The sequence below is a fragment of the Suncus etruscus genome, chromosome 12, assembly GCF_024139225.1.
Source record: "Suncus etruscus isolate mSunEtr1 chromosome 12, mSunEtr1.pri.cur, whole genome shotgun sequence".
Classification (NCBI taxonomy): Eukaryota; Metazoa; Chordata; class Mammalia; order Eulipotyphla; family Soricidae; genus Suncus; species Suncus etruscus.
In genome coordinates, this window is record NC_064859.1 from 61,738,136 (window position 1) to 61,794,625 (window position 56,490).

The 56,490-nt window shown below is 44.6% G+C and overlaps 2 protein-coding genes across 3 annotated transcripts; both read right to left on the minus strand.

Moving 5' to 3' along the window:
* Positions 1-13,492: 13,492 nt before the first annotated feature.
* CHCHD5 (coiled-coil-helix-coiled-coil-helix domain containing 5) lies at positions 13,493-18,375 on the minus strand. Of its 2 annotated transcripts, XM_049784453.1 has the most exons (4): positions 18,157-18,372; positions 16,118-16,258; positions 15,866-16,028; positions 13,493-13,576 (listed from the first exon to the last, which is right to left on the minus strand). In XM_049784453.1, coding segments are annotated over exons 1-4 (330 nt in total). In that variant the 5' UTR covers positions 18,159-18,372; the 3' UTR covers positions 13,493-13,552. The 2 variants fall into 2 exon arrangements, with proteins under 2 accessions (XP_049640410.1, XP_049640409.1); XM_049784452.1 differs by lacking the exon at positions 13,493-13,576 and having other exon boundaries at positions 15,630-16,028; positions 18,157-18,375.
* A 6,183-nt stretch (positions 18,376-24,558) lies between these two features.
* On the minus strand, positions 24,559-52,011 carry POLR1B (RNA polymerase I subunit B). The gene is made up of 15 exons (XM_049784393.1): positions 51,828-52,011; positions 50,391-50,558; positions 49,825-49,971; positions 47,463-47,595; positions 46,377-46,513; positions 45,302-45,525; positions 43,416-43,587; positions 42,273-42,444; positions 40,536-40,817; positions 39,144-39,277; positions 37,658-37,828; positions 36,440-36,596; positions 31,987-32,183; positions 27,647-27,900; positions 24,559-25,877 (listed from the first exon to the last, which is right to left on the minus strand). Exons 1-15 carry the CDS (start codon positions 52,002-52,004, stop codon positions 24,995-24,997), a joined length of 3,408 nt encoding a protein of 1,135 aa, XP_049640350.1. The 5' UTR covers positions 52,005-52,011; the 3' UTR covers positions 24,559-24,994.
* Between the last annotated feature and the right edge of the window lie 4,479 nt (positions 52,012-56,490).

Below are 56,490 nucleotides of genomic sequence, written 5' to 3' on the forward strand. Positions count from 1 at the left end.
AAGAAAGAAAGAAAGAAAGAAAGAAAGAAAGAAAGAAAGAAAGAAAGAAAGAAAGAGAGAGAGAGAGAGAAAGAAAGAAAGAGAGAGAGAGAGAAAGAGAGAAGAAAGAGAGAGAAAGAGAAAGAAAAAAGAAAGGAAGGAAGGAAGAGAGAGAAAGAAAAAAGAGAGAGGAAGAGAAAGAGAAAGAAAGAAGAAGAAAATGCTCCACATCTCTAATCATTAGGGAGATGCAAATCAAAATAACAATGAGGTATCATCACATACCACAGAGACTGGCACACATCACAAAGAACAACCAATGCTGGTGCAGAACAAGAACAATCACTGTGGGTGGGAATGTTGACTGGTCCATTGTTTCTGTAAAACAATATGGATATTCCTCAAAAACCTAGAAATTGCATTTCCATATTTTCCAACAATACCATGCCTATTAAAATACCACAGAGGCCCAAAAACACAATGCAGAAAAGTTCTCTGCATTTCTATGTTCATTCCAGCAATATTCACAATAGCCAGAATCTGGAAACAATCCAAGTGCCTGAGAACAGATGAGTAGATAAACTGTGGCACATCTACACAATGGGATACCATGCAGCTGTTAGGAAAAATGAAATCATAAAATTCGTTTATACATGGATGGATACAGAGTATTATGCTGAGGAAATGAGTCAGAGGGAGAGTAATAGACATAGAATTATTGCACTCATTTTAGAATATATATTTTATAAAAGATAGTATGATATTAATCTCCCAAGATAATAGAGAAGAGAGCCAGAAAGACCAGTCCATGGTAGAAAATCTGCCACAAATAGCAGGAGAATGCAATTAAGGCAGAGAAGGGACAACTATAACAATGATAGTTAGCAATGATCCTTCTGGACAAGAACTGGGTGCTGAAAGGTGATAAAGTGATATGCATGATACCCCTTCAATAACAATATTGCAAACCACAATAAAAGGGAAGAAAAGGAAGATAGAGAAGAAAAATGTCAGTCACAGAGGCAAGCAGTGGGGAGGGTGAGAGAAAAACTGGGAACATTATAGCTGTCACAAAAAAAGAAGTAATGAAATATGCTTATAATGGATGGATATGGAAAGTATTATGTGAGCAAAATGAGTCTGATGGTGAGAGATAGTCATAGAATAATCTCGCTTATTTGTGGGATATAATAAAAACAATATAGTATGGTGATAATAACCAGAGATAATGAAGATGGGCCAAGCAAACAGTAGTGTGTGCAATTAAGGTAGTGAATTGACCACTATTACAATAATTGGAACTGTTGACTCTGAGCTAAAACTTGGTGCTGAAAGAGGAATAAAGTGATACACGTGCCTTTATTAACAATAGTGCAAACCACAGTGTCAAAAGGCAAAAAGAAGAAGAAGAAGGAGGAGGAGGAGGAGAAGGAGAAGAAGAAGAAGAAGAAGAAGAAGAAGAAGAAGAAGAAGAAGAAGAAGAAGAAGAAGAAGAAGAAGAAGAAGAAGAAGAAGAAGAAGAAGAAGAAGAAGAAGAAGACTGAGAAAAAGAAGTAAAATATCTGCCTCAGCGGAAGACATGATGTTGGGGATGGGAGAAAAACTGGTGGCATTGTTGGTGAGAAATGTACATTGGTAAAGGGTAGTGTGCACTGAATAACTGAATCTCCTTTTTTAAATAACTGAATCTCAATTATGAACAATTTTATAATCACAAAAAATAAAATAATTACATAAAAATGGCACTTGTATTTGCTTCTTTTTTTTTTTTTGAGGTACATCACATGCTATAATACTCTAGTTAGTTATGCTTCTATATTCAGGATCACTATTGGAAGGAGTTGGAGACTACATTGTGGTGCTAGGGATCAAGATAAGTTAGCTACATGCAAGGACTTGTGAATAACCCTCCAGTCCCACTAGCCTTCATTTTTATCACTGATCACTCACCCCAGGAAAATTTAATTTTTTCTATTTTTAAAGTATATGGCATTTCCTCATATTGTTTAAGAAACAATGGTTCTTAACTAAGAGAAATCTTTGCTCTGTATTTTATTTGACTATATCTGGAGTCCTGACCCTGTGGATTGAGGTGCTAGTGATGTTTAATGATGCTGCTAGACATGGTACAGCAACCAGGGGAGCCCCTCCAACCCCCCCCCCCACACAAACAACTATATAGTTTAAAATGCTGATAGTTGAGGGCCAGAGAGATAGCATGGAGGTAAGGCGTTTGCCTTTCATGCAGAAGGATAGTGGTTAGAATCCCAGCATCCCATATGGTCCCCAGTGCCTGCCAGGGGCAATTTCTGAGTGTGGAGCCAGGAGTAACCCCTGAGCGCTGCCGGGTGTGACCCAAAAACCAAAAAGAAAGATTGTGCAACTTTTTACAGTCATAATAATTTTCAACTTACAGGCTGAACATACCTAAGACTACATCATAGCTATATATACACCTATAGCTACATCATAGGGTAACTTACTTTTAACTTTTATTTGTTTATTTATTTATTTATTTGGTTTTTGAGCCACACCTGGCAGCACTCAGGGGTTATTTCTGGTTCTGCGCTCAGAAATCACCCCTGGCAGGCTCAGGGAACCATATGGGATGCCAGGAATCAAATCCAGGTCCATCCTAGATCTGCCTCATGCAAGGTGATCAAACATGGGTTGAACACATAGTTTTATACAAGATAAGTAAGTAGTCTATCTCCCCAGTCCCTAATTTATTATTTTGTTCAGTTTGGTTGGTTTTGGTTTGGTGGGGGGCAACATCCAGTATGGTTCGAGGCTTAATATTGCCTCTGTGTTCAATGGTCAGTCCCTGAGAAGCACAGGATCTAGCCTAGGACAGCCATGTATGTGCAAGATAAGTTCTTTACCCGCTTAACTATCTCTCTGGTTAGGGGCTTAAAAATTGGGGGGGGGCAATGTTAATGCTTGGGGGTTACTATAAGCAGTACTTGGGGGATCATATGGTGCCAGGGATAGAATCTGGGGTTCCTATATGTAAACAGGCACTCATCCCTTTGAGCTCTCTTCAGTTCTAGGGTTGCTTTTCATAGAATTCACACAATCTCTCTAGTCTATAATTATCAAACCCTGTTCCCTAAACTTGTCTTTCATTACACCAATTGGGGGAATTAATCCCAGCAGTGCTCAGGACTTACTCCTGGCTCTGCACCCAGGAATCACTCCTGGCAGGGCTCATGGGGATACTCGGGTCAAAAGGTCAAAGATAAGTGCCTTCTACCACTGTATGCTGACAACAGCCCTGACATATTATTTTGTTTTGTTTTGATTTGGGTGAGATTTTTTTTCTCTCCCTTCCTTCCTTCCTTCCTTCCTTCCTTCCTTCCTTCCTTCCTTCCTTCCTTCCTTCCTTCCTTCCTTCCTTCCTTCCTTCCTTCTTTCCTTCCTACCTTCCTTCCTTCCTTCTTTCTTTCTTTTTTTGGCCATATCCTGCAGTCATTCTCAGGGATTACTCCTGCCTCTTTAATTCCGGAATTTTTCCTAGTCTTACACAGGAAATCATATGTAATGCTGATGATTATATTAGAGTTGACCAAATGCAGGCAAGCACCTGATCCACTGTACTCTGGCCCCTGGCAAGGATATTTTTGAAGTGTCCAGGGAATTTATTTTGGAAAGTCTCTCACACTGATTTATCTGATGTCTCCTCATTTAACAACTTAAACTGAGCACAGTTTGACTTATAGTGCAGCTTACATAAACAAAGGGAAGGGAAATCTCCCCTCCAAGGACGGGGACAGGGACAGGGAGTGCTATAGGGCCTTCTGGACTGTCTAGACAGAACTCAGCTCTGGATACTTAGAGGTTAACTGAGCACACTGGGACATTCAGAGCAAGAGTGCCTATGTCTGGGAGCAGAGAGGTTGAGGTGGAAAAGAGTGAATCAGGCAGAGGAAATGACAAGCTGGAGAAGATGATGTTTTCCATCTAGACACATTGGGGCTGAGTGTTTTCTGTGAGAAGTCTAAGAAAAGATCCATGTAGTCAGGCAGAAGCCAGTGGTAGCCTGTAATGAAAAGAACCATCTGTGAACCCAACATTTGCTTGATAGTCTTTATAAGGAATGAGATCACTGCAGAGAGTAGAGAATAAGAGGCTTGGTTGAAGCCCTGAAGAATACCACCATGGAAAAGCTTGGCAGGGGAAGGTGGAGGAATATCTAGAGATTCAAGAGGCCAGGAGAGCGTCTGTGCAGGAGGAGGCAGCGTTTCAACCCAAGAACCCCACTTCATCTCCTGAGCCCCACCAGAAGGGATTCCTGAAGAAAGGGAGCCAGAAGAAAGCCACGAGCACTGCCATGTGTGGCCCCAAAGAGGGAGGTAAAACAAAAAAGAATAAGTTAATTAAATTTTGCTTTGTTTTGTTTTGTTTTGTTTTATGCCAGGGATTGAACCCTGGTTGGCCATGTGCCTGAGTTGAGTAGAATACAAGGCAAGCACCCTATCTGCTATCACAGAGATCATCCATTTATTCTTTGTTGTAAACAAAACTGCAGGGTACATTCTGGACATTCACATCTACACACACATGCCTTCCTGTCACATACATTCCTTCAAAAAGAACAGTACATTTCTATGTTGCCTTCTGGAATAATTATTTCAGACCACACTCTTCCCTCATTCATACCCAAAAGAGGCCCTGAGCAACAATGGCTGTGGCCCTAACTACTCCCCTTAAAAAACCCATAACAGGGCCCGGAGAGATAGCACAGCAGCGTTTACCTTGCAAGCAGCTGATCCAGGACCTAAGGTGGTTGGTTCGAATCCCCGGTGTCCCATATGGTCCCCGTGCCTGCCAGGAGCTATTTCTGAGCTGACAGTCAGGAATAACCCCTGAGCACCGCCAGGTGTGGCCCAAAAACCAAAAAAAAAAAAAAAAAAAAAACCCCAAAAAACAAAAACAAAAAAAAACAAAAAAAAAAATACGCACAACAGGGGCCTGGAGAGATAGCAAGCACAGCAGGTAAGGTATTTGCCCAGTTTGATCCCCGGCATCTCATATGGTTCCATGAGTCCACCAAGAGTAATTTCTGAGCACAGAACCAGGAGTGACCCTTGAGCACTGGAGTATGGCCCCCAAACAAAACAAGCAAACAAATAAAACCCACAACATTAATTTTAAAGAACACAGGCAAATCTGTGGTAATTTCAGCATTATTTACATCAGCCAAGATCTGAAAACAGCCCAAGTGCCCAACAATAAATAAGTAAAAAAACAAACTGCCTTACACACACGGTAGAATATACTTCAGCTCTGAGGGTGGGGGGTACTGGGCCATACTTGGCAGTTCTCAGGGACTAAAAAATCTTGGCTCTGTTCAGGAGTGACACTTAGTGGTGCTCAGGAGACCCTATGAGGTGCCAGGGACTAAATGGGTCTATAATGTGTAAGGCAAGTACCTTTTCTCCTGGATCATCTCTGAGGGCCCACAGAAAATATAAAGTCCTGCAGTTTGCTGCAACTTGGATGGAACTGAGCATATCATGCTAAGAGAAGTGAGTCAGCAAGAGAAAGACAATGGGGTCAAAGCAATAGCACTAGGTGGTGTGCCTTGCACATAGCCAATCCGGATTTGATCCCTGGCCTCACATATGGGCCTTGAGCCTGTCAGGAGTGAGTGCTCTGAGTGCAGAGCCAGGAGTAAGCCCTGAGTGCTACCAGATGTGGCCCCAAAACAAACAAACAAAAAAAAAAATAGAAAGACAAGACCACGTGATTATCTTGCTCATTTGAGGTATATAAGGAAACAAAACAAAGAATTAACTCATCTCCCATGGACATACCCTGAGATATGCCCAAGAGCTTTGAATTGAGAGTACAAAGGGTTAAAAGAGGCAGGGAAACAAGTCTGGGATAATGATAGAGGGAAGGTTGGTGGGCATGGTGTAGCAGCACTGCAAGGATGAAACAATAGGATCAATGCTACTGCAAAATATAATTAATTTTTGGGAGCCAGAGTGATAATAGCAGGTAGAGTGCTTGCCTTGCATGTGGCCTATGGATTTGATTCCCCAGCATTCCATATGGACCTTCAAGCCTTTCAGGAATGATTCCAGAGTGTAGAGTCAAATCAACCTCTGAGCACGTCCAGGTTTGGTCTCAAAACAAAACAAACAACAACAACAATATATATATATATATATAATCTTTTTTTGTTTTTGTTTTTGTTTTTTGGGCCACACCCAGTAATGCTTAGGGGTTACTCCTGGCTATGTGCTCAGAAGTTGCTCCTGGCTTGGGGGACCATATGGTATGCTGGGGGATCGAACCGCGGTCCGTCCTAGGCTAGCGCTGGCAAGGCAGACACCTTACTTCTAGTGCCACCATGCTGGCCCCATATAATCTTTTTTTTTTTTTTTTTTAAGACAATTGAGTAGTTGGAGAAGTAGTACAAGAGTAAGGCATTTTTCTTGCATGCCACTGATTCAGGCTCAATCTCTGGCACCCTATATGGTCTTCCAAGCCCACTGAGTGCAGAGCCATGAGTAAGCACTGAGCACCACTGGGTGTGGGGAAAAAACCCAAATAATTGAAATAAATATTTTTTTGATTTGGGGGCCAAACCTGGCAGTGCTCAGAGGTTACTCCTGGCAGGCTTGGGAAGCCATATGGGATTCTGAGGATGGATCCCAGATCAGCCAAAGGCAAGGCAAATGCCCTATGCACTGTGCTATCGCTCTGGCCCCAAAATAATATTTTTAAAAGGTGACATTTGAGAAGAGACAGGGGTGACATTTCATTTGTTTATCCCTAAAAAGGTTCTTGGCAGAATAATGATGCAAATGCCCTGAGGCAGGGCCAAGTCTGGAAGATTCAGAGTGGGAGGAAGCCATCTGGCAGGGAACTTGGGTGGACACGAGGTCAGAGAAGCCAAGTGCCCATATTTTATGCAGGCTCTGGAAGGACGTGGGCTATGATTTGAGCAAGAAGACACATCCGCAGTCTGAGACAGAAGATGCTAGATTATGACTTATACACCCCCTGCTGGATAGGGATGCAGCTCTGAGGCTGATTTGCAGATGGGAATCTGCTTCTTGGTAAAATGTGGTCCCCCAAGCATTGCTAGGAGTAAATAGTAGGTGTTTCCCCAAAAAAACTGTCCCCAAAGCACCTCTGGTCTGGCAATGACTCAGCAAGAGGCCTGGATCCAGTCCCAGCACTGCCCCAAATACACAGCACTATCCCAGCAGCACAGTCAAAAGTATGGCCCCCCCCCCCAGCAAACACATATAGGATCCCCCAAATCCAGCACATGACCACAAAGATGAAAGCAGAATAAACAAATGAGGAAAGAGACAAAAAAGGCCCTTTTGACCTTCACAGAGGTTTGTGAGACACCCAGCAGGGCTCAGGGCACTCCCAGCTCTGTTCTTAAAGTCCCTACTGATGATGTTTATTTAGAACCAGGCAGTGCCAGATCGAACCGAGGCCTCCTGTCTGCAACGCTGGTGCTCGAAGTCTAGCCCTGAAGTCTGGTTTTGGTGGTGAATTCTTGGCTGTGCTTTATGTTAAGGCAGAACCAGTTTGAACTGAAGAAAAGGCTCAAAGGGCTGAGTGCATGATCCTGGAGATTCTTCAGAGCATTGCTGGGAAGCTCCCAAATGAAACAAACACAAAACCTCTGTCTGCCTTTTTTAGGGGAGGATTTTTTTTTTTTTAATCACACCCATCAGTACTGAGGGATCAATATTTCTGGCTCTGGACTGAGGAATCACTCCTGGCAGTGTGAGGGGTAGAGTATATGGGATGCTGGGGATCAAACCTGGGACAACTGTATGCAAGGCAAACACACCCTCCCTGCTCTGCTCTATCTCTTCAGCCCTCTGTGTTTTAAACTTGGTGAATATCAAGACTTTTCTAGGGGTTGAGAAAATAAGAATGAGAACAGGAGCCAGAGAGAGAGCATGGAGGTAGGGTGTTTGCCTTGCATGCAGAATCATGGTGGTTCAAATCCTGGAATCCCATATGGTTCCCCGAGCCTGCCAGGAGCGATTTCTGAGCTTAGAGCCAGGAGTAATCCTGAGCGCTGCATGGTGCGACCCCCCCCCCCAATAAAAAAAAAGAGAGAATGAGAATGGTTACAATACCAACATCAGCATGACACAGAGTCACTGAGTGGCTATTATTTTACTGCTAGGTGAGAGGACACCTATCCCTGCATTAGGAAACAAATCTATTGTGCACTAGGCAGAGGCATATGGAAGCACATATGGAGACTGACGCACACAAATTCAGGATCAAGTTCAGGGACAAGGATCAGGATGAGTTCAGGATCAGGGAAGTACTTATCAAGTGCAAGTGTCCCTGTCTTCCTAAGACACCAGAGCTTGGTTGAAAAATAGCAGTCCCTGAATTAGCCTTGGGCACAGCATCTGAACAAGCACCTTCTATTGCCCCTGGGTTGCTCTATGGATTCAAATCGCATTTCCTGCAGAAGGAAATGAAAATGTCTTATGGGCATGATGGGGGAAACTGAGAGAAGCCTAGTTGACTCTTAGGTATGAAGCCTATTCAATCTGGTCTAACCAAGCATAGCACCATCCTGTTAGTAACCCAGTGCAACGACACAAGGCAGAATCACAAACCTACCCAGCTAGAGTTTCAAATCATCTCCATTTTGGGGGGGTGTTTTAAGTTTTGGGGCTACCATCCAGCAGTGCTCAGGGCTTACTCCTCACTGCATGCAGGAAACAACTCTGGCAGTGCTGGGGACCATATGGGGTGTCTCGTGCAAGGCAAACACCCTACCAGCTGGACTGTGTCCTCCAGCCCCCTCATCTTAATTTCTGTGGTCTTAATGAAATCTCCGATAACATAACGGTTTGCTGACCCCTTATCCCCCAAACTAGACTTGGCTTACTTATCTGCATATTTGACAGACAGTATAGCTGTGACTTCTGGCACATCCCTTTCAGTCTAAGTTTCTGGCCAAAGAAAATGAGCTTTTATTAGTTAACTGTCTTGGGAATCTTGTGTTAAATATTGATCAAGAGGTGTTGTGATGCTGAAGTTTTTATGATGTACATTTTGGATATTCTCATTTCTCAAATATACAGAAGTTAATGAATTCTCTCTCTCTTTTTTTTTTTTTTTTACTTTATTACAGAAAATTCATTTTGACTCACAGCTTTGCTTCTCAGTACACCCACATCATGCTGTATTTCTGGTGTCAGTCCAATTAGATGAAGTCAAACTACGGTAAATATCCTCTCAATAAAAGCCCAGATCATGGAATGCTTTTGTTTTGTCACTAAAAAGTACCATTCCTAAAGGCTCATAGAATTATTAAGAAAAGGAAACAAAACGAAATTATTTTATTGTATTTTTTTCTTTTTTGGTTTTTGGGTCACACCCAGCAGCGCTCAGGGGCTACTCCTGGCTCCATGCTCAGAAAATCATCCCTGGCAGGCATGGGGGACCATATGGGATGCTGGGATTCGAACCACTGTCCTTCTGCATGAAAGGCAAACGCCTTACCTCCATGCTACTCTCCGGCCCCATCTTTTTTTATTTTTAAGGTGACTTTTACTTCAAGTGAATACATTTCTAGTTTTGGTAGTCTTAGGAGGAGAGGTTGAGTCACACCTGGGGTTACTAGGAGGCTATTCCTAACTTAGGGCTCAGGAGAGACCCCTAGTGGTGCTCGGGAAACCAGACGCAGAGCTGGAGGTTTGATAACCACATGCCATGCAAGTGCCTGCAATTCTCCAACACGTTTTACTGTATATTTCAAAAGAAATAGCTATTATTTATTTAATAAAGGTAATACTCTGGGCTGGGCTGATAGCACTGCGGTAGGGCGTTTGCAAGGCAAACGGCTGACCCAGGTCAGACTTGGTTTGATCCCCAGCATCCCATATGGTCCCCCTAGCCAGGAGTGATTTCTGAGTATCACCAGGTGTGGCCCAAAGACAAAACAAAACAAACAAGCAAGAAGGTAATACTTTAATTTGTGCTACTCCATTTACATCTTTCTTTGAAGGTTTTTTATTTATATATATTAAAAATATAAAAAAAAAAAAAAAGAAAAAGAAAAAAATATATGTACTGGAGGGTATCATGCATATCACTTTACTTCCTTTCAGCATGATACCCCTTCAGTAACAATATTGCAAACCACAACTGGGGGGGGAGGAAGAGAAGGAGAGGAGAGGGAGAGGGAGAGGAGAGGGAGAGGGAGAGGGAGAGGGAGAGAGAGAGAGAGAGAGAGAGAGAGAGAGAGAGAGAGAGAGAGAGAGAGAGAGAGAGAGAGAGAGAGAGAGAGAGGAGAGAGAGGAGAGAGAGAGAGAGAGAGAGAGAGAGAGAGAGAGAGAGAGAGGAGAGAGAGGAGAGAGAGAGAGAGAGAGAGAGAGAGAGAGAGAGAGAGAGAGAGAGAGAGAGAGAGAGAGAGAGAGAATGTCTACCATAGACAGGAAGGAAGGACAGGGATGGGCGGGAGGGAAACTGTCCTGGGATGCCACATTCCTCATCCTGCCAGTGAGTGTTCTTGGCCTTTTTGATGCTGCTTAATAATTGTCCAAGTAACATTCTCAACATTCTCCCATCAGTGTCTCTGACACACCACACCCTGCCCAAGATTTCAGATCTGCTAGTGAGGCAGGGACCTGAATTCCTTAGATCTGACCCGGTTTTGTTACTGCCTCACTGGTTAATATTGAGTAGCTTAAAAAATTGCTGTTGAGGGGCCAGAGAGATAGCATGAAAGTAAAGTGTTTGCCTTGCATCCAGAAGGATGGTGGTTCGAATCCTGGCATCCTATATGGTCCCCGTGCCTGCCAAGTGATTCCTGAGCATAGAGCCAGGAGTGACCCCTGAGCGCTGCCGGGTGTGGCCCAAAAACAAAACAAAAACAAAAAAATTGCTGTTGGGCTGGAGCGATAACACAATGGTAGGGCATTTGCCTTGCACGAAGCCAACCGCCAGGACAAACCCGGGTTCAATCCTTGGCATCCCATATGGTCCCCAGAGCCAATTTCTTTTTTTTTCTTTTTTTTTTTTTTTTGGTTTTTGGGTCACACCCAGCGGTGCTCAGGGGTTACTTCTGGCTCTCTGCTCAGAAATAGCTCCTGGCAGGCACAGGGGACCATATGGGACACCGGGATTCGAACCAACCATCTTTGGTCCTGGATCGGCTGCTTGCAAGGCAAACACCACTGTGCTATCTCTCCGGGCCCTATTTTCAAACTCTTAATTACTATAAAATTCAAAATAATTTCCCAGATTTCTTACACTTTATGTAAGTGGGGTCATACACTGTCTTGTCTACTCCACATACATTGTTGAAGAAACTGGCAGTGCTGAGAATCAAATATATACCTCGTATATGTAAAGCAGGTAGTCTGTTGATTTTAGTGTAACAGGATTTTTTCAGGGGTTACTCCAGGCTCTGCACTCATAAATTGATCCTGGCAGGTTCAGGAGACCATATGGGATTCTGGGGATTGAATCTGGGTCAGCCACATGTAAGGCAAAAGCCCTGCCCACATTTTTTTTTTTTTTTACATTTTTTATTGCTCAGGCCCCCCAACAGGATTTCCTTCACCTTTATCTGCTCCTTAAATAAACATAATATGCTTCTCAAAATCCTGAGTGCCAGAAGCTCATTCAACAACCCCAGCATCTGTTCCTGCCCCCACCATACACCATTCCCGGGACTTCCTCATTCTTCATGCTCAATTGGCCTCCTGGGTAAAAAGTAGGTAGTTCGTTGTGAACAAGACCTGCCATTTTCAAAGCATTCCTATCGTAACACCTCCACACTGGATGCCATTGCAGGTAAATATAGTTGCGAACATAGTACATATAATGGAAATGAACTGAACTTATGCGAGTTCAATATTCTCACAATTAAATGTAATTTAAAAATGAAGGTATTATGATTGATTGCATGGGACTCTGAACATTTAGATAATGTGAGAAATTCAGAGAAAAGCACAACTTACCACACAAACACTTGAAGTAGATAGAATCTCCACAGCTGCTTAAATCTGGGCACGAGTTCTTTATGGCCACATCAGGAAGAGACACCGCCTGATCTTGACTCTGGGCTGGCCTGGTGATTTTGCTTTATGAGGTGAGTGACACTTGGATGTTTACCCTTTGCTCTCCTGAAGCCTTGTTTGTTTTTTGGTTTTGGGGCCATGCCTAGCAGCTCTCAGGGGTTACTCCTGGCTCTGTGCTCAGAACTCACTTCTAGCAGGCACGGGGGGACCATATGGGATACCAGGATTCGAACCACCTTCTTTTCAAATCAGCTGTGTGCAAGGCAAATGCCCTACTGCTGTGCTATCTCTCTGGCCTCCTGGAGCCTTGAATGTCCCACAATAAGAAGCTGGTCTATACTCCCAGAAGAGAGGCCACTGAGGCAGCAGAGTATCTTCACATTCAGTCTCCATTCCCACCTGTGTCAGAGCAGACTTCTTTCATTAATGTGGAGCAGAACCTCACTCAGAAAAATGCAGGCAAAGTGTAGCGCACTTAAAATAGACTCAGAAATCTGATAGTGCAAGTCACAGCTTGGGGAATTAACGGGTACAAAGAGATACCAGACCCAAGTGGCCTATTCAGTATTGCAACAGATCCCATCCTCTCTCCAGACTGTATTTTCGCTGGGCAACTGTTCTCAAGAAATAAGCCAAGAGACCAAACAGATACAGTACAGCAGGTAGAATGTTTACCTTGCATGTGGCCAACCAGGATTAGATCCAAGTCTCACCTAAGCAGAGCCAGGAGTAAACCAGATGTGGCCCCACATACAACAACAAAATAAATACCAGAATCCCCTGGTTCTGAACTCAGTGATATTTTGGTAAATCACTTTGGTAAATCACTTTCATATAGCATGATCAGGATTTCTCTCTCTACTCTCTTTCTCTCTCTTTCTCTCTCTGCCTTTCCCATAACTCTAGGTTCTCTCTCTCTCTCTCTCTGTCAAGTCTTGCCTTTCCATAAATCTCTCTCCTCTCTGAGTCTTGCCTTTCCATAATTCTCTCTCTCCTCCGCCTCCCCACTTTCCCCTCACATTTTCTTAATGCATTTCTTTAATAAGCTGACTTTATTTCCATGAAAATCAAACAAACAATGGAATCATTTTTTGTTTGTTTGTTTGTTTGTTTTTTGGGTCACACCAAGCAGCGCTCAGGGATTACTCCTGGCTCTATGCTCAGAAATTTCTCCTGGCAGGCTCGAGGGACCACATGGGATGCCAGGATTTGAACCACCGTTCTTCTGCATGCAAGGCAAATGTCCTACCTCCATGCTATCTCTCTGGCCCCACAATGGAATCTTTCTCAGCCTTTCTCCAGCCCCTTCTGTGGCACAGGGGGTGAAGCTGGGAAGGCCTGGGCTCTCTGCCATTGGTACTTAGACATACACCCCCTGGCCACCATCAAAAGCTGAAAGCAGAATCAAAACTTGGTAGACAAATGTTTTATTGTGAGTCCTGAGGTCCAGGAAATCAGGCCCACCCCTTGTCCATGGCCCCACATCAGGCCACTCTTCAAGGTGGAGGCACAATGTCTAGTTTTCCTTCAGTCCAGACTCAGGAGGCAGGAAGCGGTGGGGCCTATAGAAAGAAACAGTCAGCATCTGCTAGCACTTCTCGTATGCTCATTTGGGACCCTTCTGGGTGAGCACAGTGACAGCAGGGCCCACGGTCTGCAGAGAGTCAGGGTATGGCCTCGGCTGTCTCACAAGCGGGGTCACAAGGAAACATCATGGCAGCCAAGGAAGGAGCATTTGCTTATTTAGACCTCATACTGGGGCCTGGTTTCGTTACAGCTATTGTTGGCCTAGCACTAAATATTATAGATAAAATTCTGCTTCTAGAAAACAAATAAAAAATATATGCCTAGTGTTGCTAAGCCTTTAAAGAAAACAAAGTTAGGATAAAGGGCAGGGCTGGGGAGATAGCTAGATAGCTCTTGCTTTGTTTGCAGCTTCATTCAACTATGATAAAGAGGCACATGGACAGGATAGGAATAGGACAGAGGAGCTGGAGAGATAGTGCAGGGAGAAGGCATTTGCCGTTCATGGTTCATGTGGCTGATCCAGTACTGACCTTGGTTTGATATCCAGGTCCCATATGGTCCCCCAAGCCAGGAGCAATATCTGAGCGCATAGCCAGGAGTAACCCTGAGCGTCACCGGGTGTGGCCCAAAAACCAAAAGAATAATAAAGGGACAGCAGGGAAGCTCTCTGAGGAAAATGACATTGGAACTGAAAAAGAGTGAGCCAGAGGGTGCTGACAGGACAATCAAGGCAGTAGGAAACTGTAGCAGGCTGGGATATGACCCTGAGCAAGTATCTGGCATGTGAGATGTTCTGGGTTCAAGCTCTAGCTCTGTTGGGCACAATTTCCAGCAGCAACACCACCATCGTGAAATAAAAAAGCACAGGCCTCCAGGAGACAGGAATGTAAGGAAACTACGCAGTCAGAGATACAAACCAGAGCTTGAGGGGAGCAAGCACAGAAAGACAAAGCCTGAGGCTCAGCAGCCCCATCTTCTGGGGCCTCAGCAACTGTGCTGAGAGATCAGACTTAAGCTGTTGAAAAGGCAGGGTAGTGCTTGCAGGGCAGATCACTCCACATCTAATCAGCCTGACTTCAATGAAAGAAATGCAATGCATAGAATCCAGAATCTTTAAATATAGGAATCTGATACCAACAACAGCTAAAGTGTGAAAAAGTTTCACTGGGACCATGGAGAATGACTCAGGTTGGACAGACTGGTATGCCTGGAGCCGTGTCGGTCTTATGCCAATAAACCTCGGGGGTGAGGCCTTCTTGTAATCAGGTCAAGGATTTTTTTTCCCCACTTCCCCCATATTTTTCTGGGCCTATGCAAACAACGGCGATTGCCACTGTCACACCATTACTACTTTTTCTTTAACACTTATCCTTTAAGAAAAAAAAACAATTTATTGAACTTAAAAACAACTGTAGTAGAATACCTGTCTCGAATACAGGCAGGGGATGGGAGGTTGAGCATTGGGAGGGGGGAATATTACACTGGTGAAGGGGGGTGTTTTGTTTGTGACTGTAACCCAACTATAATCATGTTACTTAAATAAAAAATATATTTATATAAAAAAAAAGGCAGGACAGATCAGGGATCCATTCCAGGGACCCAAGCCAGGGTACACACACACACACACACACACACACACACACACACACACACACGAAAGCCCCCACTTCATGAAAGGTTTCTAAGCAGAGCCGAGGACAATTAGATGCCTGAGATGATGCCGGGTGCAGCCCAGCAGAACAGAGATGGAGCACATAGGCCCAAGAGACTTCTTGGGGGACAGTAAAGGTGGCACAGACAGCACCTTTAGAGGGCATGCTAAAAGATGTGGCTTTTGTCTTTGGGAGGTCCCATCAAGAGAGGGAAGTAACAGCTAAGCTCGTGCCACTTCCCCAAGATGAGTGTCATTAAATAAACTCAAAACTGTGTCATGCACAGAATTCTAATACCACAGAGGTGTTGGAGATGTGTCTCTGATGAACTAGGAAATGTAGCACCTCTCTTCATTCTCACCCCCTGTGCCACCCAGCTTGGGAAAGTGAGGTGGAAGGAGTGAGTGCTGGAGGTGGGTGAGGTCAGTGAGGGGCAGAGCAAGAAAGATACAGATTAAAAGATGCCAAAGAAGGAGCTGACAGACCTCACTGTTTGTCCTGGTCACTGCAGGGAGGCATTACAAGAAGCCACACCTGGACTGGGGCAGATCTTGGGGGCTAGAGGAGGGTGAGGTGAGGAAGGACAAAAAAGTAAGGCAGGGATTATAAAAGGGAAGTTCCTGTGGGGTGGCTGTGGAGGGGATGAGATGAAGCTTGAAGGACCTCACTTACCTCCCTTGCAGGTGAGGGGGGCAGCTGCACCTGCTCGGCGCACTGCAGGAAGCGTTGCACGTGCTGGGAGCATTTGCCCACAGCTGTTTCATTCTGGCGGAGACACTCCTCGAAGGCTACAAAAGGCTCAGCACAGGCTTGGCGGATCTGCCGGATGATGGGGCTGTGGGGTTGGATAAGGGCACTTCAGGGCAGGGGAGCCTTGCGGGGCACAGCCCACCCCCATGCCATCCTGTCCACTCCCACACTCACTGGGAGGATGTGCACTTGGCAATGTTCATCTTGAGGTGGTGGCACTCCCGCTGCCACGACTCTGGCCTGGAAGCCACGCACTGTCCATATTGCTCTAGCTCCTTGCCGCAATAGCGTGCGGTGATCTCCAAGGCTGCTTGCCTGGGAGACACAGCAGGCTGTTGTGACTTGGGGGCTCCAATCTGTGGGTCCCAGGGGTTTTACATAGGTCTGAGTCTCCAGATCCCAAGCCAGCTAGAGGTGGGGAAGGGCCCTGGGGACAACGCAGCTATCTGGGAAGTTTGGGGGAACCCTGGAAAAGTTCTGATAGCTCTAAGACATTCGTGGAGGGGCATTGGAAGGTGCTTAAAGATCAGGCAATCCCATTAGACCTGGGAATCATCCATAGACTGGATGGAGCCTTATGGGGCCAGAGAGACAGCACAGCAACAGGGTGTTTGACTTGCATAAGCCAACCTGGGATGAACCCAAGTTCGATTCCTGGCATCCCATATGGTCCCATGAGTCTGCCAGGAGTGATTTCTGAGCGCAGAGCCAGGAGTACCCCCTGAGCACCACTGGGTGTGGCCCCCAAAAACCAAAACAAACAAAAAACTGGAGCCTTACAAATAAAATTTCAAGGGAATGAAAAGATAGTATAGACTTGCATGTGGCTGACTGGGCTCAGTTTTCAGCACCACCAGGAATGATCCCTGAACACAGAGCCCGGAGTAATTCCTGAGCACTACTGGGTGTGCCCTCCCCCGCAAAAAAAGGCAAAACAATTTAAAAAGAAAGAAAACCTAAAATTCTATGAATAACCTGATTTTGGAGGGTTGGGTCACACCTGGCTGCGCTTAGGGGTTACTCCTGGCTCTATGCTCAGAAATCACTCCTGGCAGGCTCGGGGCACCATATGGGATGCATGCAAGACAAACGCACTAACTCCATACTATCTCTCCGGCCCGATTTTGGAGATTTTAAAAGAAAGGTTTTAAGGGTGGGAGCAATAGTACAGAGGGTATAGTTGGTAAAACGCTAGCCTGGCACTCAGTCCACTGGTTTGAATGGCAGGCACCACGTACACCCCTTGAGTATGACCAGGAGTGACCCCAGAGATCAGCAGGTTGTGGCCATACAAGCCCCTCCAAAAGTGAGGTTTTGAGGTTCAAGTGTCGAGATAGTTTCTGGCAAAGGGCCATTTGACCGAAGTCTTAAAGATGAGGTCTGAGAGAACAGAAGTTGGGAAGTAAGGAGTTTGGGGTTAGAAGGGCACCATTTGGGTGTGACCGAGGCTCCAGAGTATCAGGAAGGTCCTTTTTTTTTCTTTTTGGGTCACACCCAGCTGCGCTCAGGAGTCACTCCTGGCTCTACGCTCAGAAATCGCTCCTGGCAGGCTCGGGGGACCATATGGGATGCCGGGATTCGAACCACCGTCCTTCTGCATGCAAGGCAAACACCCTACCTCCATGCTCTCTCTCCCACCCCCAGGAAGATCCTTGTAAGCTGACATTGCTTCTTGCGATTCTTAAAAACAAGACCCAGAAAGCCAGGCTGAGGTTTCCCTAGAGGTGAGGCCTGGGATAGATTGGGGGATCTATGAGTCCTGCAGGTGAGGTCTGGGGTATACTGGATATCCAGCCTACAGGTGAGGTCTAGGGTAGGTACAATGGGGATTGTGGGCCCACAGGTGAGGTCTAAGGTACATGGCACTAGGAAAGATCCAAGGGTTAAAGGTTATGTGTCACAGTTGGTACTCAGGGCTCGGGGAGCTGGTCCAGGAGCCCTGAAGGCACTGAACTAAAGGGGGGCCTAGGGTGCGGAAGGAAAAACTGAGTTGAGGTTCCTGGGTAGAATTTTGATGTCAGGGCCCTGTATTTGGTGACAAGGCAATTGGGGTTAAGGGTGGGCTTGTGGGCGGGTGTGGACACGAGGCTGCTGAGGGACGACACTGATCCCTAAGGGTAGGGTCTGGCCGGGGGACAGAGGCTGGCCCCCCACCTCCTTGGGCGACACCTGCCACTGCAGCAAAGGAAGGAAGGGCAGAGACAGCAACTCACATGCTCAGGCCGGAAGCTGCAGGGGAAGAGGCAGGCCAGAAGCCCCGCCCCTTCCGGTGCCGGGCCGTCTGGGCGGGGCCTAGCTCAGCCCTCCACTCTGGTGATATTTTGCCCGCCGTGAAACGCTCGGCTGCCCCATTTCCTTTAAGCGGGCCATCCCCTTTAAAGCCTAGCCTTTTCGCAACGTCCTCCCGCTCTTCCCGCTGCTCTTAGCTCTGGCTGTCATGGCGGCCTCCTGCGCAGTACTTCCGCCCGCTGCCCAGGAGTCGCCGGAAGTAAGTGTTGGGGAGGTGGCCCCTGGGTCCTAAAGAGTAAGTGCTCAACTAGCTGTTGCAGATGATCCAGTGATGGGCCGGAGAGAGCACAGCGGTAGGGCGTTTGCTTTGCACGTAGCCCATCCAGGACGGACGGTGGTTCGAATCCCGACATCCCATATGGTCCCCCCGAGCCTGCCAGAAGCGATTTCTGAGCGCAGAGCCGTCGGGTGTGATCCAAAAGCAAACAAATAATAATAAAAAAAATGACTTCAACCATCTCCTTCCACCTCACAAATAGAGGGGGAAATATTGGAGGGTATCAAGACCAAACAGTGGTATGAACATTAAGTAGAAATAAAAAATGATCAGCCTTGAACACCAAGGACAACAGAATAGATACCCAATCTACTACAAGCTAGGCACAGAGGGGACCACTAATACTAGCAGCCTGGGGGTCAAAGGAGGGAGATGTGGGATGCATGCTGGGAACAGGGGTGGAGGGAGGACAACATTGGTGGTGGGAATGTCCCTGATTCAATGTCGCTATGAACCTAAAATATTAATGTGAAAGATTTGTAATCCACCTTGGTCAACATAAAAATTATTATATATATAAAAAGATGATCCAGTGTTATTGATGCTGTTGGTGACCACTATTTCTCGCTGTAATACCGGGATGAGCGTCCCTCGTATGCCACGGATGTTCTAGAGATGGCACTGAATACTTTGAATACAATATGGCACCGTTTAGAAAAAAGAGAAAGCAGGGAAGGATGCAACATGGTTTATGTAATTTAGTTTTACATACAGAGCCATAATCTGGGCCTTCCTCGCTATACAATAGGCATGTTTGGTTTTGGTCTGGGGGCCACATCTGGCGATGCTCAGGGCTTATTCCTGGCAGGGTTAAGGAAACCATAATGTGCCAAGAGTGAACATGCAAGCAGGAGCCCTACCCACTGCTTTGTCTCCCACCCCCATATTAGACATTCTGAGAATTTTCTCATTTAAAGCTTTCTGGGCCATATCTGGTGATGCTATTCCCAACTTGGTGCTTGGGAGTGATGTCTAGCAATGCTTAGATCATGTGGTACTGGGGACTGAATTCAGGGTTCCTGCATGTAAAGCCTGTACTTCAGCCCTTTGAACTGTCTCTTCTCTACCCCTCGATCCTATATATGACCATGTTTCTGCTGGAAACTAGTCCCAAGTGCTCTTATTTCCTGAGTTTGCCACTATAGAATATTGCAAACAGGGTGGTTTAAAAGCACATAAATTTATTCTCTGTTCAGGCCGGACGTGCAAATATCAAGGTCTTGGCATTGGTAATTAGAGGTAGCTGAGGGAGAATCTTGTCACATACTGGCTGCCAGCGGTTCATGGCTAGTAGTCACATAATCCAGTCTTTGCTGCCTTTCATCTCATTTTGTGTCCCTGTCTCTCCTCTTCCTGGAAGGAAGCCCAGTACAAAACCGAGGGAGCACTTTGCCAACTCAGACCAAGGTGCACTTGCATTATTGTAATTCCCAAAGGCCTTCTAGGCTGACTGGATGTTGATATACAGACCCTAGACATTGTATTTTAGGTAATATGGTTACAATAGTGTCCCAAACTCACCAGCACTGTCCTTCCCATCACACCGTGGTCCACATCTTCCTCCCCTACCCCACTCCCCACAGTGATGCGTTTTGTAATCCAAGGCCAAGCATTTAACATTGTTTAAATGCTGTTTATTCCCTGCATAACAGAGGACTGAGGTAATCAGGCATTTGTTCTTCTGCAACTTACTTAACATGATACCCTCCAGTTTGATTCAAGTTACAGTGAACATCTTTTCATCTTTTTTTTTTTTTTTGGTTTTTGGGTCACACCCAGCAGCGCTGAGGGGTTACTCCTGGCCCTACGCTCAGAAATCACAGCTGGCAGGCTTGGGGGACCATACGGATGCCGGGATTCAGACCACCACCCTCTACATGCAAGGCAAACGCTCTCTGGCCCCACAAACCTGCTTTTTTATTTAAATGCTTACTAAGGCACCATGATTTAGTCATTCATAGCTGAATTTCAAGTATACTATGTTCCAAATCTCATCGCCAGTGTCAGCTTGCTCCGAGCCCCCAGCCTGCCTACATAGCAGACATTTATTTTCGTTTTTGTTTGGGGGGTCACACACAGTTGTGCTCAGAGGTTCCTTCTACTTCTGTGCTCAAGGATCACTCCCGGTGAGATTGGAGGACCAAATGAGATGCTGGTGGTTGAATTTCAGTCAGCTGTGTGCAAGGCAAGTGCTTTACCTCTCCACTGTGCTATTTTCCCAAAATTTTGGGTTTGGTTGCTGTATTTTGGATCAAGCTTTCAGCTTCATTGATTCTAAAAACACTATATCTTTACATTTACAGTTGTTGGACATTTGTGGTTTTCATATTCTGGATTGTAAAAAATATTATAATGAAGATCTTTTCAAATGAATGTACAAAATAAAAATTAAACATTCTGGCTATTGTGCTATTATAATGAATGTATTTTCTTTTTTGTTTTGTTTTGTTTTGTTTTTAGGTCACACCCAACGTGCTCAGGTGTTACTCCTGGCTGTCTGCTCAGAAATAGCTCCTGGCAGGCACGGGGGACCATATGGGATACCGAGATTCGAACCAACCACCTTTGGTCCTGGATCAGCTGCTTGCAAGGCAAACGCCGCTGTGCTATCTCTCCAGGCTCTGTATTTTCAAATTAATATGCAAAACAAGACATACATAGTAATACCAAACCGAAAAGGTTTTGCATGGTAAAAATAACTTGGGCTAAAATACTGAATGGCAGAAAATATTTGCACACAGAATTTCAAAGGGTTAACAGCTAAGATAAAAAACATCCAGAAAACACAACAACAAAAAAATTCTTTAATCCTATCAAAATATGGGGATAGGACACTTGAAAATGGGGGCTTAAAAAATTACAGTGCATGGGCGCAGAGAGATAGCACAGCGGTGTTTGCCTTGGTTGGTTCGAATCCCGGTGTCCCATATGGTCCCCCGTGCCTGCCAGGAGCTATTTCTGAGCAGACAGCCAAGAGAGCAGACAGCACCGCCGGGTGTGGCCCAAAAATCAAAAAAAAAAAAAAAAAAATACAGTACAGGAGCTGGAGCAAAGGCACAGCTGATAGGGCGTTTGCCTTGCATGTTGCCAACCCAGGTTCAATCCCTGATATCTCATAATATCATATGGTCCCTCATATATCATATGGTCCCCTGAGCATGGCCAGGAGTGATTTCTGAGTGCAGAGGCAGGAGTAACCCCTGAGCGCTGTCTGATATGTCCCCAAAACAAAACAAAAACAACAACAAAAACAGTAAAACAGGTAGGGTGCATGCTTTGCTGAGCTGGATTTGATCTCTGGCATCCCTAAGTGGCCCTCCAAGTCCAACCAAGAGTGATGTCTGAGCACAGAGACAAAAGTAAGATCTGAGTATCCCAGGGTGTGATAGAAATAAAAAAATATATTTCTACACATTCACAGAAAGCATTGTACAAAATTGTTCAGACAGCCTTATTTGTAAATACACAATACAAAAAAAAAACAAAACAACAGAATATTGATCCATGCAGCAACCTGGATGAATCTCACCCTTGAGATTAAAAGCCTCAAAGTCACATATAACAGGAATCCACCACTTACATATAGTTAAAGATGTGAACACAGCATTAAATGTGAATAGAAAGTGGCTGCCGGTTCATCTCCTTGGGGGATGGCCCTGCTGTCCAGTCTGGGGTCTTTGTTGGATTAAAGTATTAAACTTTAAAAAAAAAAACAAAAAAACAAAAGTGGCTGCCAAGATTTTTCAAGTTAAGGACAGCACAGATAGCTTTGGGCAAGGGAGCAACTGTTTTTAGGGGCACAGCTGGTGGTACTTAGGGGAATCACAACTGGTAGGGCTCAGGAAGGAAACCTGGCTGAGCCAAATGCAATGCAAGTGCCTTACTGGCATATCATCTCCAGCCCCATAGGAATAATTCTTTATTTTGATTATATAACCAGTGTTCATCAAGCTATACATGTGATAAAACTAGATAGAACTCTCCATACATAAAAGCACTGTAAGTAAAATTAGCTTTGATTTTTCCAAAGTCAGTTTCTTTTTCAATCTTTCTATATCCCTAATATATATGGTATATCTAATTTTAAGTTAATGCTGAAATATTTTCAGTACTGTTATTATTTTAGCTTGAGAATTGGGGGGCTGGGCCAAACCCAGAAGAACTCAAAGTGATTCTGGCAATGCTCCAAGGCCCACATGTGGTACCAGGGCTAGCAGTGTTCAAGGAAGTGCTTTACTTGCACTGTTTCTTAGGATCCTATTGAGTATTTTGTTTTGTTTTGTTTGGGTCACACCCGGCAGCGCTCAGGGGTTACTCCTGGCTATGCACTCAGAAATTACTCCTGGCAGGGCCGGAGAGATAGCATGGAGGTAATGCATTTGCCATGTATGCAGAAGGTCGATGGTTCCAATCCCAGTATCCCATATGGTCCCCCGAGCCTGCCAGGAGCGATTTCTAAGCAGAGAGCCAGGAGTAACCCCTGAGTGCTGCCGGGTTTGACCCAAAAACCAAAAACCAAAAAAAAAAAAAAAAAAAAAAATAACGCTCCTGGCAGGCTCAGGGAACCATATGGGATGTCAGAATTCAAACCACCATCCTTCTGCATGCAAGGCAATGCCCTACCTTCATGCTATCTCTCCAGCTCCCCTATTGAGTATTTTTAATAGGCCTCAATAAAACTGGAAAGATATGTACAATAGGCTTCGGTGTGGGATCCTGAGACAGAGACAGCCTGACATGCAATTTAATTGGGTTTACTCATTGGGAAGAGGGAAAAAGGTACCAGTCAATACATGCCTGATGTACCATTTTTTCCCAATAGTTTTATGAAACCAAACCAGTATCTACCCTGAAAAGATACTTTTTTCCTGTCTAGACCTGTCTTATAATTTGTGATAAGGCACCACCTAAAGCCAGACTCCAAAAGATTTATCTTGGAAAAGTTTGGGTTTGTGGGGCCAGAGCGATACCAAAGTGGGTAGGGCATTTGCCTAGCACACAGCTGATCTGGGCTCGATCCCTGCATCCCCATATGGTACACCAAGGCTGCCAGGAGGAGTACTTTCTTTTTTTTTTTTAAGGAGTTATTTCTGAGCACAGAGCCAGGAGTAATCCCTGAGTGCCACAGGGTGTGTTTGCTCTTTTTGTTTAGGGGCTATATCTTGCAGTGTGTAGGGCTTACTGCTGCCTCTGGACTCAGGAATTATGCCTGGCTAGGTTCAGTTGACCATATATAATGCTGGCAATCAAAGTTGGGTTGACCATGTGCAAGGCAGGCACCCTATACACTGTACAATCTCTGCCCCTTTCGAAAAGTTTTCATTTCAAGAAGCATCTTTTACTTGTACAAGTGTCTATACATATACTATTTACAACACTTTAATAGCCAAAGAATCAAACAGTACAAAATAGCTATCCATACGGGACAATATAGCCATACACTTAATATTTTTTTGGGGGGGAGGGCCACACCTGGTGACTCTCAGGGGCTATTCCTGGCTATGTGCTCAGAAATCATTCCTGGCTTGGGGGACCTTATGGGATGCTGGGGATCAAACCGAGGTCTGTCCTGGGTCAGCCACGTGCAAGGCAAACGCCCTACCACTGTGCTATCGCTCCAGCACCATACAATGAATATTGTATACAAAAAAGAAATAAGCAGCCACTGGGTTTTAGATTTAGTATTTAAAAAATGTTAAATATCAATATAATTTGTTGATCTGTTCTGTACTGAAATGTTACAAAATATATTTTGGCTATAATACATTAAATGTTAGTAACATTATTTGTAATATGTGGAAACAATGTCCACCAAATCAACAAAGAAAATGTTTTCCTAACTATAGGAGTATTAAAGCCTAGAAATGCAGCTGCTCTGTTCAATGGCTACAAAGACACCCAAATCCTAGAGATATGCCAACAGTTCAAAAAACCATACTGTACACTTAAAATCATCCTAAGAACTGAAGTTCACTGCTGAGCTACAAACAAAACACAAAAGGCAGAGAGGAACCTTCTAGATGTACCTTGAGTGATGAGTTCACACCCATCAAGTCACATACATTTAATACGTGCAAGATTTTCAGTGGGACAGTTACATTTCATAAGTCTGTTACAAAAATAGTTCTGTTCTTCAGTGTAATAGTAAAAAAATATAAAATATCAATGACTTAACATCTATGTGTGTTAGTCTGTTTGATTTACATGGACAAATAAATATTTGAGAGCAGGGATCTGAGAACCTGGGAGGGAAATCCCCCTCCACTGCCTTCTACATACTAATGTGCCATTTAAAGAAGGTTGTTCTGCATGTCTTGAACAAATATGCTGAAAATACACTTAGTAGTCTACACCTTGAGACACAGAAACTCAGTTGTCGGGAAGTTCTAATAATCCTCGAATAAAAATACTCCTATTCCTTGCATCCCTACCGAATTGCATTCCATGGGATCCACTGGGCCTGTCACCCTGAAAGGCCTCTGGCCCTAGACGACGTCCAGCTTCACTTTGATGTTCATGGCAGCCAGCTCGGCCACAAAATAGCGGAACACATAGGGCACGGAGATGGTGTCGACGGTGTCGCTGCGGGCACACACGGTGCAGGTGTACTTGCGGTTGCGCAGGGCGGACCAGGCCGGGGGCGGCTTCTCGAGCAGGGGCGAGAGGAGACTCCCGCAGGTCACGCACACATGGGCCACGGAACGGTCCGAGCAGTTGAAGAGGCGATCGTGCAGGAGGAAGGAGGTCCCGTGGGCGAGCAGCGCGTCCCGCTCCATTTCCCCGAAGCGAATGCCGCCCTGGACGTTTCTCCCGCCGATGGGCTGGTTGGTGACTTTGTCTCTGGCGCCCGTGGTCCGGACCTGGAACTTGTCGGAGACCATGTGGCGCAGGCGCTGGTAATACACCACGCCAATGAAGATGTCGGCCTCCAGCTCCAGCCCACTGACACCGCTGTAGAGGCGCTCAGTGCCATAGAAGTTGTACCCGGCCGCCTTCAGCATCTCTCCAAAGTAGCCCAAGGCCGAGTTGTCCTCGGAGAAGGTAAAGGGGGTGGCGTCGTGGCAGAGCCCATGCAGCGCAGCCGACTTGCCTGCCATGCTCTCGATCAACATGCCGATGGTCATGCGGGAGGGAAACCCGTGCGGGTTGAAGAGAATGTCTGGCACCATCCCGCTCTCCGTGAAGGGCATGTCCTCCACGGGCCACAGGCGGCTCAGGATGCCCTTCTGACCGTGGCGGCTAGCGAACTTGTCGCCGATGGTCGGGTTCCGGGGCACCCGCACTGTGACGCAGACACACTTGAACCTGGCACTGCCGCTGTCGTTGCTGCATACTTTGATGTTGTCCACAACACAATTTTCTTTACTCCTAGAGGAGAAAATGAAGCATGTGTGATATCAACACTATTGTTTAGGGCCTGGAGAGAGAAGGCAGTGGCACTGGAAGGTGCCTGCCTGCCTGCCTGTCTTGCCGACGGCAGACCCAGGTTTGATATCCAGCATGGCACATAGTACCCAGAGTCCAACAGGAGTGACCCATGAGCACATTAACAGGAGAATGCCTTACGCACCTCCAATTATAGTCCCCAAACAAACAACAACAACAACAAAATTATGGTTTTAAGTTAGAGCTACTATGACAATATATATGAATGCAGTTGCAGTTCATGTCACCAAAAATCATTTTCATCTGCAAGCATACTAGCAATAGAAGTAAATGAAAAATGAAGACCTAATACTGAAATAAATTCCAGTTGTTGGGGCCAGCGTAGTGGCGCTAGAGGTAAGGTGTCTACTTTGCCAGCGCTAGCCTAGGATGGACCGCAGTTCGATCCCCCGGCGTCCCATCTAGTTCCCAAGCCAGGAGCGACTTCTGAGATCATAGCCAGAAGTAACAACCCCTGAGCATTACCGGGTGTGGCCCAAAAACCAAAAATAAAAATCGGTTGTAAATAAGCTAAAATTAAAAATAATTAATGAAACAAAATGTACCAATATTTCAGAAAATATTCCTAACAACACATATAAAGTGATCAAGCTTGAATATCACTATTTTTTGCAAGGTTAGTAATACCCAGAGCTCAGGGGCTACACCTGGTTCTGTGCTTAAGAACACTTCTAGCAGTGCCAGGTGGGGTCTATGTAGAACCAGACAGAGAATGTAATTGGGCCTCCTGTTGCAGCACCATACCACACTCCCTGAACTATCACTAGCTCCAAGCTAGAAAAACAGTTCTGATAAAACTGGTACCAAATGACATATTTCCAACCCCAGGGAACTGGGTATAAAGAAGGGTCACTACACAAAATAATCCAAACCAGGCTAAGGGTGAAATATGTATAGTCTGGCAATTTTCTACCCTGTATCAAGAGCTAGTTGCCTGGGACCAGAGAGATAGCACAGTGGTAGGGTATTTGCCTTACATGCAGCAGATCCAGGACTGATGGTGAGTGTTTCGATTCCCGGTGTCCCATATGGTTCCCCGAGCCTGCCAGAAGCAATTTCTGAGCACAGAACAAGGAGTAACCCAAGCACCACTGGGTGTGACACAAAAACAACCCCCCCCCCCCCAAAAAAAAAGTAGCTAGCTGCCTGCCAGAACTGTTGTTTTATTGAGTACTGAAGCTATCCTTGGGGGAGTAAAGACAGAGTAACAACAGATAGCTCAGTTTATCCTGAGCCAGTCCTGCCCAGGTTTGCTTGAAACATGTCATTTGTTTTTGGGTAAAAGAAGGTATAACCTATATATGATCATCACTGTCAGTCTTATCAGCTATCACAGAATGACAGAAGAAAAGAAAACAAAGGAATTGGCTCGTTTTAAGAAATTCTAACTCAAAGGGCAGGAGAGAGAATATGGTGGGTAGGGAATTTGTCTTGCAGGGTTCGATTTTTGGCACCCAGCATAGTTTCCCAAAGCTCCACCAAATGCAATTCCTGTGCAAAGTCCCAGGAATAAGTCCTGAATACAGCTGGTATGCTCAAAAACAAAAGCACAAAAATAAATGCTAACTTAGTGATGCCTCACTTAATAACCAACTTATTACTTACGTTCTTCTCTAAAATCTCTCCCATTGTAAGATCATTTTAAGCTCCAGCAAGCTCACTAAAAACCAAACCTAGGTACCCAAACTTACTTATAGTACACCACATAGCTTTCGCCAGTGTTGAGGTTTAGGTAGCTATAATACGGGTCTCCATACTGCAGCTGGGCTCCGATGAAAGGTAAGCCATCATCATCTAACTTCTGCAAAACACGTGGGTCTCCAGGCTTGACTCCGAACACCAGACTGTCATCTCCCTGTTTAATCTTTTCAGAGAGATCTATGAATTCAGACTTGTAGACACTTCCATGGGCAAATCCTCGTTCCCAGGAGGCCTTATTCACAATCTAAAAGGTCAAAGAATCATTAATTGAAACAACCAGGGCCAAGTAAGGATTTTTGAGTAAAAGTGGACAGAAACATAACTGGTTTAGATTCAATTTTAAAACTCCGGGGGCCAGGCCCGGAGAGATAGCACAGCGGTGTTTGCCTTGCAAGCAGCCGATCCAGGACCAAAGGTGGTTGGTTCGAATCCCAGTGTCCTAGATGGTCCCCCATGCCTGCCAGGAGCTATTTCTGAGCAGACAGCCAGGAGTAACCCCTGAGCACCGCCGGGTGTGGCCCAAAAACAAAAACAAAAAACAAAAAAACAAAACAAAAAAAAACTCCGGGGGCCTTGTGAAAGATATGTAAGCCATTATGATAAAAAAAATATAAACAAAACAAAACAAAACAAAAAACCTCCGGGGGCCCAGAACAGGGCTCAGAGTTTAAAGCACTATGGGCAATTGTGAAGCTGAAACCTTAACCATATGCATGTTCTCTGAATCAGTTATACTGTTAAAACCCAAATATGGGACTAGAGTGATAGTACAAGGGGTAGGATGTTCGCTTTGCATGTGGCTAACCCGGGTTCGGTTCCCTGTACCCCATATGGCCCAGGGAGCTTGCCAGGAGTAATTTCTGAGAGTTGCTGGGTGTGGCACAAAACATAAAACAAATCAAGCCAGGGGCCGGAGCATGGTGCAGCAGTAGGGCATTTGTCTTGCACACAGCTGACCTAAGATGGACGGCAGTCCCTCCAGCCAGGAGTGATTTCTGAATACACAGCCAGGAGTAACCCCTGAGCATCACCTGGTATGGGCCCAAAACCAAAAAAACAAAAAACAAAAAACAAAAACAAACAAGCAAACCCTCCCCAGATACACAAAAGGGGCATACAAAAGCTGAATGCAGAAGATAAATATATCCAATCGTGTATATATCAATATTATGCACTCAAATATGCATATCTAAATACAGAGTGAGTATTTCTCAAGGCTTACCACTTGACTTAAGTTTAACAAAACAATTTAACAAAAACACCTGCAAGCCAAATAAATACCAGGTATCTAAAAACAGAAATAGTCTTCCACTCATCTCAGATTGCATGTCAAGTTACAAATTCAAACCTCAGCCTTTTCCACATTGGGAAAGCTTGGATTCTCTTTTATACATGTTTCTTTTCTTTTTCTCTATCTCAAACATGTTTCTTCTCTCTTTCATGTTTCCTCCTTCACTCTCTCCCTCCTCCAGTCCCCTCATTATAAGCCCCATTTATGTGAGGTAAGCATTGTACCTGCTGTGTTATCTTTCTACCCTTTCCTCACAATCCTTCAAGTAAATTTATTTTAGTTTTGTGGGCCATCAATGCTCAAGATTTAATCTTGGCAGTACTCAGGACTACATGCAGTGCCAGTGATCAAGTTTAGCAAACAATGTGTTATTCAAATACCCTATATGTTGTACTATTTCTCCAGCTCTCTAACTTTTATTTAAAAAACAGGGCCATGGATTCAATAGCAAATTCTTTCAAACCTTTCAAGAGGATCCACTGCTTATACTTTTCAGGCTTTTCCAGAAAATCGAAGAAACAGAAACATTCCCAAATAGTTTTCATGAAGTTACAATCACCCTGATACTAAAACCAGACAAAGATGCCACCAAAAAAAGAGAACCACAGACCAATATCCCTGATGAACATGAATGCAAATATCATTAACAAAATCCTAGCAAATAGGATCCAATGCCTCATCAAGAAAGTCATATACCATGACCAAGTAGGATTATTCCAGAAATACAAGGATGGTTCAACATACGCAAGTCAATCAACATAATATACCTTATCAACAAAAGAAAAAAATAAAAGCCATATGATCATACCAACAGAGGCAGAGAAAGCATTTAATAAAGTCCAACACTCATTCATGATAAAAACTCTCAACAAGAAGAAATGGAAGGAACTTTTCTCAACATAGTCAAGGCCATTTATCACAAGCCCATAGCAAATATTATACTCAATGGGGAAAAACTGAGTCTTTCCTCTAAGACCTGGCACAAGGCAAGGCTTCCCCCTCCCCCCACTCCTATTCAATCTAGTACTGGAAGTTTTTGCAATAGCAATTAGGCAAGAAAAAGATATCAAGGATATGAAGATAGGAAAGGAAGAAGTCAACCTTTCAGAAATTCCTACAAGCAGGCTTGGGGGACCACATGGGATGCCAGGATTCAAACCACTGTCCTTCTGCATGCAAGGCAAATGCCCTACCTCCATGCTATCTCTCCAGCCCCAAATAAATTATTATAAGTAAATAAACAAAAATAAAAACAGGGCCAGAGCTGTAACAAGACATGTTGGGTGTTTTCCTTACATGTGGCTAACTTGGGTTTGATCTCCCGCACTACAGATGGTCTACAAGCCTGCCAGGAGTGATCCTCAAGTGCAGAGACAGGTGTAAATCCTAAACACCAGGGCGTGTGGTCCCAAAACAAAACAAAATAGAAGAAAAGCTTTGGAATTTAAGCAAAGACTGCTTAGATTTGACCCAGAATACAACTCCAAAATGAAAATACTAGAATTAAAGTGAAAAACTGTTCCTATAAAAAATCACCTATGACATTTATAAAAGACAAGAGGAAGCTATGTGCAGAGCTGGACAGCAGGTACAGTGCTTGCCTTGTATGCGGCCTGCCAGGTGAAAGTACTGACTGAAGAGACAAGAGAAACCACTGAGCATCACTAGGTGTGACCCCAAAACTAAAAAACAAGCCAAAAAGGATGCTATTTGCAAACTATATTAGCTAACAAAGTATAAGTTCAGAATATATATCTGTACATATATATACACACCCTATGCATATCTCTCAAAATATAACTTATAAGAAATAAAGACTCCATTTAAAAATTAACAAAATACAATAACAGATATAATACAGAAAATTATATATACAAATATCTTCAAATCATAAAATGCAAACTAAAGCTATAATACATGAGAAATGCACACTTATCAGAATGCATACAACAATAAAACAGGGGTGCTGGAGAGAGTAAAAAACTTATTAAAAAAATTGGCACACGAACATTTATTTAAAAAAAAAAAAAAAAAGGCACAGCTTGTTGTAGTTTGCATTGCATGCCACATGGTCCCATGAGCTCAGCCAGCCAGGAGTAATCCCTGCATGTAGCTCCTGGAGTAAACTCTAAGAAAGGTCAGGTATGACTCAGAAATAAAAACAAAGAAAGAAAAAGAACAATAAAGACATCAAAGACTAGTGAGGACACAGCTCTCACCTATACTGTTTCAGGGCCACTATAGAAATGTTTCTCAGTTTCTTATAAAATTAAGCTTACAATGACCATATCACCCAGGAAATGCATTCCTACACTTATGCCTGAGTAACAAAAACCTACGTTCACATAAAAATCTGCCCATCAGTGTTTATAGCTTTCTTTCTTTTAACGAACAACTAAAGTTTTTTCCACTGTCCTTCAACAATGAATGGTTAAGGGGCCGGAGCAGTGACTCAAGTGGTAAGGCATTTGCCTTGCATGCGTCTAAGGCATATGGGACCCCCCCCCCCAGCCAGGAGCAATTTCTGAGCACATAGCCAGGGGTTACCCCTGAGTGTCTCTGGGTATGACTCAAAAATCAAAACCAAAACCAATGAATGGTTAAACTGTGGTTATTTATAGACACCATGGAATCATCAATCAAAAGAAACAAGGATATATGTATGAAACAGACTGAATAAATTTCCAGGTGTTTATGCTAAAACAAAACCCAAAAGGAGAAAGACAATACCCCAACTTTTATTCCCACAAAAATACTTAAAAGAACAGAACTGTATTTCTTTTCTTCGGTTTTGGGGCCATACCCAGAGGTGCTTCACTCTTGGCACCCAAGTTGGCCGTGTACAGGGCAATTGCCCTAACTGCTGTAGTATCTCTGGCCCAGATCTCTATTTCTTTTTTTGTTTTTGGGCCAGACCTGGCCGGTGCTTTTGGGTCTGTGCTCAGGGTGTTCATAGTGCTGGGGAATGAACTGAGGTCAGTTGCATGCAAATCAAGCTGTACTGCTGTTCCAGCCCCTCTACTTCTTGACAAAACTTACCATAGCATCTTCCATATCATAGCCAGTGTAAGAAATAACAGCAACGATGGCATTTGTCCCAATTGGATAGTTATCCATGTCATAGTAATCGTACATGTATGGTCTCACTAAAGGGCTTTGTGGAGTCTGAAGACGATACAGTTTGTTATCTGATCGATCCTGATAAGTGAGAAGGGGAAAGCCCATCGTTTGTTTACCTAGAACAACAAAAAAAGTAGCATCTTAGTTTTCCCCTTAATTATAAAAATGACATAAAGAGCTGGGGAGATAGAATTGTTCAATTCTCCGCACCCTCACGTAGTACCTCAAAAGATTCGGGGTGATCCCGGAGGACAGAGCCAGGAGTAAGCTCTGAGCACAGCTGGGTGGGCGGCCTTAAAGCACATGTAAGGCAATTGCTCTGCCACAGCCCACATCCTGGGTTCAATTTTCGGTGCACCTTCAAATTATGCACACAGAGTTCCAAGGAGCTGGAACTATGCTAGGGATATACCTCAGTGGTAGAGAACATACTGTATGTATGATGCCCTGGGTTTAATCTTAGCACCAACTGCCCCAAGAATGTATACTTCAACTAAGTTATTTACCAATTAAATCTGAAACCAATCTCTTAGGAGGAATCTAAAAGAATCTAATTTAAGACCATCTCAACCTACCGGCCCGTGGTACCAGGAACCACACTGCCCTGAAGAGCAGAGTCCACGGAAGGCACATCAACTGAAGTGAGCTGACCTTGCCCTCCGAAGGGTGGAGCCTGCTCCCCACCAGCCCTGGGCTCTGCTCCGCAGCCACACACTTCTCTTAGTCAACAAACCCCAGCACAACACATAGAAAACACCACACAAGCATGACAATGGGAAAACAACGAAGACCTTCAATGCATAGAGAATGAAGATGGCAGCTCTGATGACCCAAAAGTACAAACCACCTATTTATTACCCTCTCAGTTAAGGACTTTAGAGAAGAAATATGGATGATATTTATAGAACCAAAGAAAGCACGGAATGAACTGAACGAACCACAAATAAGAATCAAGAGGATATGAAAGTAGAAATGAGAAAAACTCTAAATTGAAATAACAGGATTCAAAGACTTGGTAGGCGAAATGAAAATCTAATTTAAAACACCATTCACAAAAGTCTACGATACAATCCAGTTTCACTAGACATGCAAATAAGAAAATATTTCACCATATCCAAGAAAAAAACACTATCAATGGAGAATGATTCTTAGCTCAAGTGTTGGAATTAGCACCAATGTTTCAGAAACACCTGTTATATTAACCAAGTTTAAGAATGGCAAAGAAATACTGGTTTGGGGCCAATATCTTCAGGGCTTTTTTGGAGTGGGGATGCAGGTCCTCCCAATGCCTTCCAGAAGTCACACCCTCACAAACACAGTAGCCATGTCTGCATTTGGCCAGTTCCATAAGCTCACTCTATTCTTCAAAGAGATGCAAACCAAGTAGTGAAAAATCATGGGTACACTAGCCACGCAGCTGAAAGCTGGCGATCTCAGGAGCAGAGGGCAAACCAAGTCTCCACCCTGCTGATGCCATGCCTGCTGCATCCATCACCCACAACTGCCAATGGCCCAGGTTCACCACTCAACAACAGAGACAGAATCTGATCAAAATTCCAGGTATGCAGGTATTTGAGCTGATATCACCAGGACTTTTTTGACTGAGTGTGAGAACTCTCCTCTAACACCTGCTGTTGGCAAACAAAACCACACCCCACAAAAGCTACAGAAGCTGCAGTAATCAGCCATAGAACTAGGAATTCCTGGATTCACAGTAATTTTTTTCAATACCATTGAATTACAATTTGTTTTATCCAAAACAAAGACTTCCCCTGGCTTTATCTACCTCCTTTTTACATGCCAAAGGCGTACCAAGAGAGAACTAGATCAAGTTAAGTCTTTGCCACTTTCTACTCCCACTTTCTTCCCCCAGCCCAGTTGTGGACTGAGGTGCTTAATAAAAGTTGTGGGTTTGGCAGGCAAATCAACCATAAGGCTGGAATCTCCTTAACCCTCCTCCATTCTTTCAGTACCTTGACCTAGTTTATTTCCTGCAGTGACCCTGCTCCAGACCCATTTTTTTCCCCAGGGTTAGATTATGGCATGTGAAGTCCAACAAATACTGTCATCCCAGTAGGAACACTACAATTAGACATCAATGTGGATTCACAGGCACCCAATGTTCAGAAACAAAACAACAGAAAATTAACTAGCAACAAGTCACTAGGCAGACCTTCAGACAATGACTCAATGACTTAATGACCTCACAGTAAGATATATTAATTTGTTTTTCTTTTTTTCTTTTTGCTTTTGTGTCACACCTGGCAGCACTCAGGGGTTACTCCTGGCTCTATGCTCAAAAATCGCTCCTGACAGCTCAGGAGATCATACGGGATGCCGAGATTCGAACCACTGTCCTTCTGCATGCAAAGCAAACGCCTTCCCTCCATGCTATCTCTCTGGTCCCAGATACATTAATCTTCACAAATTTCTTATTACTATATTTTTGTTTGTTTGTTTGTTTTGGGTCACACCTGGCAGTGCTCAGGGGTTACTCCTGGCTCTACGCTCAGAAATGGCTCCTGGCAGGCTCAGAAGATCATATGGGATGCCAGGATTCGAACCACTGTCCTTCTGCATGCAAGGCAAATGCCTTACCTCCAGGCTATTATTGTTTTCTTTTTTTTTTTTTTTTTTTTTTTTTGGTTTTTGGGCCACACCCGGTGACGCTCAGGGGTTACTCCTGGCTATGCGCTCAGAAGTCGCTCCTGGCTTGGGGGACCATATGGGACGCCGGGGGATCGAACCGCGGTCCGTCTCCTAGGCTAGCGCAGGTAAGGCAGGCACCTTACCTCGAGCGCCACCGCCCGGCCCCTATTATTGTTTTCTTAAAACAATAGTCTCATTACCACTTAACTGCAAACAAGGAATATAAGATATATTATTTTGTGCCTGCCAAGAGGGTAGGCTTGGGAATGAACAGGGACAATGGTGGAATTTTACATAGGTGGCAGGATTAGTCTTGAAATAGTTGTATTATGTAAGACATGGTCTTTAAATAAAGTAACTTATTTGTTTTTTTGTTTTTTTTTTTTTTTTTTTTGGTTTTTGGGCCACACCCGGTAACGCTCAGGGGTTACTCCTGGCTATGCGCTCAGAAGTCGCTCCTGGCTTGGGGGACCATATGGGACGCCGGGGGATCGAACCGCGGTCCGTCCGAGGCTAGCGCAGGCAAGGCAGGCACCTTACCTTTAGCGCCACCGCCCGGCCCAACTTATTTGTTTTTAAGTGACAAGAAAAAATATATTCATAGCAAAGCTAATTGAACAGAAACAGAAGAAACAAATGGAAATACAATGCCAGAGATGTACATCAGAAGCAGAGAGATCCTGCATCTGACCCTGGCACCCCTGATGTGATAATTCAGTCAGCACTACTGCAGCAACAACAAAATGAAACTGTAGGCAGAAAGACTAAGTATCTGAAATTGATTTAAGGCTGTAGCACATGTTTTGACAGAACAGCCCAGGGTTCAATCCCCAACACGGCAAGCACACATTTTCAAACCCTAAAAGTGGGGACTGCTGGTCTGCTTGGCTGAGACTCATTAGCAATGCCCCTTGGACTCTTGAACACCAAGTGGGAGCAATCCCAACCCCCTCCCTATACCTATAAAAGGATGGGACCACTCGCATATCCCAAGCAAAGCAAAGATCATATCTGGGCATATTATACAACTTAACTGCAACAAACCAAGGAACAAGAACAAAGGAAAACCATCACATAGACAGGGAAACATTCCATAACTTTTCATTAGTAAAAACTAACCAAGAGTATAGAGCTGGTGCGCCTGGGGTGCACTGCCTATAAAAACCCCTGACCACTGAGCCAAAAAAGGAGAGACAATGCAACAACATGCTCCTGGCTCAGTGCTTTGGGTGAGCATGTGGTGCTAGGATTAAATAAACTCAAACCTCCTGCATGCTAAACCTGTGCTCCAGCTCTTTAAGCCTTCTTTCCGATCCTGTAACCACAATATCCTTTAATTCAGAAAAAGACAACTATCATCAGAAACTGTAATTACAATTCGAATGATAATGAAATAAAAACCACCCCAGAAAAATAAAAACTAACAGCCAAAGCAATAGTACAGCAGGTAAAACACCTGCATTGCATGTAGCTTAGCTGGGTTCCACTCCCAGCACCACATATGATCCCCAGAGTGCACCAGGAATGATCCCTGAGAATCAATGGATAGGACCTAAATCTTCCCCTCTCCCCCCAATATAATACAAAAGGCACAAAATGTTAACAGACTACATGGCTTATGGGAGTTCTTTACCCAATTTCTGCAACCTTACCCTGAATTTGGAATGGACAGAAAAGATTGCAAGCCCTCTTCTTAACTGCCCTGCTATCCAATCCACCTTACCCATCTGACACTGGTACATGTTCCGTGGACTCTGGTTGTGGTCAGAGAAAGGTATAAAGTTGGCGATGACACTTAACAGGCTGTGCGGGAAGAGCTCCTGGTGGGTGGTGACTCCAGGAAGAATCTCATCCTCAAAGATGGCAATGTTCATGAAGAGCTGGAGAGGCAGGACCAAGGTCAAGGGGCAAAGCACTCACAAGAATTCACACATAGGGGACCGGAGAGGTAGCACAATGGCGTTTGCCTTGCAAGCAGCCGATCTAGGACCTAAGGTAGTTGGTTCGAATCCCGGCATCCCATATGGTCCCCCATGCCTGCCAGGAGCTATTTCTGAGCAGACAGCCAGGAGTAACCCCTGAGCACCGCCGGTGTGGCCCAAAAATAAAAAAAAAATAAAAAAAATAAATAAAAAAAAAAAAGAATTCACACATAAATTTAACCAGCAACAAGACACTTATGAAAGACCTACTGGGAATCCTTGCCTCCACCCTAAATCTAACCCAGTCTGACTCTCACAAGGGAGAGGAAATTTCTTTTTTGTTTGTTTGTTTTTTTGGGGGGCCACACCCATTTGATGCTCAGGGGCTACTCCTGAGCGACACCTTACCTCTAGCGCCACCTTCCTGGAGAGAGGAAATTTTTTTCAGTTACTCATGTAGTATTGTAGCTGCTGAGATGTTGGCAAAGACAGGATAAGGGAGTCAATGGACTATTTCTGCTTCACCACCTGAGACACAGCACGGACAAAGGAGTCTGGGAATGCACTAGGATAGCAAATGTGGACAATGTGACCGAGAATTCTTTGAGGTTCCACATAGCAGTGGAGTAAGATCCTGTCCCCCTCCTCTTATACAAGGTTTTCTGCTAGGCAGAAGGGAAAGCAGAAAATACCTTCTGACTCTCTGTAACACCAAGTTGGCTTGACAATTCTGACACTATAAAAGTAACAACTGGAGTTGGAGCAATAGCACAATGGGGAGGGCATTTGCCTTGCATAGGGACAACCCAAGTTTGACCCTGGCATCCATACTGTCCCCTAAGTACTACCAATAACTTCTGAATGCAGAACAAGGAGTAACCTTTGAGTATCACCTGGTGTGGCCAAAAGACAAAAAATAAAAACGAAAACAATATCTTAAAAAGCAACAATTCATACGTTTCTAAAAGTTGTGATACTACATAAGCACAGGAACCCACAATCACTCATACTCTCCTTACCTGTTCCATAGTTCCAATTAGTTCCTCTTTCCCCAATTCCAAGTTCTGCACAGGCCGTACCAGTCTGCAAGGAGTGGTAAAAAGGAACAATCCGGGGTAGAGACTTGGTTTTCCAGTCATGGGAATGAGGGCCACTTCCAGCCAGGGAGGAATTCTCTTTTCTCTCAACACCTGTTTCCAACACAGAAGAGGTCAATGAGGTCGTAGCTACGTGTTTGGCACCAGGAAGCAAGTGCAAGTGAGGGGAAGGTCAAGATGAAGTGCTAAAGAACCAACCAGCCAAGGAACAGGCCAGCTGCAACTACCAGCAAAATGGGAAAATAATCAAAGGGCCGGAGACCAGCTGTGCATCAAGCGGGCCGTTTTTACTCTGACACCACAGGGTGCCTTGCACACCTCTAGGAATCTGTCCACACAAAGCTGTGTGCAGCTCTCAGCACAAACACAAAACAAAGACCCCCCCCCAAAAAGGAGTGAAAACAAAAATTAAGGGGATTTACAGCAAAATGTGCTTTCAATTAAATAAAAAACAAAATCCTTAAATTCAATGTTAAAAAGAACAAAATAAACCTCCAAAAGTTCAGGTAAGTAAAATACAGTAATAAAATATTAACAAATTATTCATTATTTAACCAAAGCAAAAAAATGCAAATAGTCAGTGGGATAGTAAAGCAAGATGCCTGCCATGCATGCAACCCACAGGATCGATCCCTAGCACCAAATATGGTCTTTTCAGTACCATTAGGAGTGATCCCTGAGCATTGCCTGGTGTGTAGCCCAGAGAAAGAAAGCAAGAAAAATGACCAACGAGAGCAATCACTGAATCATAATGAATCTACTTTGGCTACCTCCAGAAAACCGAAATGAAAAAGCAGATAATAAAAAAGGACCTCAAGGAAAGTAGAAAACTTAACAGCAACCAATTCTTGCATTAAAATTAAAGGTCTGGGGCTGGAGCCATTGCATCAGGTAGGGCATTTTCCTTGATTGCACCCGATCTGGGTTCAATCTTCAGTATTCCATGTGGTCCCCCAGCCTGCCAGGAGCAATTTTTTTCTTTTTTATTCAATTTTTTGGTTTTTGGGCCACACTCGGCAGTGGTTACTCCTGGCTCTGTGCTCAGAAATCACTCATGGCAGGCTGAGGACATATGGGATGTCGGGGATTGAGCCCAGGTCTGTCCCAGGTCAGCCACGTGCAAATCAGGAGTGACTTCTGAGTGTAGAGTCAGTGCCTCCAGGTGTGGCCCAAAAACCAAAAACAAAACAAAACAAAACAAAACAAAACTCAGGCAACTAGTAGCTGGTTCCACAGGGAAATTTGAACAGACTTTCCAGATCAGAGAATGCTGAGGCCTTAAGTTGTTCCAGAGCATTAAGGAAAACTAATTCTTTCATAAAGCACATTCATAAATGTTGCCTTTAAAAATGTTAAATCTTCATATTCCAGGAAGTATTAGTAGCTCACAAAGACTCACAAAACTCACCTTGAAGTGTCGGAGAGACTCTGCGATGCCCGGAGCCAGCTCCTTGTCCGCCCAGCCCACCAGGACACCATCGAGAAGCACGGGATAGCACTCGCTGTAGGGCCGATGTGGCGCTCCATCCACAGGAGTGACCCCTGGGGACATCAACAAGCAGTGCCATCCGGTCAATGAGGGGCCACACAGATCCATCAACCTAGAAAACTGGGTGTCCTGACCTTGAACCACAAAGCTTTCACACTGCTCAATCAAGTTTCTAATCAGCAAACTGACAACATTTCCTAATTAAGAGATGCAGGGAGGGGCCGGTGAGGTGGCGCTAGAGGTAAGGTGTCTGCCTTGCAAGTGCTAGCCAAGGAAGAACCGCGGATCGATCCCCAGCGTCCCATATGGTCCCCCCAAGCCAGGGGCAATTTCTGAGTACTTAGCCAGGAGTAACCCCTGAGCATCAAATGGTGTGGCCCGAAAAAACAAACAAACAAACAAAAAAAGAGATGCAAGGAAGCTAAGTACAAGTGCTGTAGCTTCTTTATCTAAACTATTAGCTGCTACTTTTTCAAATATCGCCCCTGGTTTGGCAGGACTGTATGGGACATGGGCGGAGGGTGGGGATCGAACCTCCGTCTGTCCTAGGCTAGCGCTTACAAGGCAGATACCTTATCTCTAGCACCACCTCTCTGACCCCCCCTTTTTTGGGGAGGATTTGGGGGAGTCTCACCCGGCAGCCCTCAGGGGTTACTCCTGGCTCTTTGCTCAGAAATCACTCCTGGCAGGCTTGGAAGAACCATATGGGATGCCAGGATTTGAACCATGGTCCTTCTGCATGCAAGGCAAATGCCCTACCACTGTGCTATCTCTCCAGCCCTCATTTTTTTGCTTTTAAAAGGAAAAAATCAAAACCAGAGCAAGAGCTTCAGATATGATCCCTGTTACCACAATGTCCCCCAAGCACAGACCCAGGGAGTGGTCCCTGAGCACAGATCCAGTTGTAGGCCCTGATCACTTCTGGGTTTACCTTCTACACTTTCCCCCTGCAAAAAAGCTCAATTCCTGCATAACAGATGAAAAAAGAACGTGCAAAGTAATTCTTTACTTAACCCAAAAAGACCCCACTAGATCTTTTGTACTTTAAAACTGGGGCTGGATAGAGCAGCCAGGTTAGTGCACTTGCCTTGCAAAACTGACTCCAGTTCAATTTCAGGCCTCATGTTTTCCCAAGCACCACCAGGTATGGCCTGAAAGCCCCTGAATATCTCCAGCCCACACCCCCCCCCAGCAGTTCCTGGCACCTCAGTGTCCTAGCATTGCATGTCGATCTCCTACACACCTCTTGGGAGGCCCCTTCAAACTAATAAACTCCCCCTCAAAGACTATTAATCACAGCATAACACATACCCAAGTTGCAGAGCAAAGCTGGAATTGAAGCTGTATAGACAAACTGTGTCACCACCTCACACACGGCAGTTAAGTGGTTCATCAGACCACAGGGCTCCCCATCTGGGGTGTGCACAGGACACAGGAAACCCCAGGACTCAGGCAACAGTCTGCGCACCGTGGTGGTCCTCATCTTGGCAAAATCAGCCCCTCTGTGCACACAGCGAAAATGGGAGACATAGCGGATGAAGTTCAGCTTGTCAGCCACAACACAGAGTCCAGAATCTTGCAGGAAGCCAAGACCTTAATAAAAATAAAAGACATTCAGAAAAGACCAAACTTATATGGAAAATTTTAAATAAGGTGAGAAGAAACAGGATACACGCTTGACCTGAGAGGGCAACTAGAAAGCTTTCTCAGCTCTGATAAGAGAAGGTTGAGGCCGGAACGATAGCACAGTGGTAGGGCATTTGCCTTGCATGCGATCAACTCGAGACAGATCTGGGGTCAATCCCCAGCATCCCCTATGGTCCCCTGAGTCTGCCAGGAGTGATAGAAAAGGAAAGTTAACAAGAAGCCGCATAACCCCCCAGATCTTCACAAACTGCTTTAATCCCAACTAGTTCCTTATTGTCTCTGTCATTATCTCCTTCGAGGGAAATAGAAATCAATAATAAAACAACAAGCAAAAATGGATGTCTAGAAAAATTAGAAATTTTAGAGATAGGAGCTAGAACCATAGTACAGTGGGTAGGACATCTGTCTTGCACACAGCAATCCAGAGTCTATGCCTGGCATTCCATATGGTCCTCTGTGCATAGCCAGAGAGCTGACCATAGCCAAGTGTGACCCCAAAACTACAAAGAAATTAGAAAATAGAGAATAAAATAAGACGGGACCGGGAAGGTGGCGCTAGAGGTAAGGTGTCTGCCTTGCAAGCGCTAGCGTAGGACGGACCGCGGTTCGATCCCCCGGTGTCCTATATGGTCCCCCTAAGCCAGGGGCGATTTCTGAGCACATAGCCAGGAGTAACCCCCAAGCGTCAAATGGGTGTAGCCCAAAAACCAAAAAAAAAAAAAAAAAAAAAAAAAGAATAAAATAAGACAAAACAAAGTATATTAACCCTGGTCCTGACCTGCATCAGAATTACCTGTCAAAATAAGAGTATTAAAAACAATTGGACCAGGACACCGCTAGAGCATATGCCTCAATCCTGAGGTCTGTTTGAAGACAGCCACTGAAAAACAGAAAAAAGTGTCTGGGCCCTCAATCAATTATAGCTCCTCTGATTTGGCCAGTTTCCCAATGGACATGTGTAAGACTCCCTGAGAACCAGGAAACCCTTACTCAGAGAACTAAGCTACTTCTTTTTTTTTTTTTTTTCTTTTTTCTTGAACCACTCAGACTCACTCAGAACCACACTTCTCCCTCTACCCCTTCCAAAGGAAGAGAAGAACGATCACCAAAGGCAAAAGGCAGTAGCTTCTAGCAAGAAGCACAGAAAAAGTATCTGAGCATGATCAGACTGGATTTTAACTATATAAACACTTGTCTTTTTTTTTTTTTTGAACAGTTTGTCTTCTAACATGAAATCTGTCTTCAGTGGAAGTGAGAAGAAAATAAAAGGGGGCTGATACCGTTTATGATATGAGATAAAGACATTTTAGTTAAAATAAAAGAACATCTGAGTGACACATAAATCTAAATTGAACAAATAATTTTTAAAAGGTAACTAAAATGAAGTTTATATAATTTTACCTGTTTTAGAACGTAGATTCCCAGTGGCAAGAAGATATTCAAATGGTTTCGTTAGATCTGTTCCCATATTTAAAATCTTCATCAAGTTTTCGGTATTTATGGAGACATTAGTTTTCTGAGCCCTTTTGTCTAGAGCTATTTTAATTGATACCAACCAAGCTTCCATTTTTTCCTGAAATGCAAAATTTAAGTTTTTCTCTTACTGATTACAAGTTTCAATCTATTTTCATGTAAACTTTACATCCATGACAAAGTACCACTAGTTTATACTTGACATGAAAATACCCAAACTGCACAACAGGCACATGGAGGGTTCAACGGACCATCATAAACCACTGTAGAGTTACTAACCCTGATGCTACTCAGCTACTGTGCTACACAGTGGTGTCTAGCCCAACTTTTCTTTTTTTTTTTTTTCTATCCACCACAGGGTACATTTGACAGTATCTGGAGGCATTTTTTGGCTATCAGAGCTTGGTGTATGCGACTGGTATATGTTGGTCAAGGCTGTACACCAGTGTGCAGTGTCTCCACAGAACTTTCAGGCCCAAAGCTGAGTAGCACCAGGGTTATGGTGACAGAAATCAAACCCTGGCTACTTGCATGTAGCAAAGTCAGGTTTGACCCCAGCATCCCATATGTTCCTCGGAGCCCACCAGGAGTAATCCATGAGGACAGGACCAGGAACATGCTCTGAGTATTGGCAAGTGTGGCTTTAAAACAACCCCACAACCACCACCAAAAAAAAAAGAATCACTGCTGTATTCTGTATTATAAGTAACCTACAGAATAACATGAGAGCTGGAGAGATAATGAAGTGTGTAAGGTATTGCTTTTGCTAACCTGAGTTCAATTCCCAGCACCTCAAATCCCTGAGACTGCTGGGTGTGGTCCATAAAACCCAAACAAATAAGGGACTACAGTAACTGCAGGTTTTCCATATGCCAGGGAGGTTCTGAAATTTTCTTCTCTGTATAAATATGCTTTTATTTTTCTTTTTTGCAGTGACTGGTGATCAAGTCTGGGGCTTCATATAAACAAAGTGCTCTGCCTCTAAGTCACATCCCCAGCCCTAAACATGCAGGAAACGATGCTGCCCTTTTTGTGACACCACTGACCAATGATTCTGTAGGATGCATTTACCTTCAGAAACATGAGGTAAAGCTGTCCTGGTGTAAGGACCTCTTGATTCACTAAACTGTCAGGATTGTCCTCCATGCATTCTCCTTTGGCTAAAGCAAAGAGCTTCCGTGTCATGAAACAAAGCATGTAAAACTTTTCAGTACAGGATTTCAGGTGAATACAGATGCACTGACTGTTAAAATAGGAAAAAAATGCTTCTTTAAAATATTTTTTGCTTATACTTCACATAGGCTACTTGCCTTGCAAGTAGATGGCCCAGGCTTAATCCCTGGTACCCCATTTGGACCCCAAGACTCCAAGCGATCCTGAACGTAGAGAAATAAGCCCTGAGCTGTAGGTGTGGCTCAGAAACAAAAAAGAAAAAAATCGTTACCTATTTTAGAGAAACTGGTTGTCGATTTTATGGACACTATCAACAAAAGATGGAAATAAAGGTCAAGAACAGTGCTGACTAACATGGTACTGGCAGGCCACAATTAAGATGGACCAGATTTCAATTAACTCAAGTTCAATAAAAGATGAATTCAGGGCCAGAGCTATAGTGCAGTGGTAGGGTATTTGCCTTGCATGTGGCCTGGGATGGAGCTCAATTCAATCCCGGCATCATATGGTCCCCCAAGCCAAGAGTGATTTCTGAGCACATAACCAGGAGTAATCCTTGAGCATCAACGGGTGTGGCCCAAAATCCAAAAACAAAAACCAAGGGCCCGGAGAGATAGCACATAGCACAGTGGTGTTTGCCTTGCAAGCAGCCAATCCAGGACCAAAGGTGGTTGGTTCGAATCCCGGTGTCCCATATGGTCCCCCGTGCCTGCCAGGAGCTATTTCCGAGCAAACAGCCGTGAGTAACTCCTGAGCTACGCCGGGTGTGGCCCAAAAACCAAACAAACAAAATTATAATGCTAGTCAGCCACACTAGCCATAGGAGCATCCAACATACTGACTGAGGGCTCCTTATTGAATAGCATTGGTCTAGTAGGTTTTCTCTAGTCATCACAAATTGGCTAGATAAAGACATTGCCTTAGAGAAATAGCGGTATGATACCTGTCATTTTCAAAGGGCTCAGGTAGAAAAAAAAATGACCCACAAGCTGATCAAATAATAAAACAAATGTAGTTGTTTGGCTTGGAGGAACAATACAGAGATCAAGGTTATGGTCTTGCATGCTGCCGTCCTTCCCTACGTTCTCTGATACCATATATGGCGCCCTGAGCACTACTAGAAGTGATTCCTGAGTACCACTAGCTGTGATAACCCCTGATTCCCAAAATTAACTACCAGATCTGTCAAGTGTTCTTTGTACTAATTTTGCAACAATTATTTTTTTGTGGATGCTCAAGGGACCATGCAATGCTAGGGGGAGAAACCCAGGCTCACTCCAGTCCCGTGAACCACTATGATACTTGCTAAAGTTTCAAATCATTGCAAAATGAAAGTTAAAAAATACAATAAAGGGGTCGGAGCAGTGGTGCAAGCGGTAAGGCATTTGCCTTGCAAGTGCTAACCTATGACAGACCACTGTTTGATCCCCCAGTGTCCCATGTGGTCCCCCAAGTCAGGAGCAATTTCTGAGCACATAGCCAGAGTAACCCCTGAGCATCACTAGTTGGGGACTCCCCCCCCCCAAAATAAAAATAAATAAATAAATAAAAGGCTAGAGTGATAGTAGACCAGGCAGGGTCTTGTACATGGCTGACCACAGTTCAATCTCTCAGAAAAGAGGGAAAAAAAATTTAAATGCCACGAAAGGATGAAACTGACTGCGGGAATGAGGCCAGTCCTGACTGCTGCAGCAGTGTCAGCAACCCCATCAGCCCCCACACACAGAGACCCAGGGACACCTTGCAGTCTTTCACCCCTGAATGCAGGTGAAGGTCACACTCACTCAAACAGGAACTCTGCAGCCTGCTCATTTGAATACCAGTCCGGGAGGCTGAGTTTCACTCGGAAGCGCTCGCCCAGGTAGCTGAGGACCTGCTTCTGTGTGGCACAGCCCTCTTCCATTACGATCCTCAGCATCTGGGAGACAGAATTCTTGAGGAACGAGTCGTCCTCCTTCCCTTTGATGAGCTCCTGAAATATCTGATAGTCAGAAAAGCTGACGAGTGCCTGGAAAAAAGGAAAAAAGGTGTTTTTTTAGGGTCTCTTTTTCATCACTAATAGCTAAACTAACGCATTCACAAATAATCCTTTACTTTCTTAATATTCAAAAATGAGAACAAACTCTCGACAGGGCTGGAGTTATGACAGTGGGGAAGGCACTTGCCTATGTACAGAACCTAGATTCAATTGCTGTAACTGCCAACTGTCCCGAGAATACCAGGTATAATTTCTGAGCACAGAGCAAGGAATAGCCTGGAACAACTACCAGCTGTGGCGAGAAACAAAAACAGAAAAAAGAACTTCCAAAATAAGGGCACTGCTTGCTTGCTTGCCCATCTGTCAGGTAAGGGGTACTGAGGTTCTCCTTCTTCGTGTCACAATTTAGTGCCCCCACTACTCTGGTTAGAGTTGGTCTGTGCAATCAGAGAGAATGTGCTACACAAGGACAGCTGTACACGAGTATCTACAAGGATCTGACACCTCCTGCCTGCAGCCGGAATCCACCCAGTAGCCTCCCGGAAGCCAGGGCATGGCTTCCAGGCAAAGCAAACCTGCCCCAATCACGGAAACTATCTTGCAACCTCTTTAGCCCCAGCCTGAGGGGCCCAGCTACAAACTTTCTGAATTCCTGCTGAGAATGACAGGAGGGCTCTGCAGTGAGGCATAGGTCTGAACCAGTAGGGTATCTGTCACTGGGCAGATTTTTTTTTTCTGTGTTTTTTTTTCTGGTTACACCTCTGTGATTAGAGACCATTCCTGGAGGGACTGGGGAGCCATCTAGGATGGCTGCACTGCACTATAACTCTTACCCTAAGCCAATCTTCCTAACAAAAGAAACACTGGCAGGTCAGACCCACCTTAAGCACAAATCCCAAGGGAAGAAAAAACAGCTCCTTCCGGTAGATAAAGTTCAACATAACTGTGCCGTTCTCCAAGTAGTGCAGGTTCATATTGACCGCAGAATGTTCTTCCCTCACGGAGCGCATGGAAACGCCTGTTGAAACAGAACAAAAAACTTAGCAAGACTGAAATTTGCTTTAGTAAAACAACAACAGCATCAATCATCTTTTCCTGAATGATTTTACCCTTTGAGAAATAATTTGTTTCCAAACACTAAGAAGATACTAAAAAGTAAAAAAAAAAAAAATGTGTCCAGGTCATGCCAAATATGACCAGGTTCAGTCTCCATAGAGTGGAAACCAACCGAAACTCAGGAGTTATAAATCTAATAAAAACTTAGAAGGTCAGGTCAAGAGGAAGACTCCAAATTCTATAGCACTTGCCTCTGTAATGTAGAGACAAAACACAGTACTTTATAACCCCAGCTCTGTGGCACAAACAAGAGATTATGGCTTGATCCACCAGTTCCAATGAAGGACTTGGAAATGGTAAAAAATGCACACATGCTTTACAGATAGAGGAAGCCAATGTTTGATTCCTGGCACCCCCAAACCAGGCACAGGAACAGGCTCTAACCACTGCCAGGTATGGCCCCCAAACTAGGGTCAAATGGAAAAAAGAATTTCAGAAGGCGAGAGACTATACCATGGGTGTGTGTCTTGCATATGGTCACCTGGCACACTGTACGGCCCTAAGCCCCACCAGAAGTGATTCCTGAATACAAGCCAGAAGTAAGCTCTCAGCATAAGCCCAAGAATCCCACCACACCCCAGGCCCCAAATCCAAAATTTTAGTTTAGAAAAACATACCACATCAAGTGACATAAAAGAATAAACAAAACGGGCTGGAGAGAATATGAGGTGGGGAGGGTACTTGCTTTGCACACAAATGACTGAGGCTCAATCCTGGCACCCCACATGGTCCTGAGCCCATCAGGAGTAATTGTTTCCTGAATGCAGAGTCGGGAGTAACCTCTGAGCATCATTTTTAAAAGCAATGGCTTAAGACTTCTAGAAGAATATTTCAAAACCATCATAACTCACCATATTGCGTGTAGCCAGGGCCTCTGCTTTTCCATTTTGGTCTTATCATGGCAACAGGGAAATTCCTTCTAGGCATAATTAGCATTCGAATGACTTTCTCAATGCCATTGATGATAAAGTAGCCTCCCATTTCCTGCCAAAGAGATATTATGAGACCTCAGAAAACTTGTCAAAGACACAGAAGTAACTATGAACTGGATGAGAATTGCAACCAAACCCCCTTCCTGGCCAGAGGCAGTACAGTATGCAGGAGTGAAGCACAGGGCCCAAATATCCCTTGGAAAAATGTACAAATGGGCAGTGGGTGAAAAGGGAGAAAGGCATAGAAGAAAATCAAGCTATTTTCCTTTGCCCAATAGGCTCAATCTAAGTTGTCTTTCTATTCTCTACAATGACTTCAGTCTTCAAATAAAGTTGAATACATAGACATTCCAAAATAAAAACTGTAACCATAATACCTTTAGACAAGTATGGATGCCCATAGAAGCTGTTTTATTTTGTTTTGGGACTACACTGATGATTATGCTCAGGGCTTATTCCTGATGACTTTGGCTCTGTCCTAAAAGGCCTCTTACCAGTGTGGAAGGAAACTCTGAAGGAAGCCAGGAATCATATGAACCACAAAATCTTAATAGCAGTAATGCAGACATTTTAGAAGACACTTTTTTTTTGGGGGGGGGGGTTTTCACACCTGGCGGTGCTCAGGGGGACCATATGGGATGGCGGGAATCGAACCACTGTCTGTCTTTGATTGGCTGCATGAAAGGCAAACGTCCTATCGCTGTGCTATCTCTCCGGCTCCTAGAAGACACTTTTGTACGTTGAGACATCTTAAAATGTGAAGAATAATGTGAACTAAAATGGTTTATAGTGATGATTCCTAACAAGTAAGAGTAAGATCATAGTTTTATAACCACGCTGTTAGCTTCATATTTCTTTTTTTTTTTTTTTTTTTGGTTTTTGGGTCACACCCTGTGACGCTCAGGGGTTACTCCTGGCTATGCGCTCAGAAGTTGCTCCTGGCTTCTTGGGGGACCATATGGGACGCCGGGGATCGAACCGCAGTCCGTCCTAGGCTAGCGCAGGCAAGGCAGGCACCTTACCTCCAGCTCCACCGCCCGGCCCCAGCTTCATATTTCTAAATTCACTGTCCTGCAGTTCCCAGATTCCCAGGCCCCTCTGCCCTGATGACCCTGGTAACTAGGCAATAAAGCAATTCACTGATGCCAATGAGCTACAGACTGGCCTAAAAAGCTAAGAGACAGTTGTATGTTCTTATGAAATATAGGAAATAGTCAGGTAAAGATTAATGTTGCTTTTAGCTCAGTCATTGTTTGCTGGCTCAAGGCTATAAAATAGCTTTGAGACCCTGATGGGCCAGACTTCTCCCAAAGACCCCCATCCTGGTGGATTAAGACATTCCCAAGGAGAAACAAACAGACCACCAGAACGTAAGCTGAGATAAGCGGCACCAGGGAAGGGGACTGTATGGTGAACTAAAATTTATGCAGACCCGTGAAATGTTTGAAATATCACCTTTTGTAGTATTGTGTAACTGACCAGAAATGTAATGGAATGATCTTAAGAGTATATAAGCTGCTTGAAAGTTTGGGCGATAGTGGATCTCTAAGAGACAGCCCTGGCACGTCAGAAATAAAGTCTGCTTGCCTGAGCCTGTGAGCTCCTGGTATTTCCTTGGTCACGATGCCGTTTGCTCTCTAACAAAATGAACAAACTGGGCCTGGAGACATAGTATGGAAGGTAAGATGCTTGCCTTCCATGCAGCAGACCAGGTTCGATCCCAGCATCCCATCCAGTCAGTCATCTGAGTACTGCCAGAAGTGATTCCTGAGTACAGAACCAGGAGTAAACCAGAGCCAGAAGTAACCCCTGAGCATTGCAGGGTGTGCTCCCCGCAAAAGCCAAATATATCTCTAAATACATGGGATTTATAAAATTAGGGGAAAAGTTATAAATTCTTTCCTGTAACACTTCAATTGCCTAGCCACTTTCGATACTTGTGTCATTTTGAGATTCTCTGGGCCTCAGCATGTAGATCAGGGGTCTCAAACTCGTGGCCCGAGGGCCGCACAACATTTTGTGGCCCTGCCCTAGAGGAATCTTTTTTTTGTTTTGTTTTGTTTTAGTTGTTTGGGTCACACACCCCAATGTTCAAGGCTTACTACTGACTTTGCACTCAAGGATCACCCCGACTTTGCCTCCTGCGGCCCCCAGGTAAATTGAGTTTGAGACCCCTGATGTAGACAAAATATTATGGCCATACTTCACTCAATCAGAGGTACCAATACGTTTCATTTCAATTGTCACTTGGTTTTCCAGAATAAGGGAACCCCTTGATTACCTCAGGTTCCTCGTGATGCTCAATGAGGGCTTTTGGAGGAAGGCCATGCAAGTTGCAAAGCTTGGACTTCACCATGATGGGAACAGAACCAAGGAATTGCTTAATGACTCCTTTGGAGATTCCATTCACTGCCCAGCTGATATCAGCCTAAATAAAAAGGAAGGAAAAAAAAAAAGATCAAAATAAAATTTCCTGATCTATAAGAACAAGTGAATACTTTGAAAACTAAAGATCAAAAGTAAATGACTTTATGCTACAGATTTCAAAGATGCAATCTCTTAGATGATACCAGTTAGAAAGCAGTATCCTTGCCCATAATTTCTAAGGGACCAGCCTTCCTCTTATGAATAAACAACATGGTGGGCTAGAGAGAAAGGTCAGGAGGTAAGATGTTTGCTTTGTACATGGCTGACCTGTGTTCAAACCCGGCACCATACATGATCCCCTAAGTCCTGCCAGGAATGATCTCCAAGGAATGAGGATCACTGTGGCGGCCACCAGGTATGACCCAAAACAACCCCCAAAAGTCTAATGTGAAAGTCATACACTATCACTTGTGTACTCACTGTCAACTTTCCCCTGTAGGAACTCCGTCGGCCCCGACATTCCGCTGGGAAGACATTGAATTCTCTGCAGATGCTCCCTTTGGGAACTGTAGGCGGAGTGATGACAGCATCCAAAATTGTGAGGGAAATACGTTCATCTTTGAAGGCAAATTCGAAAGGCGGGATAGCCTGGAATACAACGGATACTGTTAACTGCTTGCATTTCTAAATGGCTTCTGTGGCCCTGCCCTAGAGGAATCTTTTTTTGTTTTGTTTTGTTTTAGTGGTTTGGGTCACATACCCCCATGTTCAAGGCTTACTACTGACTTTGCCTCCTGCGGTCCGCAGGTAAACTGAGTTTGAGATCCCTGTCCCTGTGTTCTATAAGCACTGCTCCCCATACATAATACCACAGGGACACATCCAAGGTCCTAACATTGCATCCAATCTGTTTCTATTCTAACTAACCTAAACACAATACAGTCCATCATATTTTTTTCTTTTTCTTTAGGATGTCTACTGGGTGTCAGGTTCTGCAGCAGGCTTTAGTGTTAGAATTTTGTATAGAGGAACCAAACTACTTTCTGAATAAAAATGTGCCTTCACTAGCCCAGTATCCTCTTTGGACACAGCAAAGCAAATAAGACTGCTGCTAAAAGGCAAGGCTGTGGCAAAACCCTAATGTCATTCTTTTTTGTTTGTTTGTTTGTTTTTGTTTTGGGGCCTCACCTGGCGTTGCTCAGGGGTTACTCCGGGCTATCTGCTCAGAAATAGCTCCTGGCAGGCACGGGGGACCATATGGGACATCGGGATTCAAACCAACCACCTTTGGTCCTGGATCGGCTGCTTGCAAGGCAAACGCCACTGTGCTATCTCTCCGGGCCCCCTAATGTCATTCTTTAGGTGGATATTCATGTATTTCATTTTCTGACGACCTCACACAGTGAAGCAGAGTCACACGAACTGAAAGCTGGCTTCCCCTTGTCCCTCGTCCAGTCATAGCTTCTCTGCATCGCCCCCTGGTTGGGAAACAGCTTTTTCTGGTCAGAGTTGGGGGCACTGCTGAGCTCTCCCACATCCAGACACGTGCAACCAACCACCCAGTATCACAGCAAAGGTTAAAATAGAAAGATGGGGCTGGAGAGTCAGTGAGTACAGCCAATAAGGTGCAAGCATGCTGGGGGCGTACCCCGCTTCCACGGTGCCCACAAGAGACTATCCTGATAGCACCTGATGGGTCCCCAACACCCACAAACGCAAGAAAGGCATCTTCCTTTCTGCCAGTGTGCAAGCGTTTAGAACGGAGGCCTTGAACCGAGCAGGGCGCGAGCACCTTACCACTGGGTGGGACGAGCCGGCCACCACCCGCCAGAGCCCCCCAGATCTGCCACAGTTCTTCCTCCACCTGCCCTCCAGCAGCCTCCTCCGCCCGGCCGGGCATGCACACACAGAGCTCACCTGCACCGCGTGGCCGAGCCCCTCGCTCACGGCGTAGTTGAAGGACTCCACGTGCGCCCGCGTCAGCTCCTGCAGCGCCGGCTTTTGCTGCTTCCTTGGGATCGCGTACGAAGGGTCGGTCAAATGCTTCAGGCTCGGCCCGCCAGGCAGGCTCCGCCAGCGACCCGCAGACTCCATGTGTCTTCTTTTCGTGCCGGGTCCCACTGCGGACGCCACGGCGCATGCGCCGGAAGGAGCCCGGCGTCCAGGGCCTGCTGGGAAATAAAGTCCCGCTAGGTCTCCTCGTGGCCCTTCCGTCTTATACGGTCGACTGGGAACTAGAACTGTGGAACAAAGGGGCCGGCTTAAAAACTATTCGGCGGCCAAAGCGGTGGCGCAAACGGTAGGGTGTTTGCCTTGCATGCAGAAGGACGGTGGTTCGAATCTCGGCATCTCATAAGGTCCTCGGAGCCTGCCAGGAGCGATTTCTGAGCGTAGAGCCAGTAGTAACCCCTGAGCATCAAAATAAACAAAACAAAACAAACAAACAAAAAAACCCTACAGAGCCAAGGAGAGCATGCAAGGATGAAGTTATGCAATTTGTTGCTACTTGGATGGACCTGGACTGTGTGTCCCGCTGCCCTAACAGGACACACACCAAGTCCTGTGAAGTTACATGTTGTTGTTACAGATGACCCACAACCCATAATCTCGATGCTTAGTAAAACTATGTCTACCTCTCTGGGATCTCTCTTTGTATTCCTTCCTTCCTTCCTTCCTTCCTTCCTTCCTTCCTTCCTTCCTTCCTTCCTTCCTTCCTTCCTTCCTTCCTTCCTTCCTTCCTATGTCTACCTCTCTGGGATCTCTCTTTGTATTCCTTCCTTCCTTCCTTCTTCCTTCCTTCCTTCCTTCCTTTCTTCCTTCCTTCCTTCCTTCTTTCTTTCTTTTTTTTTTTTTTTTTTGGTTTGGTTTTTGGGCCACACCCGGTGACGCTCAGGGGTTACTCCTGGCTATGCGCTCAGAAGTCGCTCCTGGCTTGGGGGACCATATGGGATGCCGGGGGATCGAACCGCGGTCCGTCTCCTAGGCTAGCGCAGGTAAGGCAGGCACCTTACCTCCAGCGCCACCGCCCGGCCCCCCTTCTTTCTTTCTTTCTTTCTTTCTTTCTTCTTTCTTTCTTCTTTCCTTCCTTCCTTCCTTCCTTCCTTCCTCCCTCCCTTCTTCCTTCCTTCTTTCTTTTCTCTTTCTTTCTTTCTCTTTCTTTCTTTCTTTCTTTCTTTCTTTCTTTCTTTCTTTCTTTCTTTCTTTCTTTTCTTTCTTTCTTTCTTTTTTTCTTTCTTTCTTCTTTCTTTCTTTCTTTCTTTCTTCTTTCTTTCTTTCTTTCTTTCTTTCTTTCTTTCTTTCTTTCTTTCTTTCTTTCTTTCTTTCTTTCTCTCTCTCTTTCTTTCTCTCTTTCTTTCTCTCTTTCTCTCTTTTTCCTTCTTTCCCTCTTTCCTTCCTTCCTTCCTTCCTTTTTTTTTTTTTTTTTTTGGTTTTTGGGTCACACCCAGCAGTGCTCGGGTTAGTCCTGGCTCTAACTTCAGAAATCACTCCCAGCAGGCTGGAGGGACCATATGGGATGCCAGGATCCGAACCACCGTCCCTTCTACATGCAAGGCAAATGCCCTGCCTTCATGCTATCTCTCCGGCCCCTCTCCTTGTATTTCTTGATCAGGACATCTGACGATTTTCGTTCTTTGTTGTGTGTTAGCTCGAAATTCGAGATCCATCCCACAAAGACCACCAAGGAAATGAACAGAACTGCAATAATGCTTGGGAGTTTATTTGCCAGCATGCTGGGGTCGCCCCTCTAAGGCAACGACCTCTTACTGAGCTCTCAGGCTCCTTTTATAGGATTTCAGAGATGTCAAAGGACCATCGTTAACTTTTAAGTTAAGTGGCTATTGTCTAGGGTGTTTCCTTTATGACTAGATATCTTGAGTGGTGTAATGTGGTTTATGGGGCCTTGGGCTCTGAGTCAGTTGAAGTAGTAGTGGAGGGGCTCAGAGGCCCACTGGACAGTGACTTTGTCCACCTTCAGGACCCCTCATGTTGCTAGTTTATCTGTTTTGGAACATGTCCTTAAAGTTCGTGAAACTAGCTCTTCTGGCCTTGTCTTTGTTCCTTAAAATTTGAGCCTGTTGGGCCCGGAGCGATAGCACAGCGGCATTTGCCTTGCAAGCAGCCATTCCAGGACCAAAGGTGGTTGGTTCGAATCCTGGTGTCCCATATGGTCCCCCGTGCCTGCCAGGAGCTATTTCTGAGCAGACAGCCAGGAGTAACCCCTGAGCACCGCCGGGTGTGGACCAAAAACAAACAAAAAAAAATTGAGCCTGTCATGACTGTACTTAGGTTCACATCAAAGCTATGTTACAGCTAATCCTAAATCAAACTTTATTTTATTTTATTGCTTTTTGTCCACACCCGGTGATGCTCAGGGGGGTTACTCCTGGCTATGCGCTCAGAAATCACTACTGGCTTTGGGGACCATATGGGACGCCAGGCGATGGAACCATGTTCCATCCTAGGTTAGCTTGCACAAAGCAGATGCCTTACCGCCACTGCTCTGGACCCTAAATCAAACTTTAGATCCTAATAGTTGTTGTTTTATTTTTTTTTTATGTTGGGTCACACCCAGTAATACTGAGGGATTACTTCTGACTCTTCACTCAGAAATTACTCCTGGTCCAGAGCGGGGAATTCACATACAAAAATCAGACCCAGACCAGTTTAATGCAAGGCAAGGTCCATATCTGCTCTACTATCGCTCTGGCCCATCATGATTTTCTTTCTTTCTTTTTTTTTTTGGTCACTATTTCTTTGGTTTGAGAAGCCACATCTGGCATGCTCAGGTCTTATTCTTATGTGTGTGTTTGGGAACCATATGTGTGATGTCTAGGATCAACTCGGGTTTTATTGCAGGCACAGCAAGAGCCTTGTCTCCTGTGCTACCTCCCCAGGACTTTTAAAGATTGTTTATGACTTTTGTTTGTTTTAAATGAGTTAATCTGTAAATTGATCTGTGTATGTAAGTCTGCTTCTCCCTTTTCAGGAACCAGAGACTCCTAGGATCTCTCATGCCCATCTATGCCCCACCCCTGTACTTCCGGAAACCCCAGAAGCCACACCTGCATCATACAGCAGACACCATGTCAGCTGACCCATTTCTATAGGTTCCTAGAGCTGCAAATGATGCCCTACAATGCCTCCAATTTTTCAGCACCAAAGCCTAGTAGAATACCAAATTACATGGGAAAGTAGCATAAAAACCTACTAGTCTAAAAAAAATACACACACAGCTCAACTAGCAACAAATAGCTGAATTTATTTAATGACCTTATTGTAACAATTTTCACAACTTTTTTTTACTGAAGCATTTTTTGGAGGGTCACAACTGGCGGCACTCAGGGGTTACTCCAGGCTCTGCACTCAGAAATCGTGCCTGGCAGGCTCTGAGGACCATATGGGATACTGGGAATCGAACCAAAGTCCGTCCTGTGTTAGCCGTGTGCAAGGCAAATGCCCTACTGCTGTTACTGAAGCATTTTTATAATTTTTTGTTGGAGACTACTTGGCATAACTAAAAGCCCTTTTTACTAAAATCAAAATGGAGTCTCTGAAAGTCTGAGCAAAAGTGCCTACGTGACAATTAGCAGGAGCTGCCAGCCTGAGCAGCTAGCAAATGTGGCCTTTGCCCTTGGACCTAAAGAAAAGAGGAGTTACTGCATACCTCAGAACTAGGGGAGTCGACCACGGGCACCAAGATGTTCCCATAAAGATAGAGGCTGGTGGGCGTAGGCAGAGATTAGATCTTATACTTTATTGCTCTAACAACTTGGGCCTCATGATTGATGAATGCCAACCTCATGATGTATAACCTTGTTAATTTTGAAAAAACGAGATGTGCCTATGGAAAGTTACAATTATTCCAAGAATGCCTTGCCCCTTTCTCTTTGTTTGGCCTGACTATAAAAAGCTTGCCCCCTCCCATAATAAACGGACTCTTGATCGGAACTTTTCGCCTTGAGTCTCTTTATCTTCCCAGCCCCTCTTTTCTTTCAGGCCAGAATCCTCTTCGTGACTCGGGAATAACTGTTGTGGTCTCCAGACTCTCCCGAGGGTCGGGAGTGGGGTTCCTGGGGGGCCGCAATTTTTATATATTGTAATGAGAAATATGAAATTATTTTGTGACTGCCAAGGGGACAGAGATGAGACACTGGGGTTATTGATGGAGGGACTGTATACTAGTGGTAGGATTGGTGTTCGAACATTGAATGCCAGAAACAATTGTATTATGAACAATTTTGTAAACAACATATTTAAATAAAGTAATAAAAATTTATAAAAATAGGGGCCGGTGAGGTGGCGCTAGAGGTAAGGTGTCTGCCTTGCAAGCGCTAGCCAAAGAAGGACCGTGGTTCAATTCCCCGGCGTCCCATATGGTCCCCCCAAGCCAGGGGCAATTTCTGAGCGCTTAGCTAGGAGTAACCCCTGAGCATCAAACGGATGTGACCCGAAAAACATATATATATATAAAAATAAAGTATATAAGAACTTGAGAATACATGCTGACATTTTCCATATATTGAACCAAAATATGCAGAGTGGTGGGACGATATATTTTAGGAATCAGCCCAGACATTAG

Excerpts from the sequence above, each read along its gene's own strand:
- CHCHD5 (XM_049784452.1), bottom strand. Across the intron at positions 16,029-16,117 it reads GCCAAGTGCACATCCTCCCA|CCCCATCATCCGGCAGATCC; the intron begins GTGAGTGTGGGA and ends CCAACCCCACAG.
- POLR1B (XM_049784393.1), bottom strand. The coding sequence starts at position 52,004 with ATGGAGTCTGCGGGTCGCTGGCGGAGCCTGCCTGGCGGGCCGAGCCTG. Across the intron at positions 47,596-49,824 it reads AGCATCACGAGGAACCTGAG|GAAATGGGAGGCTACTTTAT; the intron begins GTAATCAAGGGG and ends TCTCTTTGGCAG. Across the intron at positions 39,278-40,535 it reads AGCTTTGCTCTGCAACTTGG|GGGTCACTCCTGTGGATGGA; the intron begins GTATGTGTTATG and ends TGATGTCCCCAG.